General features: G+C 39.5%; 2 protein-coding genes and 1 pseudogene across 5 annotated transcripts; all 3 read left to right on the top strand.

Annotated features, from left to right (window-relative positions):
• Positions 1–21,741: 21,741 nt before the first annotated feature.
• Positions 21,742–22,245, top strand: LOC145796432 (uncharacterized). The gene has a single exon (XM_082881541.1). The coding sequence runs from the start codon at positions 21,742–21,744 to the stop codon at positions 22,243–22,245; it is 504 nt and encodes a 167-aa protein (XP_082737667.1).
• A 6,140-nt stretch (positions 22,246–28,385) lies between these two features.
• Positions 28,386–41,146, top strand: LOC114301918 (uncharacterized). Of its 3 annotated transcripts, none has more exons than XM_028246875.2 (9): positions 28,386–28,783; positions 29,931–30,389; positions 30,818–30,992; positions 34,498–34,798; positions 35,589–35,661; positions 37,399–37,489; positions 38,611–38,690; positions 39,360–39,705; positions 40,525–41,146. In XM_028246875.2, exons 1-8 carry the CDS (start codon positions 28,724–28,726, stop codon positions 39,657–39,659), a joined length of 1,539 nt encoding a protein of 512 aa, XP_028102676.1. In that variant the 5' UTR covers positions 28,386–28,723; the 3' UTR covers positions 39,660–39,705; positions 40,525–41,146. The 3 variants fall into 3 exon arrangements, with proteins under 3 accessions (XP_028102676.1, XP_028102675.1, XP_082736443.1); XM_028246874.2 differs by having other exon boundaries at positions 38,608–38,690; XM_082880317.1 differs by lacking the exons at positions 37,399–37,489; positions 38,611–38,690.
• LOC114263947 (stem-specific protein TSJT1 pseudogene) lies at positions 31,202–34,443 on the top strand (annotated as a pseudogene). The gene has a single exon (XR_014336667.1). The product of XR_014336667.1 is annotated as a stem-specific protein TSJT1 pseudogene (transcript).
• Positions 41,147–55,840: the final 14,694 nt, after the last annotated feature.

The raw sequence follows: 55,840 nt of genomic DNA, 5'->3' as shown, positions 1-55,840 counted from the left end.
AAATTATATTAACTAACTATTAAATGATTTGTAAATTAAACTCATCTTTTTTCATTTATCAAACATTCAAAATTTTTGATGTACAATTATAAATGCGTCACATTTGAGTCTATGCTAGTATAATCTATTAAAGAATTCGTAAAAAATATATAAAAAATTACTTAGAAAATTTAATCTATGAACTACAATCATTCTAAATATAATCCATATTTCACAAATTTTAAATCTATATCATCCACCTCATTTTGAGAATGAAATGTGAGATAACACTTTTCATAACATATATACACGTGTATAATTTTTTTTTTTGGGTGACTCCTAACTTTGGTATGCTTCTATTCCATCATGCGTGGCCCAAAGTAGATCAGGTGTTGTGCTTCAATGAGTAGTCCTTGATGAAGCTCAAACAGATGTCGGCATTCAATATATGAGCCTTACTATTCAATATCAAAAAAATAGATTCAATTTTAAGTTTAGTGATTGTGATAATCAATTAAAATATTAAAAGTAATATTTTTTCTCATATTTTTTTTAATTATCAACTATCACTTACACATCCTTAAACTTGTATACTATTTTTCATATAATAAGATTGTATTTGATTTATGAATTTAGATAAGAATTTAAAATATATATATATATAATGTAAATGATATTTCATATATTTTTCTCTTTCTCTTTTTAAATTTTTATCTAAATTTATGAATTAAATATAATTTAAATAATAAAAATAATTGTAAATCAATAAAAAGTATAAATAATAAAAATTTATTTTGTGCTTTTTTCTAATCATTGAGCTTTGTGCACTTTAATATGCTTATGGAATAAGCGTGCATTGTCCATCTACCAGTCAATCTCTTCCTTTTCTTTTTGTGACACAACAGCCACATAACTCTTGCAATTTTTTAAACAAAAAATAGCAAAGCACTATTAATTTGACCATTCACAACTGAGCAAGGATCCTCAAGAATGATTTTTTCCTAAAATTTCCTAAAGTGCTACAGTGTGTGGTTGAGATTTACTGGCAAGTCACATCAATTTTTCTGATGTGACTTGCCAGTAAATCTCAACCACACAATGTAGCACTCTAAGAAACTTTAGAGAAATTTCACTCTAGAGGATCCTTGGTGATTCACAACTAACTTCGTTGTATACTTACTTTAGAAACTGATGTGACAGTAAATTATTTCTATCATTTAAGCCTAGTGGACTCCATTCAAATTCTAAAATTTTACTATTACATGAGACATTAATTTGTAAAATAACATAGCAAAAATCTTTAAAAAAAATTATATATAGTATTTTTTAAAATTATTATGTAATCTCATAATATCACATGAAATTGTTTATGTGATGTTTTTGACAAATAAAAAATTATAAAACAGACTAAAAATGAGTTATTCATTGTATCTCCATTACTTTAGATTGTTTTGGAAATTAATTATTTTGGTTAGTTTTTTTATTTTTTTACAAAAAAATATGTAAAAAAAATTAGGAAATAGTTAATTTTTTGATAATATCTTTTCGACTTTTTAACTAAAATAATCTATTACCAATCTTGCCCTTAATAAAAGTGGTTCAATTCAGTAAAAGTTTCTTTTTCAGTTGTTTCAGAGTTTATTGCTTAGGGCATCTGTACATTGTCTATAAGGCTCTTTTTGCTCTAGGTGTTTCAGATCAAAGTGTTGGGATTGTTATGGTTAGGCCCAAAACAAGAAACGGTGAATATGCCTTTCAAATTCTTTAATTTTTGGGCTCATCCCTTCGCTCCAAAATTATTGGTCTCTCTCTTGTTAGAAGAATTACTATGTACTAATTTGTCTCTAAGTTCATGTCCTTTAAAGTTGTTCTTTTTAACACTCTATTTGAATGAAAGATTTTGGTGAGAAAAATAAAGAAAATTAGAGAATGATAACTATCATTATTTGTTTAGATAATTAATTGTTGTGAACAAAAAAAAACTCACAGCACAGAGAATATTTTTAGAACAGGAATACTTCAATTAAATTTAAAGAACTAATTACAATTTAAATAGAAAAATATCTGACAAACTAACCAAGAAAATATGAACCAACTAGTTCGGTGACTCAACACTTCTCCGCTATTAGAGTACTCCTAAAGAAGTAGCATAGACTAACCCATGTCAATAGACTTCCTAAATAATAGGTCAATCAACACTTACTCAAAAATAAACTTTTAACACCTTCCCTAAACAAGACATCAGTTTACAAAGAAAAAACTTCAGCAACCCATCTCTTGTTCATCAGAACCAGCATCCTTCCTTGACATACTCCAAGTAGGCTTGGAAGCAGTGGCAGAGCCACATGGGGACTAGGGAGGTCATGTGCCCCCCTTGGATTTTTCAATTTTTTTTTTTTTTTTTTACCTAAGTATATAAATAAAATTTTAAATAAAAATAATATTTAAAATAAAATGTCAAGGACATTTTTAAATTTATGAAAACGACAGTGATTGTTTTATTGAAAATGAAGTGATCACAGCAAATTATATTTTTATGTCTAAAAATTTTGTGAAGAAATCTAAATATAAAGGTAATATCCATCATTATTGATATGCAAATATAATTAATCCCACTATATATATGTAAAAATTACTAAAGTGTTAATCATATTTGCATGTGGAGTTCACCTTTCATATGTTGCTTTACTATTGGTTGTTGATATCAAATGTTGATATCATATGTCAATAATGACGTGATATCACTATTACATGAAATTTTTACTCAAATTTTGTAAAAATTTGATTTATCTTACCATTATATAATTTGTTTTACGACCTAAATATATCACTTTTTTACATTATCCATGATACACTAGTTACACACAATACTTTCTTTTCGATTTTACTCGAAATTATTTGTAAAATTTTATGTGAAATACTTTTGTAACAATTTATTTAATTTGTTGTACTTAATATTAATTCAAAAATTATTATTATCTTCTTATTGTTGGTTATGAAAAAAAATAAAATAAAGCTATAATTAATAAGTGCCCCTCCTGATTTAATTTCTTGACTCCGCCACGGCTTTGAAGCTTCATAAACACAGCAGGCTTCAAAGGCTTAGTCAGAATATCTACAATCTGATTTTCACTTTTACAGAACACCAAATCAATAACACCATCCTTGCATAAATCATGCAAGAAACGGTACCTCACATCAATATGTTTGCTCTTCCCATGTAGAATTGGATTTTTTGAAAGCTTTATTGCTAAAGTATTATCATAATAAATTAAGGTTGGGCCTTGTTACTGATTGCATAGAACTTCAAGTAATCTTTGTAACCAAATAGCCTGACATGAACTTTATGCTACAGCAACAAACTCAGTTTTAGTAGTTGACAAAGTCATTATTTGTTGCTTCTTAGATGACCATGTTACAACTACAAATCCAGATGTACTCTTTCTTTCATCAAGATCTCCAGCATAATCACTGTCTGAAAATCCAATCAATTTTGACTCTCCATCACTTTCATACATAATTCCAATATCTGTAGTACCTTTCAAGTAGCAAAAAATTCTCTTTGTAGCTAAGAGATGCAAGTCAGTTGGATTCTCCATATATCGACTGATTAAACTGATAGCATGCATAATATATGGCCTCGTTGATGTCAAATACATAGGACTCCCAAAAATTTGCTTGTAAAGAGTAGTCATACCAAATTCATCCATCATAGATTTCTGTAAAACATCAAACATGGCTCGAACATTACCTATATAAATAAGATCATCAACATATAAGCACACAATAAGTATATTCCCATCATCTCCAAGTTTAATGTAGAGTGTGTGCTCATAAGGACAGTTAAGAAAATCTTCCTTAGTAAAGTAAATATCTATACAACTATACCGAGCTCTCGGTGCTTGTTTCAATCTGTATAATGCTTTCTTTAACCTGTATACCTGATTCTTATGACATTGCTTCGCATATCCAAGAGGTTAGTCAATACACCTCCTTTTCCAATTTGCCATGTAGAAATGTCGACTTCACATCCAATTGATAGATGGGCCAAGAATTATGGGCAGCCATGGATAGCACCAATTGAACCATGTCAAGCCTCATAACTAGAGCAAACATCTCTTTGTAATCAACACTAAATTCTTGCTTGTACCCCTTTGCAACAAGGCGGGCTTTGTACTTGTCAACTCCACCATCTTTCTTCAACTTTGTTTTATAAACCAATTTGACACCAATGAGTTTCTGCCTTTTTGAAAGTTCTCAAGTGTTGTTTTTCTCTATAGATCTGATCTTCTCATTCATGGATTTTTTCCATTTCAAATCTTTGACAGCTTCTTGGAATGTAATGGGATCACAATCTGAAAATAATGCAAAATAGGCAAGTATATCATCATTGTCAGATTGATCATCACCACTAACCTCATAGTCCATCATCCATCTGGGTCACTTCCTCGTTCACTGAGATCGAGAGCTTGCCCCAGCTGCTTGGGCTTTGTTGGGATCAAGTGGTTGTCGCTGCTATTGGTCTGGCTGCAGCAACATAGTATTAGCAGAAAGGGTTGGTTGCAACTACGCTTTTGCTTCTTCTTCATCAAAACTCACAAGGATTTTGCGTCTTTTTCAGTCCAATTCCACGTGTTCTCATCAAAAACAACATCTCGGCTGATGACTATCTTCTCTATGGTAGGATTGAACAACTTGTAGGCATTCGAATGCTCGCTGACCCCAAGAAAGACACATTTTGCGCCTTTGTCATCTAGCTTCTTCCTCTTCTCATCTGGAGTGTGTGCATATGCAATGCATCCAAAGATTTTGAAGTGATCAATGGCAAGCCTTCATCCACTCCAAGCTTCTTCTGGTGTCATATTTTGAATGGCAAATGTGGGACTCCGATTCAAAACATGGATGCTCCAATTCACTGTTTCTAGCCAAAAGCTTTTTAGGATCCTCCCTCTTGCAAACATGCTTCTCACCATGTTCAGGATAATTTTATTCTTCATCTCCAATACACCATTTTGTTGGGGTGTGTAGGCTACTGTTAATTGCCTTTGGAATCCATCACAAAAATTTGCAAATTCTCATGACATATATTCTCCTCCGCAATCTGTACGAAGAATTTTAATGACTCTCCCAATTTCATTCTCCACTTGGGCGTTGAAACTTTTAAATGCTGTAAAAGCTTCAGATTTCTCCTACAAAAAATAGACCCAAGTTTTTCGGCTATAGTCATCAATAAAAGAAATAAAATATTTCTTTTTACGATTGGATATTCAAATGACCATAGCGAAAATGCCAAGTCCACATTGGATCGTTCACCTTGGTCGTAAAGTAAGTCTGGGCGTTCTTAATTTGCAGCAGAAAGAACCTATTTGGTGTCATCTTAACATGAGCAATTAGACCCCTTTCAAGATCATAAACTTCATAAGCACCTTCTTTGATTATAGCCACATATCCCTTATCTTGCAGCTATCCCACACTTAACAAGTGGCTTTTTAGGGCAGGAATATAAAAGACATTTAAGATAGATTCAATATTATCCTCTTCAGTTTTGATTTGAACAGCACCATTTCCCATAACATTTACAGTTGAATGATCACCAAAACTCATTGTAGTATGAAAATCTTTATTTAAATGAGAAAAAAATGACTTACTACCACACATATGATTATTGTAGCCTGTGTCTAGGTACCATATGTCTGGTTCGAGCTCGTTTTCCTTGATATGGAATGCAATCAAGAGTGTTTCTTATTCCTTTTCCTCTGCAAAATTAGACTTCTCTTCCTTTTCTTTGTCACTAGGCAACTTGGTGTAACAATCAGAACAGCAGTGACCAAACTTGTGACACTTGTAGCATTCAATGTTAGATTTGTCAAAGTATTGATCACGACCTTTCCCTCGACCTTGAGAATAATCTTCATATTTGAAACTTGTCTGCTATCTGCCTCCATCTCTATGTCCCAAACCTCCTCTTCCTCTTCCTCTATCTCTACCTCTGCCTTTTCCTCTTGAACCTGAGGATTCAGTAGAGGTTGAAGCTTTCAATGCTTGCACTTCAATGGTGGTGCTGCTCCAGTATATCTTTTGCTCATGAACTTGCAATGAACTCTGCAGCTCATCAATTGAGAGTTCATCAATGTCATTTGATTCTTCAATTGAACAGACAACATAGTCAAACTTCGGTGTCATTGATCTAAGAATCTTCTCGACTATAGTGACGTCAGTCATCGTGTCACCATGTAGCCTCATCTTGTTTGTAATTGCCATTGTTCTTGGAAAGTAGTCATTCACTAATTCTCCCTGCTTCATTTGAAGAGTTTCAAATCTCTGCATAGTGTTTGAAGTTGAAACGCTTGACTTTCAGCGAGCCCCTATATTTCTTCTTCATTGAATCCCAAATCTCTTTGGAAGTGTTTTTTTTTTTTTTAAGAATAATCTCCAAAATGAAACGATCTATTGCTTGGAACAAATAATTGTTCACCTTCAAGTCCTTCAGCTTCTGCTCATCAAGTTTCTTTTGTTATGCTTCTACTAGAACTACTCCATTTTTCGATTGAACAAATCCAATTTCAACAAGAGTCCAATACTCTTTGGATCTCAGAAAATTCTCCATCAACATGCTCCAATGATCATAGTGACCATCGAAACGGGGTATCGCTGGCTGGACATAGTTATCAACTACCTTGTCAAACGCCATGGGTTCTTGCTGCAAAAAGAAAGAAAGCTACTGCTTCTGTGGAGAGTTTTACGATCAGGCCCCAGTAAGTGGCTCTGATACCAAATGTTGTGAATCAAAAAAAAAATCACAGCACAAATAATATTTTTGGAACTGGAATACTTCAATTAAATTCAAAGAACCGATTACAATTTAAATAGAAAAATATCCAACAAACTAACCAAGAAAATAAGAACCAACTAGTTTCATGACTCAACACTTCTCCACTATTAGAGTAGTCCTAAAGAAATGGCATACACTAATCCATGTCAACAGACTTCCTAAATAATAGGTCAATCAAAACTTATTGAAAAATAAACTTTTAACATTAATAAGGTGAGAAATGATAAGAAAATAAAAATGTGAAAAAGACAAAAATCACCCTCTATCCAAAGGTTCCTATAAGATTATTTAAAAGATTCTCACTAGATTGAAAAATATCATGCAATTATAAGATGATTAGCTCTTGCTAATTGAAAATATATGTACTAAGCATATTTTTTTGGAAAATTCTATGATATGCTCTTTTTGGAGTATCATATGTTATAATTATGATATTTGTGATATTTAGTTATGATATATATTTTTTTTTTTTTGGTTGGTGTTGTTGTTGTTGCGACCTTAACAAAATTTAGTTGTGATAAACCTCACATTTGAGGGTATGTATCAAAGTATGACCTTATTAATAATTAAATACTTATTTTATTAATAAAATTTATGAAATATAAAATGCTATCAAACTACACATGTATATTAGCTTAGATTAGATTATTAATCATCAACTAATTAAATGCAAAAAAATCATGGATCCATTTGCTTGGATTTAGGATGTAAGATATAATTTGTGAAAGGAATTAAAAAATAAAATTAAAAAAAATAAAAAAAAATTAACTTTTATTAGTGTTATTATTATTTTATTTTTATTTATATTTATATTTCATTTCTCTCCATAAATTATGCATTTCTCTTTCTATGCAAAAAGTAAAACCAAATTAAAAAATAAATAACATAAAAGACTTTAAAAAAAAAATTAAAAAAAGTACTTACGGGTGTAGAGGGTCAGAAATTAAGCTCCAAATTAAGTATGGACCCAAGCACTAAGATCGTCCTAAGAAGGCGACCAGGGATAAAAAAAGCAACATGGGCAAAAGCCCAAGGGAAGTGGGCCAACAAGTGGGCCGCGGCAAGTCCAACCCACCAGGGCTCTAGATGGACTTAGCGAGGAGAAATGCCTAAGTCAAGTTGCAGAGACAACGTCTACAACAGTGAAGTTGCAGAGGGAACATGTGCAACGGCAGAGTTGCTGAGGTACTTTGCCTCAACGCCGCCATTCCTATTAACTTCGGTTCCACCGCCATTTGAAGTTGCCGAGGGAACATATGCAGTGGTAGAGTTACTGAGGCACTTTGTCTTAGCGCCGCCATTCTAAGTATCTTCGGTGCTGCCGCCATTCCAAGAAATGTCGGTGTCACAATCATCTGGAGTTGCCGAGGGAAAGAGAAGACTAAGGCAACTAAGTTGCAAAGGCAATACTTGCAACGCCCAAGATGTGGAGGCATTCTGTCGGCGCCGTCATCTCTAATATCTTCGATCATGCCGTCTGAACTTGCCGCAGGAAATGACTACAGCAGTAACTACTACCGCAGCAACTAAGTTACAAAGGAAATATCCTGCTAAGATTATAGCAGCCTTTGAGACAGGCTTCCCTCTGCAAGTAGAGGCTAATATCAGGCCCTGATAGTAGGCCCCAAGGCATTACTAGCCTAGGGCTAATAGTAGGCCCCACAGTTCATTTAACTTGGCGTTGATAGCAGGCCCCAAGATTTACTGGTTAGAGCTGAAAGCAGGCCTAGAAATATCAGTTTACCGCGGCAACCCTGCGAAGATGGGAGCAGGGTAGCCCGAGTATAAGGGACTCCATTTTCATTACCTAGGTCGTGGACCTGCTTTAGTCGCACAGGCAGGACTAAGAAAGCCCCCCTAGGATTGGTACTAAGGCACATCATGGCTAATAGCAGGTTTGGCTGTGGCCTTCGTCTTGGGAAGCTGGGGAGTTTATGGTTAGGTGGCTAAGGGTGAAGGCTTCGCTGAGGTGAGCACGAACATAGTCGATAGTAGACTAATGGAGTCTCGAGAATGCATGTACTGGCCAAATAAAACTGAGAAGGCAAGTGCAGCGGTGAGGTCCACTGTTGCAAGTGCACTTTTAGAGGTTCAAGCTAAGAAGGCAAGTGCAGAGGCAAGCACTCCCGCTGCAACTACACTTGCTGAGGCTCAAAAGGGAGTTGCAGCGCCAAACAGATAGTACATAGTACATGCAGAGGGACACGTGGCATCTTCAGCCTGGTGGCTCAAGGTAGAATATTCCATGTGATCCTCTAGGACACATGTTTTCTCTCTATTTGGCCACTTGGTGTCCTCTTGGTACTAAGGAAAAGCCTATAAATATGACTCATTTCCCAAGGTTCAAGAAGAAGAATTTTGGGGATTTGAAGGAGATACTGACCATTTTGGCACTGTCATTGTCTTCTTCTTGAGCTACTTGCTTCACCCGTACCTAGCTACACACTCTCCAACTCCCAGATAGTTGTTGCTACTCATTCTCTAGCTACTTCCACCATTATTGGACCATTAACATAGTTTTGCCTCTCTAATCACCTCTCTAACCTTGAACCCCCCTACATTTCTGACGACTTCACTGGGGAAGGCTACTTTGTTGATGGTTCATACCCATAGTGGTTTACACACTTCACTCGAAAAAATGACAGAGAATGAAATTCAGCAACTCCCATGGCAGCAAGGCTCTTCTAATGGTGGAGCAGCACTATAGACGCGCCCGTGGGCCTCATGCTACAGTTCGGACTCAAATAGTCACGGTTCTTAATCTGATCTCACAATGTGCGATGTGAGATTGATAAATCACTAAAGAGTCCAAATCCGGCAAATCGTTTTGAAAAACAGATTTTTAGAAAGAAGTGCCAAACATGGACTGATTTGCCAGATACAGAGTCACCACCTAAATGTTTTATTTTTGGAAAATTTAGGAAACCCTAACTCGTTGCCTAAGGCCACATGTCCGTCACCACCAAAGTTGCCTCAGCTCGGGAACTTGGGTACGATTGGGGAAGGTCACTTCGTGAGCACCGCCGCTCGCCCGATCAAAGATCGGCCTCTACTAACCATGATATCGAGTTTTGAAAACATTATGCGTTCTTATTCCCGTTAATTAGCTAGAATTACTATGTGATGCGCACAGCAAAACAAGTATAGACTAGATCACCTAATTTTGATCAAAGCATTACATATCTGTTTGTTCGGAAAAATTGTTTGAGTTTTGCTACTCCTAAGTAGGCTAAAATACGGATTTCAATGAATTGTCCCAATTCAAGCAATCCAACCTTCACCCACAGGCACTCAGGCAGTTATATTACATACGCAATAGCCTTATGGTAAGCATGCTGTCATGGCAACACTCACACACGTGCAAAGATGCTAAAGCGTAAATGCTTACCTAGTACTCCAAGCCAAAACAGAAACTAGTTAGTAATCAAATGCATGATCCTAGTTCATGTTAAGATGGCTAATGCAACACATGCAAAATGCAACTAGAAATAGGCTCGGCTATTCTAAGATGTCATGTGAAATGCAACTTGATACATGTATTCAAATTGGAATTGAAATACAATGCAATTAGCATGATGTGCCGAGCCCAGTGCATGCAATACGAATGAATGTGTGCAAACATGCTATCATAAGTTTGCTAATTGAAACGTGCCCTAAAACTAACCATTGTAAGCGGTTAAATAAAAGGGAGAAAGACGTGGGGTTGGAAGACATTCACACACGCATGCACACTTATTACAACATTGCCCTCCTCGGAGGGTCCGAAAGAATAATACAAACCAAATAAATAATCAACTACTCTAGCTAATTAAATATTACAAAACCTTAATTAATTAACAAATTAATTAAGCTATTAAAGCAGTAAAGTTACCTCGGGAAGAGGGTCAAATGCATGCATGCTCGATTCGCCTCGCTCAGAAACCCGTTGCCATGCCACATGTTGCCTCTATTTGCACTGTTCTGCACCTCTGAGAACTGTGAAAATCCTTGAGATGCCTCTGAATTACTCCCTGAGCATTATGGGATGTCACCGGCCAAAATATAGGACCACTGGCCATTAGGAAGTGGCCACTGACACCGGCTAGACTTTTGTAGTCGACCGGCAATGAAAGTTGCCGACCGGCCACTTCTTCCTGCAAAACACTGGTTTTGCTGCAGCAGAGGACAGACAGTGCATGGCAAGGTATTTTCAAGGCAATGTGTACATAGCCAATCTCCCTATCATGCAATGAACTCAAGGGAGCATGGCTCTCGACCCTCGGGCCACCAATCACGCATTTCAATGCATGATGGCCAAAGGTGCCAAGTTTGCAAATCAATGTAAAATGAATGCAACGAAAACAAATGAATGCTACACACTCTGTCATGTTGGGATCAAGAGTGTCGGCGACCGAGGATTAAGGCGTATTTCATCACTTTAAGTACGAACACACCTCATACCTCATGTTTGGTTTGACACCCCAAACCAAACACAATGCAATGCATGTATGCAATATGGCTCAAATGTGCAAAATGGTTCGAGTATGCAATATAGGGCTAAGTCAGCAAAGCATGCCAAATGCGATGCAACCTAAACATGCAAATGTAAAATGGGCTAAGCATGCAAGATACAATGCAATGCGACCTAACATGCAAGCTAAGCTAATGTAACAAGAACATGCAAACATAATATAATACAAGCATGCAAATGATGTAACAAGATGCAACATGCCAAACATGCAACCATGTACAAGGGTGGGCTTAAATCGAAATGGGAGGCCTCAGCCATGCCCCAAAACAGTGGCCAATAATGATGTAACAAAAGCACGAATCACACATGCAAGCATACATGCACCAAGGTGTATCACTTAAGGCATAAAAGAGGCAATTCCAAGCATAATTAAAAGAGACAAACATGGGCATTTTACAAACATGCTGAGCTCTGAAATCATGCTAAAAGGAATTCCAAATCCAAACACACAAGTGAAACATAGCATGCAAAGGGGCCCAAAACTTGAGACCAACCAAAGGGTTCAAACCATAGCCATGCCAACCAAGCCTTAAAGAGTCAAAATGACTTAAATCAATCCTAGGGCAGACCAAAACAAGACTAGAACATGTATGGAACATGGCCAAAACATGCTAAGAAATAGGCACCAAAACAAAGGCATTCAAGACTACAAAGAGAGCACTCCATTACAACTATCACAACCAAGCGTGGCATGGACTTTTCAACAAAAAACAGAGTTATAATATACCAAAAGGATCCCCGAAATCCATTGATATGGTAGTTTGAAGACTTAAACAAAGAGGCATGCACAATGACTCATTTTTAAGGCACAAAAGAACAACTCTTCAAAGCATTGAGAGGATGGTAAATGCAAGCACACAAGCATGGAGTATGGACTGAAATAACATGATAAGTGATTCCAAATCACTGAAATGGTCCAGGTAAAGCATGCCAAAGACTCACACACCCAAGGCCAACAAGTTAGATTACATGGTAGCTATGTAAAACAATGCAAGCATGACCAAAATGACCAAAATCAGAGCTTAATCATGTCATAACAAGGCTAAAAGCTTCAAGGAATCAAGCCAAAATATGTAAGCATGGTAGTCCACATGCTAGACACATGTTTAAAGCAAACAATAGGATTACAAGGCATGTATATGATGCATGTAAGGGACCACTAAACCAACTCAAAACAGAGGTATGACATGACAAAATAACACCAAATACCCACTGAAATGATGTTAGAAACAACTAAACATGCATGCTCCCATATTAAGCCAATAGTACAAGCAAATGAGACAAAAGGGGAGGGGGGTGTCCCTCCCCTATATATGACCTCAAAACCACTTCTCCACCACTGAAAATCCTCTGGATTTCAGTGGTGAGAAGGTCGAAATAAAGGGGTCCCAAAGCTCAAAGAGAAAGGCACAAAAAGAGGCCAAACAAGGCCTAAGGGGGGGTGGACAACCCCAAACACAAAAGAGACCTTAATGAAACATTTTAAGCATGAAAAATTAAAAATTTTATCAGTTATACACAAAGCTCAAAACAACATGCAAGATAGGTTAAAAGCTTATACAAAAATGGGGAATATAAAGCAAAAATGCTCACCCTTGAAGAACACTTCAAGAACACCAACCCCAGCCCCTTCCTCTGATCAAAACCAACCTAAAAAATCTGAAACCAGTCCCTCAACACCTCAATAACCGAAGTATGGTGTAACACTAGGTGCCTTAGTGCAAAAATAGGAACAAAAACACACTTTTGAACACTAATACACACACAATCTAGAGAGAGTGGGAGATATAGAGAGAGAGTGGCATGTGTGATATATATCTCTGATTTTTTGTTCAACCCCTCTAAAGGAGGAGGAAGGCCCTCTTTTATAGAACAAAAAGGGCCTAAGCTTCTTGGAAAAGCCAAGACAAAGGGGTCAAGCTTCCTCAAGAAGCTAGAACAAAGGTTCAAGCTTCTTAGGGAAGCTAAGGCAAAGGTCCAAGCTTCTTGGGGAAACTAAGGCAAAGGGTTCAAGCTTCCTCAAGAAACTAGAGCAAAATGGTGCAAAGGGTGCAAATCCTCCATACACGTGTATGGAGGACAGGTACGTGTGCTCCAGCTGGCACAGCTGGCATGCAAAATGCCTGAAAAAGGCAAAAAAGAAGTCCCGGCCAGAAACTATGGCCGATTGACCAAACAAATGGCCGGCTGACCAAAAACAATGCCAACCGGCCAATACCTTTGGCCGGTAGCAAGAAAACAGGACCGGTGGCCTCAAGCCATGGCCGGTGAGATGTGAGGATGGCCAATAAGCCATTTCCTGCCCTTAGAAGCAAAAACACAAATGTTTGGTCCATGACCAAGCACAAAATAGATAAGTTGAGAGATCTTGAAGCGAGGCGCATAGCCGAGACCTCCGAGAACTCAAAACGAACACGATCATGGATGATCATCGAGTGTTCAAATGATGACGTCCAAGTCTTAAGGACGGTCAAAAATGAGGTGTCTACAATGCGGAAGACCATGACAACAATGTCGTGATTGAAGTAGTTCAATCACTCCAGGATACGTAGAGAAAGATCTTTACAGCCCTGCAAACTCTCACTAAGGCTATTATGGCCATGGCTTCTAGACCAGATCCAGTGCAAGCACCTCCACCTGTGGTAGTCCTGTAACAACCCTCATGCTGTTTACTGATTAATGACTGATTGATTACCGATAATCACCGATTACTGCTAAACGGAACTGATAATGACTGATAACTGGCTGATAATTGAACTGATTAAAGTACTGAACTGACTGGCCGAAATTTAAACTGAATTAAATGAATACATCTGTTTGAATTGCATTCTATCTGTTTGACTGTATGATTATCTGTTCATGCTTATAGGTTTAAACTGCTAATTGAAGGCCTTATCGGCGGCCGAATCCGGAATTGGTCAGTGTTTTATGATCCTCATAATTAATGTAATTTTATGGTATAATTATCTGAAAACCGATTAGGTATGATTAAATTAGATTAAAATAAGCCAATTAAAGAGTTTGACGTAATTACGCTTTTGCCATCTAGTGGGGCATTTGTTTACTCATATTTGAGCCTTGTGTATGCTTTATCAAAACATTTCTTCAGCCATATTTTGAGCACACCACCGAACTAGAGAGAGAGGAAGTGAGAGAGTGGAATTGTTCTAGAGAATTGGCTTGAAAAGCTTGAAGAGATCATAGGAGATTTGCCTAATTGGACTCCTAAACCTTGAATACAAGCTCTAGGTAAGGATTTCATCTTCTCATTCTTGTGTTTGAACTGGTTCTTGCATGGTTCATGTCTAGTTGTAGAGCTAAGTCATGAATTGGTCCATTAATGGTGAATTGAAGCTCAATCTTTGCATGCATGTTAGTATTGTTGGATTTTGAGTTGAGTTCATGGCAAAAGGTTACATGCATGTTCATAATTTTGTAATGGTCCATGTTTTCACCATGTTTTGAAAAGAATTGGCTCCTTAGAGCATCACATTGGAGCTTCAAAATGGTTTGAATTCATGCATGTTTGCATGTTCTTCTTCTTCTTGAAAATTGTTTGAAATTGGGTTTGAATAAAACACCATTGGGCTTTGATTTCCCAAATTGAGTGTTGAATCATGTTATTCTATGTGTCTATAAATGTTTTCCAGAAAATGGGCCCAAGAGGATCGGTTTTAATGCTTTTGAACTTGGTTTTTGGCTTGGAGGTGCAATCTGGAATTTCCAGATTCTGCACTTCCGCTCGAGCGTAGGAAGTGCCGCTCGAGCGTAGAATTCGAGCATCCAGTATTTCTGCACTGTTTTGCAGTCCGCTCGAGCGGAGGATTGGGCGCTCGAGCGGAGTCATGTCTCACGCTCGAGCGGGCATCGAGCGGAGATTTCACCCATCCAGTACTTTTACAGTAAGCTCGAGCGGGAAAGTTTACGCTCGAGCGTGTACCTTTGTTGCATGTCCGCTCGAGCGGGGAAACCTGAGCTCGAGCGGAACTCTATTTTTCTGAAAATGCTTTTAAATGTACATCTTTGCATCCTCATCCCATTCTAGGCATTCTTAGGCCCAGTTTAAGGCATCTTGTTGAGGATATAGATGTAGAACACACCGAGGCATTAGGAATTAAGTTATTACCGTTCTCAATTGGGTAGCTTAGTGTGTGTTCAATCTGTTAACTGTGTAGGGTTGGCGACTGGGGAGACACGCTCTAGCATACTGTAGCCCAAACTCTGTGAGTAACAATTGTGTAAAGATATGTTCAACTGATATCTTTTGAATACTGAACTGAACTGTTTACTGAACTGGTATTACTGAATGAATGTATGTCCTTTATTTCTGAACTGTACTGTGGCATCCTTAGTACCTACTGTTTACTGTTACTGTTACTGTTACAGAGATCTCTGTCGGTTCCCTCGTGGAGCCACTACTGTTTACTGACTGATGGCCATCATTACTGTTCGGTCTTTTAAGACCTACTGTTACTGTTATGCTAATGGATGTACCACATATGACTGTTTACTGTACTGAACAACTGAAATACTAATTGAATTGAACTGTTTTCATTACTGTAAGGACATTCATTCTAAACCCCTTTATGCTTTATGTTATTCACTGGGCTTTAGCTCACTGCTCATATATATATGTAGGTGTACAGGCACCAGATCGGAGCTAGGAGCGTCAGGGTAACTCCAGTTTTGTCAAGCCAGCCTTTGTGCCTCACTGCGAGGTTCCGAGTTGCCATGCTATGGCTTTGGGGTGTTTTGTTTGTTTTCCTCCGCCTGTCTTCATACTGTCTAACTGTTCTGTATGGACTGAATGTTTACCGTACTGTTATCAAGGGATTAGGTCCCTGTACTGTGTGACTGTAAATTCTGTATAGACCGTACTGTTTGTATGTATGAATGCATGAAAAATCTTTTGGCATACAGACCGTCACAGCTCATTGGACATTGTTTAATTACTGTTTTGGCTTCCGCCAGGCCCTGTACTCTGTTTTACTATATTATTGTTCAGCAGGCCTTCGGTAATCTCGGATTACTGGCCGGTTACGGTGCTAAACCCATAGGGCCGGGTTTGGGTCGTGACAAGTCCTAAACCCAATGCCTAACTCGTTCCCTGAGGTTCGAGCTCCAATGCAGGTGCCTCTGGTGGTACCTCAAGTGAATGGCACAACTGTTGGTTCAGCTACCCAAGAACAGATTGGACCATTCCAACCCACTCACTCTGTTACTCTAGCCGATGTACAAGCTATACTCGAGCAAGAGCGCAGCAAGAAGCAACTGGCATCTCTCCCAGACCCAGATGTGAAACCCTCATACTCTCAGGAGATATTGACTATGCCATACCCAACTAGGTAGACGGTGCCCAAGTTTATTAAGTTCGACAGAAAACAAGGCAATGCCAGGAAACATGTGGTAAGGTTCATTGAAACTCTTGGTGTCCATGGCAGTGATCACTCTCTACGCCTTCGGGAGTTCTCCAAAACACTCACCGAAAAGGCTTACAATTGGTATGTGAACTTGGCTCCCAACTCGATCAAGAGTTGGGAGGAGCTGGTGAACAAGTTTCACACGAAGTTTTTCCAAGTCCAAGAGAAAGTCACAACCCTCACACTTGGGCAAGATGTCCAAAAAGAAGGAAAAGACCTATTGGACTATGTTAAACGGTTCCAAGACAAGGCTATTGACTGTCACGAACCAATGGATGAAGCTCACTTAGTCAGCATATGTGTGGAGAGTGCCATACGTGACTACAAAACTTTCTTGGTGAACCATAATCTGCCTACCTTTTCAACCTTGATTGAGGCAACTAAAAACCTCAGTACCACTGGTCCTTTACACAGGTCTCGTGATAGCCACTACTACTCCCGTAGTAGCATAATTGCTGCGGTAACCTCTATAGGAGGGAGCCGCTCGCAAGCAGAGGCCTCGTCCTCTCGAAAGAGGAAGAGTTATGAGGACAAGAATTCATATCCTTACAGCCTTGAGAATGTTAAGGCCTTGGTTAAAGAGTGGGTTGCTGATGGTGAATTTACTTTGCCTCCGGTCGATGTTATTCTAACCAAGAAGGACAAAGAAAGCCTAGATTATTGCGCATATCACAGAACCACCAGACACCTCACTAGGGACTGCTGGACGTTGAAAAATATCTTCAAGAAGAAATTTGACGCGAACGAGCTAAAGTTCAAGATGCTGGTAATTGTGATGTACGGAAGGACCCTTATCCTAACCACAAGAAGAAGGGGAAGAATGCACACATGATTGGCTATCTTGGGCCTATGCACGATCAAGTGCACATGGTGTCCTACTATGATGAGTTAGAAGAAATCGCAACTGGCCAGTTCCCTGAAACAGTACCTGTAGAGGCAAAATTCGCAGAGGATACTCATGCTCAAGCCTTGCAAAATTCTGTTAAGTTTCACACCTTCTTTGACCAACTGGGGCTGAACCAAGCTGCCAGGATGAAAACAACAAAGGCTCTCATCAACATCTCTCAAATGCACCATGCTGAAGTTGTTGAGACTAAGGAGTATGTGCCTCAGCGTATCCAGGAAGATTATGGGGCCATTACCTTTTCAGAAGCAGACAGAGCATACCTATTTCCCCATAATTGTCCTTTTTTCTTCACAGCTTACATCAATGATGTAGAGTTCAAGCGTGCTTTCCTAGATGGTGGGGTATCCATAAACATCATTACCGCTGACACCTTTGCAAAGGCTGGTATCCTAGAGTCCAGAATGGTTTGCCAACCCATTACTATAATAGGTTTTGGTGGTGAGAAAAAAGTCACTAAGGGCCATGTTGTAGTGGGCTTAACAGCTGGCGAGATTTGTTCCGTAACTAAGTTCCATGTAATTAAAACAGATACAAATTACCACATGACACTTGGCAGAGCTTGGATGCACCGAGATCGGGCTATCCCGTCCAGTTATCACCAATGTGTGAAGGCAAAGTTAGGAAAGCGCACAGTTACCATAAACACGTATGAAAAGTCATTCGGAGTGGAAGAGACACACTATTCGGATGCAGTTTTCTTTACTGAATTGTCAACGGATGAAACTCCAAGGACTGGTAAAATTACAGGGGTAAAATTGCCAAAGTGGGAGGACATTCGAGATGCAGAGGCTGCTCCAGAAAGCAGTGGACAGAAAAGGAGCAGTAAATCCACAACTCCTCCGCCCAAGATTGTCAAGGTGCGCAAGGGCGGCAAGACAGTTTACTACCTATGATGGTTTTGGGGGCCAGACTTCATACCTTGGGAGGATGGCCCCGAGACAAATAAATGTGATGATGATGAGTCCCAAGAAGGGTTGGTAGAAACGCCTGAGCCCGCCCTTGAATGCATGCAAGATATGCCTAAACCCCAACAGGAGGTACTTGCTGAGGTCAACTTCAGTGACTCACCTGGGCAGAGCAAACCAGTGTTTGTCAGTCATACAATGGCTCCAGCGGCTAAGGCAGAATTGATAACACTTCTAAAGCAATACAATGATGTCTTTGCTTGGACATATAATGAGAGACCTGGTCTTGACCCATCCCTTGTCACTCATCATCTGGACACTTTTCCCAACTCTAAACCGATCAAGCAACATGCTCGAAAATATCACCCTGATCTTGAAGCAAAGAATAAAGCAGAGGTAGAAAAGTTACAGAGGCAAAAGTTCATTGAGCCTATACAATACCTAACTTGGCTAGCAAATATTGTTCCTGTGCAGAAGAAGAATGGTCAGATCAGGGTCTACGTAGACTTTTGCGACCTGAATAAGGCTTGCCCGAAAGATGAGTTTCCATTACCCCATGTTAATACACTTGTTGATTCAACTACGGGCCATCAGATGTTCTCTTTCATAGATGGGTTCAGTGGTTATAACTAGATCAAAATAGCACCAGAAGATACAGAAAAGATAGCTTTCAGAACGCTCTTGGAAAATTTTTTCTATACGATGATGCCCTTCGGTTTGAAAAATGTGGGGGCAACCTACCAACGGGCTATGACTACAGTGTTCCATGACATGTTGCATCACGAAGTGGAAGTACATGCGGATGATCTGGTGGTCAAGTCTACTAAGGCAAACTGCCACCTCTGCGACTTGGAAAAGGTTTTTCAACGTTGCTGCAAATTCTGCCTCAAGATGAACCCTCTCAACTGTGCCTTTGGAGTTACTGCCACCAAGTTCATTGTCTTCCTTGTACACCAGCGGGGATTGAAGTAGATGCGAACAAGATCAAGTCAATCATGGAGATGCCACCGCCACATTCTCAAAAACCTTTAAAGAAATTCCTAGGCAAAATGTCATACCTTAGGAGGTTTATTCCAACCCTTGCTGAGATAACCTTTCCCTTTGGGACATTGCTGAAAGGGAATCACAAGTTTGAATGGTTGCAAGAACACCAACAAGCATTTTATATGGTGAAGCAAGCACTTACCTCCCTACTTACAATGATTACCCCACAGCGTGAAAAGCCTCTGCTACTGTACCTGACCTCTACTCCTCGGTCTATTGGAGCCCTACTTATTCAAGACATAGATGGAATTGAGAAGCCAGTCTATTACATCAGTCGCAAAGTCAATGGTGCCAAGTCGCGATATACTCCAATTGAGATGCATTGTTTAGCCTTAATCTTCACTGCGTAGAAGTTGCGCCACTACTTTTTGGCACACCCGATCCAGGTTGTGAACAGGAGTGATCCAATTCGCTACTTACTAAGCAAGCCCGCTCTGACTAGGAGAATGACAAGATGGCTCTTGGCTCTAGCGGAATATGATGTCACTTGTGTCACTCCTAAGGCTATTAAGAGCCAAGCACTTACAGACTTACTGGCCCAGTTCCCATCTGGCGAACATGAACCTGCGGAGGTACCTCTACCAAGTGAGGTTCATGTCTCAACAGCTGCAATTGAGACTTATTGGGACTTTTGATGAAGCTTCCGGAGCTGGGAAAGGTGGAGCTGGTATAACACTAACCAGTCAAGAAGGAGAGAAGTTTCATGTATCATATAAGCTTGACTTTGAGTGTTCAAACAACGAAGCCGAATATAAAGCGTTGATACTGGGCCTAATAGCGGCCCAAAAGAAGGGCCTCCGCAAGTTGAAAATCTAGGGCGACTCCAAGTTAGTTGTTAAGAAAACGATGGGTGATTTTGCCTTGAAGGAGCCCTTGTTGGCCCCATATCGCCCTGTGGTCCAAAGGTTACTCAGTTTGATGATGTCCAAATCCAGCATACCTCTTGACCACATAACTGTTTCCCCGATGCCTTGGCTACACTAAGGGCAAATGTGGAGATACCAGATGATAGTATAGCCATCGTCATCGAGAAAAAAACAACACCAGCAATGCTAACCGAAAAACATGCAGAGCAAGATGCTGAGGGGTGGAAAACAGATATAATCCAGCAGTTGAAAACAGGCCAAGGAACAATCAGACCAGCAGAACTTGCATCATTTCTTCTCCTCAGAGAAGAGTTGTATTTTCACGGTCCCAACAACTTGCTAGCAAGATACGTCGGTAGACAAGAAGCAACTTACAGACTTAAGCAAATCCATGCTAAGTCCTGTGGAGATGGAGATATCAGTCTATACCAACGAATACAGAGGCAAGGATATTACTAGCCAGAGATGGAGAAGGAAAGTACTGAGTTGTAGAGGCAATGTGCAAAGTGTCAGTCCCACCCTAAGAAAGTGGAAGCCCATTTCTTAAGCAATGAAGAATGGAGGCAACCATATATCGACTATCTAGGAAATGGCATATTGCTTGAGAACAAAGCCGATGCAATCAGAGTTAAGAGGTGAGCCCTCTACTTCTTCCTTGACTAAGGGAAGCTGTACCGAAGGAGCTTTGAAGGGAAACCTTTAGCGTGCTTATCAAAAGATGAGGCAAATGAGGTCCTGAGGGAAGCCCACAAGACAGAGCATCAAGGAGGGCAGCGATTATATGGACATATCATTCACCTCGGCTACTACTGGCCAACAATGGAAGAAGATGCTAACAACTTTGTGAAGAAATGCCAATCCTACCATAAGTTTAGGAATTTGATACATGCACCGGCAGTTGAACTGCACAACATCAAGACTCCTTATCCGTTCCATACTTGAACATTTGACTTGGTAGGCCCTGTAGCGCAGCAGTCTAAAGGCTACAAATGGATACTTGTGGCAATCGAAGTTAGCACCAAGTGGGTAGAGGCTATACCAATAAGGAAGGCAGACGGGGCAGGAGTAGCCAACTTCATCAGAGAGAATGTAATCTGCAGGTTTGGCATACCCAAAGTGATGTTGTCTGACAATGGAACTCCTTTTGTAAATCGCCATGTTAGAAGGCTGCTGGATGTCTACCGGATCAAGCATCACAAGTCTAGTCCATACTACCCCTAATGGAACAGACAAGTTAAGACGACCAACAAAACCCTCATTCGAATATTGAGTAAAATGATGGTTGAAGCAAGGGGCACATGGTCTGAACAACTCCCCATAGCACTCTGGGCTTACAAAACGTCAAAGAGAAAACCAACTCAGGCAACCCCATTTTCCCTAGTGTATGGGTTTGAAGCTGTGTTACCAGTTGAATTGGCAGTACCCTTAGCAAGAATGGCTATGTCAGCATACTTAGTTCCAGATAGCAGGAAAAATGACATAGAGGCAGCTGAAGAAAGAAGAGATCGGGCCTCACGGGCAATGGAAAAGTATCATCAATCCATAGCTCGTGCCTACAATCAATATGTTCAACACAGAAAATTCAAGAAAGGGGACTTAGTATGGAAAATAGTGGATGTAATCATACGGGGGCAGCCAATTCCAAAGCTCTCAACCAGATGGGAAGGCCCCTATAAAGTTACTGAGGCAAACAGCAGCGGATACTACAAATTGACAAGAGTAGATGATGGATTCAGAACAGGTCCTGTTAACTCCAAGTATGTCAAAGAATATTTTCCTTAGTTCCTTTTGTTCAGGAAAAAGAGTTGTAAAGTTTCTTTGTTAATGTTTCCAAAGCAAAGTGTAAAAAAGGTATCATACACTTAGTAAGCCTTTTGCTCTCATATTCACTTAGTTTGAGTAAAGTTTTCCATACTTAGTGAAGTTTTTTTTACACTTGTAAAAGCTTAGTCATGATGAAGTTTTGTTCATTTCAAGAGTTTTCCTTATCTTTAGAAGTTATGTAAGAAGCAATGTAAAGAAAAACGATGAAATGAAACCCAAAAGTACTACCAAACGTCCATACTTTCCATTAAAGTCAAACTTCCAGAACATGATTACAATGTTTGAAAAAAAAGTCAAGACAAAAAAAAAGAAAAAAAAGAAAGAAAAGTGCACACCAAGCGCGATGCAACAACAAAATGAGGTAAGGAAAAATGGAAGAAGTCATAACAGAGTCACAAAGTTACATCAAATCAAACCCTTCAAGAGGGAGTTCATCAGAGTCACATCTTGAGGCAACTAGGCAACCAATGCAAAGTCTTTCTCTTTGAACCGAGCCAGGTTCTGTCAGTGTTTCTCCGGGGCACCCTCACATTCCTTAATAGTCTCCTCCAGGGACGCAATCATCGCCACATTGTCAGCATGCTCGAGGAAACCGTCAACCGTCTGAAGCCTGGCCCTTATCCATGATAGGTTCAAACCATTCCTCTCAAAGCTGCTTAGATTGGCCTCGGCACTCTCCACAAACTTGTTGGGAGTTGTCAGGATCTGCTTGGTTGCAAGGTCACAAATAAAACCAGCAAGTGACTCCAGCAGTGCCGTCTGTACTACAGATCCAGGGACATTAAAGGCAGTAAAGGTGTCTGGATGCAATGCTTGGATACGAGTAAAGGTTGAAACAACTTCGGAGGAAACCCAAGAACTTAGAAAGGAAACTTTTTCTGAGAAAATGGGGGACTCTCTCACACCACTGCCAGCTTTAATCACTGGAGGGAGACTGATGGAGCGACCAAACGTCTGAGGGCGGCGTATTTCCCTTGAAGATGACTGCCCAATGGCAATGGAGTTAGTAGACGCTGGCTGGCAACCGGGTGAATTGGCTTCACAAGAAAAACCAAAACTACCTGCACCATTATGTCGCTCTGAAAAGAGGTCATCCATCTGGTAATCTCCAACGTTCAAATCTGGGACAACAGTGGTATCCATCCCAGTATAAAAATCTCGAGACATCCCAAGGTCAGCTGGCACCTCTGGAAAATAAGTGGGGTACAAGTCTGCTAGCTGTTCAAAGGTTGCCGAAGCAACTGGATCAGAGGTCCCAGCAGCAGTAGTAACAATGTGGGCGGCTAAGGTGATAGCTACCTCTGCAAGTCAGTCCAAATTCAGAGAGGTCACAGCAAGAACAGTGGCAGCAGCCGCTACACGTGCACTCTCCTCAGCCATTTGAATGTTTAAAAGTGGAGCCTACTGAATTAACGGAGACTCAGTAGATTGAGAGGAATTGCCAGATGTAGCTCCAAGGGGAGGTGGTGCAACTTCCAGCGACTTTCTCATGCCGCGATCTTCTCTAGGGGTCTTAAGTACGAAATCATCTCCACCAATAGAGAAACAACCAGAGTGCACAGAGTCAGAAGGATGCGGAGGCTCTAAACCCTCAGCAGCTATATCACCCGCTGCAACTTCCACAGCAGGGGAAACTTGCACATTGCCTACGGCCTCCACAACTGGCTCAGCCTCGGCAATTGGCTCGGCCTCAGGGGTCAGTTCACCTCTCACACTTGGTTCCTCTTCAACGTCTAAAAAAACTGTCCTGCGAGTCTTTAATGTTGTCACCCTAGTAGCAATGGGGAGGTTGTCATCGTCGTCTGAGTTTGAAGAAATGCCAATGGCAGTAAAAGAACCCCCTGGGCCAGAGGGCAGCATGGTTCGTAGTCCTTAAAAAAAGACAAAGATCATGCGGTTATTACAATAAACATAATAAGTATAAGGAAATAATACAAAATATTTTCTAAGTATGGATACCTTTCGGAGGCTCCTCCTACGGGGTGAGGCATTTGCCTCAGGAACTGATGTCGCTGCTGCTTGGGCTGCCCTCAGCCTGGAACGGGTCATGCATACTGTTGTACTCACTTCGGGGGGAGCAATCTGCAAGGGTTGAACAGACATTGCCCCAGACAGGTAAGGCTCCTCTACAACGGGCAAGGATAGAAGCTTAAAGCGACAGAATATGCTGGATTGTTTCCCTTGGCCAAAAGGCAGACGAAAAGATAAGTTGGGCTGCGGGATAGGTTCTATTGCAGGGACAACCGGAGCACTATTACAAAAATTAAAGAAAGAATTGAGATTGCAGCGCTAGAACAACCTATTATCAAGAGTACAGGCACCCTCTCTCCTAAGCGAAGGAAGCTCCATGACTCCTAAACCCTCTACAAGTAGAGCTGTATAGTCACGGGTAAATCGTTGAAAACTCCGGTGGAAATCAGTCTGAGGCGGGGGAGCGTATAAGATGCCTTGATCTATCCTGAATTGCATGAGGACCCTGTCTGGCTAGTAAGCGACACTGGACATGCCTTCTTCATTCCACACAGGCAAAAATCCGGGACGAATCATGGCAACAATAAGGAAAGAATTAGCCTGGACACTGTCGAGAGAAAAATCAATGTGACGGGCCTCTAAAAAATAAAATGGGACAACAAAAATGCCTGGGGAGAGGCTGAGTGAAAGGGCGGAACACGCACTCCTCTATGCGGTCAACATAGTCTGAAAAGGGCCTATTGGTGCCAAGGCCAAGCCATCGAGAGATGCAAGAGAGGGATTGACGCACTTGTCTCGTGACAAGCCGACCCTTTGCATCTAGAATAGGGTGGCCCTCTGCATCAAAGATTTCATCAGTAAAGAAGGGCTCATGTTCCTTGGGGATAGGGCCCATGGCAGGAAATCTCTCATAGAAAAAAGCAGGAAGGAATTGGGTATGCACAAAGCTCTATACGTCATAGCGACCCATGGACCGTTCCATGTCCGAATGGATAAGGTCAAGACGGAAATATAAGTTACCCAGGAAGAGGGGAGCCAACAAAATTTGATTACTGCTGCAAAGCCTTACAGTTAAGGGAAATACCAAGGGATTGATGCTTTCGGCAGGGTTACTAGGTAAGACAAAGAATGAGATGAAATAACTGACGAACGCGGCCAAGTACAAGTCGCCTCGGTAGCCCAGACCAATTACGGAGTCACGGCTCTCCTGAGTGATGTTCCCTACAACTGGTTGCAAGTCCTTAAAGAAATACTTCAACCAAGAAAGATAGGTAGTCTTATTTCTTTTAGGCCTCTCTTGGAGCAGTTCCCCGGTTCTAAGATTATACCAGGAACCAAACTTTCGTGCCTCCCAAAAGGTGGTTTGAAGAGCAGTGACAGTGACTTATTCTGCAGGGGTCAGAGACGCTGGTTCAAAGGGGTGATCTCTACGGGTGCTGAGGCATAAGAGGACGGTAACATCTTCCAGGGTCAGGGTTATCACCCTCCATGCCAAGACGAAAGTGTGGGTGTCACGACTCCAACAGGAGACAATCATATCAGTGTTAGCCTACACCTTACGCACTGATAACTCCCTCGAGATTAAAATGACATTGAAAAGGTAGACATCACGCAGACGCTGCTTGAAGCCTCTATCTGCAATGACGTCATCAACCTAAAGGGACCAATCTGCTGGAGGCCCCGAATGAGTGCGATACTAGATGTAAGAATGTGGAAAGTCGCTACGCTCCACACGAAACTGTAGCACAGAAATCGGGTTCACCATGTCCGCGTCTTCCAAAGTGGCCTCCCCAAAAGGAAGCAGGGGCTCCTCTAGAAGAGGGGCATCAGGAATGAAGGAGTCAACCGCCTTCTAGAAGGGATCAACCAGCCCTCCGAAATAGGGGACCCGCCTCCACTCAGTGGGGGGTGGGGCAGCCCTGTTAGGAAGAAACCTCGTGCTGGCCATGAAAAGGAATAAAGAAAAGACAAGAAGGCTTTGGAAAGTGGGAACAAAGGAGAGAAGAAGACAAAGGAGACAAAAAGGTGTGTTGGGAGGAAGTGGGGGACCAGTGGACCCAAGGACATTATTTATAAAAAAAATCAGCAAAGGGCGTTGGCACGCTGGCCTCGGTCATTATGACCTGGCAGTCAAAAGGGTACCTTTTCAGAATCGACGCAACTTCTGACCCAACCAACGCAACCCTGGGTTGCTCGCTGATGTCATGCATGCGCGGGAAATAGGGAGCGTATCTCCCACGCGCATAGGGGGCAAAATGTAGAGGGTCAAAAATTAAGCCCCAAATTAAGTATGGACTCAAGCACTAAGATCGCCTTGAGGAGGCGACCAGGGATAAAAAAGGAGCATAGGTAAAAGCCCAAGGGAAGTGGGCCAACAAGTGGGCCGAGGCAGGTCTGACCCACCAGGGCTCCAGATGGACTCAGCGAGGAGAAATGCCCAAGTCAAGTTGTAGAGGCAAAGCCTGCAGCGATGAAGTTACGGAGAGAACATGTGCAACGGTAGAGTTGCTGAGGTGCTTTGCCTCAGCGCCGCCATTCCTATTAACTTCGGTTTCGCCGCCATTTGAAGTTGCCGAAGGAACATATGCAGCGGCAGAGTTGCTAAGGCACTTTGTCTCAACGCCGCCATTCTAAGTATTTTCGGTGCCGCCGCCATTCCAAGTAATGTCAGTGTCACGATTACCTGGAGTTGCCGAGGGAAAGAGAAGATTGAGGCAACTAAGTTGCAGAGGCAATACTTGCAGCGCCCAAATTGCGAAGGCATTCTGTCGGAGCTGCCATCTCTAATATCTTCGGTCATGCCGTCTGAACTTGCCGCGGAAAATGACTACCGCAGCAACTAAGTTGCAGAGGGAATATCCTGCCAAGGTGATAGCAGCCTTTAAGAGAGGCTTCCCTCTGCAAGTAGAGGCTAATGCCAGACGCTGATAGCAGGCCCGAAGATTTACTAGTTAAAGCTGATAGCAAGCCCAGAAATACCAGTTTACCGTGGCAACCCTGCGAAGATGGGAGCAGGGTAGCCCGAGTATAAGGGACTCCCTTTTCATTACCCAGGTCATGGACCTGCCTTAGTCGCACAGGCAAGACTAAGATAGCCCCATTGGGCTTGGTACTAAGGCATAGCATGGCTGATAGCAGGCTTGGTTGTGGTCTTCTCCCTGAGAAGTTAGAGATTTTGTGGTTAGGTGACTAAGGGTGGAGGCTTCGCTGAGGTGAGCACGAACATAGTTGATAGCAGACTAATGGAGTCCCGAGAATGCATGTACTGGCCAAATAGAATTGAGAAGGCAAATGCAGCGGCGAGGTCTACTGTTATAAGTGCACTTGTTGAGGTTCAAACTGAGAAGGCAGGTGCAGAGGCAAACACTCCTGCTGCAACTGCACTTGCTGAGGCTCAAAAGGGAGTTGCAGCGCCAAACAAATAGTACATAGTACATGCAGAGGGACACGTGGCACCTTCAGCCTGGTGGCTCAAGGCAGAATATTTCATGTGATTCTCTAGGACACATGTCTTCTCTCTATTTGGCCACTTGATGTCCTCTTAGTACCAAGGAAAAACCTATAAATAGGACCCATTTCCTAAGGTTCAAGAAATTTTTTTTTGAAAATTTAGGGGAGATGCTGTCCATTTTGGCACTGCTATTGTCTTCTTCTTGAGCTACTTGCTTCACCCTCACACACTCTCTAACTCCCAGATAGTTACTGCTACTCATTTTCTAGCCACTCCCACTATTATTGGACCATTAACATAGTTTTGTCTCTCTAGTCATCTCTCTAATCTTGAACCCCCTTACAACGGGTAGGTTCTAACAAGTGAACTTATTATCTAATAGGTTCTATGAAAAGAAATTGTCATAAAAAAAGTCACTATTGTAAGTTTTAACGACAATTTATAAAAATCATGACAGAAAAAAAGTTACTAATTATCAATTATATATAAAAAATTGTCACAAAAAAATTTATTTTTAGGTACAATTTTACCAAGACCTAGTTTCAATAGGACTTGATGAGAATTAAGTTCAACTATTAGGACCTATCGATAACTTATCCAAAAAAAAAAAAAAAAAAACAAAAAAACAAAAAGAACACCTTTTTTTTAAAATAAAAAAATGGTATGCATTGTTTCCATCCAATGCCATTTCTCCGATGGCAGAATGTTATTTTGTTCGAATCGGAAGGAGCCAAAAAAAAAAAAGGTTCCTTTTGTTCTTTTTTTTCCCCACTTTTATCAAACTTTTACAATTTAGGTTTGATCGACTCACTGTTTTGTTTTCAAATTCAAGCCCAAATTTATTATTAGTTTATGCTGAGAGATTCGAAGAGGGTTCTGTTCTGTGTAGAAAACTGAACTAAACATACAATTACAGCTCATTCATTGCTCTATCTTTCGCTACTGAAATTAGGGTTCTTCTTCTCTACTGTTGTTACTGCTTTGTCGATTACTGTTGTTGTTGTAATTTATATAATGGAGGAGACTATTCAAGCTCAAGAACATGATGATTCGCCTCAACATTATCATCATCAGGTGATCTTTTCATATTTTCCTCTCTTTCTATTTCTGTGTATATATATATATATATATATATATTATATAGAAGATATATATTGAAAATTAATTCCATTTATGTTGTTGTTGTAAGTAAACAAGATGATTCAGGTGATCTTTTCATATATATATATACAGGGCACACCCTATGTGAAATTTAAAATAATTATGGCAATTATGTGAAGCAGTTAAAATTTGGGGTATTTTTTTGTGGGTTATAATAGTATAAATATGTGAAATTTAAAATGATTATGTGGTAATTATTTGAAACAGTTAAGATTTCATAATCATATGAACAATGGGTATTTTTGGTATATAAAAGTCCTGATAAAGCTTGTTCTGAGTTTTGTGCTTTTATTTTTATTTTTGTAATTGTATAAATATTGAAAATTAATTCCATTTATGTTGTTGGTTGCAAGTGAAATTGACTTGAAGCAAAAATTTGTAGGACCCACCAAGTCTATGAAACATCCATTGACTTTATTATTGCTGCAAAATTTGACTTTCTGAAAAATTGTTTGGAGGGTTATTTGTTTTGTATTGAATTATCAAGAGAAATGCTGCCTATTGTCTATTTTTTCTCCTTGGCTTGGAGGGAAATTGTTTGTGTTTTGCACGATTCTTCAGCTACATTGGCGAATCTAACTTTTAGAAATCGGAGTAATTTTGTAATGTTTATTGTTCGCCTCTGAAAGTTATGATCACATTCATGCTTGCGGGGTTTTAATTTATGTATAAAAAAATAAAAATAATAACACATCAATGTTCTCTCATGTTCATATGTTAGTTTTTGTAGTGCTAAGACCTATTTGTCTATTTGGCATGGAGGAAAATTGTTTGTTTTACATGATTCTTCAGCTTCATTGACAAATCAAATTTTTAGAAATCAGAGTAATTTTGTAACGTTTATTGTTCACCTCTGAAAGTTTTGATCATATTCATACTTGCAAGTTTTTAATTTCTGTAAGCAACTTTTGAAAATATATTATATATATATATATATATATATATTGTTCTCTAATATTCATTTGTTTGTCCATGCATCATCAATGGGCGGAGTTATATTTCACATATAAAACAAATGTGGGTTTTGGATTTTAATGGGTCGTAAGCATGTAATAATCAGAAAGAAGAGTGTGAAGAAGAAGAATCATCTTTAGTGCAGCAACAATCGAGAAGGCCGAGCCTCTCCTCTCTGCAAATACCTACAAGGTCCATGGAAAGCACATTGTCCAATTTCACAAGCATTGATACTCCTCAGGTGCCAAGTCCTAGTTCTACCAGATCAGGACTTCCCCCTAGGCCGAGTTCAGTCAAGTTCAAATCGTCCATGAGAAATCTACTTCCTCAGAGAAGCTTCAGGGGTAAAAACTTGTCTCAGGATGGTGAGAAGACAGTTCTCATCATCCCAGAAACACCTCCATCGGATAGGCCCTCTACTTCATTCTCAAGGACATTTTCTCTCAACAAGGTCTTTTTCTCTTCATCAACCAAATCACCCCATTCTTTACCAGTGACACCAGTTTCAAATTCGTCTATCAAGTCTGCAAATGAAAGGAATCTGGATGACCATTCTGAATTCTCTGTAAGTACCTTTTGTTCGTTCATTCCCTGCTCTCTCTATATTTCATTATTCTTGTGGGATTGTGTTTTTTTATGCAATTTATTAGGTTAATTGGTCCAAACATAATGCTAGGATCTTTGAGGATTTATTGAGGAGGGCTCTTTATCGGATGAAGTCTGTTACTTGACATCTTTTTGGGTTTCTGTTTCCACTCCCTTTATAGGAATTCCACTTATTTATTGCTTTGTTTATTTTTAATTTTTTTATCTCAAGAGATTGAGGGCAGTGTGAGATTTTGGTTGTCCTTTTGCTTTTTTCTTTTTTTCTTTTTCTTTTTCTTTGGAGGACTCCTTGTTCTCCCATTTCTATTGTACTTTTCTTATTTTCTAATAAATTTCTTTTGTTGCCGATCAAAAAATAAAATAAAAGTAAAATTTGTTGTTGTACAGAAACCAGAAAGTCAACATCATATGAGGCGTTCATTTTCAGTTCCAGTAAATATCAAAGCCAGAAGCTTGAGGCGGACGGATTCTACTGGTGGTTTGATCCGTGTAATATCAGTGACACCTCGTCCTGTAACAGTTGTTGGTGCCTCTCCAAGTGAATCCAGAGAAACGGAAATCGGTATACATGTGTTTCCTTGTTTATAAAATTTGAAATCCAAGAAATATGATTTCTACCTTTATTGATGAATGTCATTTGAGAAATTCCCTTGTATTTGTGACAAGTTTCTTGAGCTTAAATTAATGGCATAAAAGCCCTTATTAGTTAGCCAAATTGTTTTGTTGTCCTTTCCTAAATATTTTTCACTTTTGTTAAAATCCACCTACTCTCCACCTACTTCACCCACTTAAACCTACTCCACTAAACCTAACCCACTACACCACTACCACCTCACCTACTCCACTAAACCTAACCCACTACACCACTACCACCTCCACTTCACCTACTCCTTACCTACTACACACTCATCCTCTTCTATATATAGGAATCATGAATCATTGTAATATATATCAATAAACATCAATCAATAATATACATCAATTTTTCATGGTATCAGAGCAGGTTTAGAACTTAATATTTTCGCTTCCCCGGCGGGCGGCAACCTCACCTTAGCTGCCCGCCGGACCTCAACCTAGTCTGCTAAAATTTTCTACACATACCTTAAAATTTCCTTTCTTCAACCTGCTGAGTGCACAAAACACATAGACACATACAATCCTCTCTCTCTCTCTCTCTATCATCTTTCTCTGTGTGCTTACTTACCCAGCGATCTTTTTTGCCTTTTGTGATTTTCCAATCAAAAACAGACCAAGAAAATGCTAGCAGTGTTCCACAAATCGATTGCTAAGAGCCCCGAGGCTCTGCAGAGTCCTCACTCTGAGGCAGTCAGTTCTCTGAAAGATGGGTTTCTGGCTCGACACTTCTCGTCCGTATACCCTGGTTCAGTCACCATCAACCTCGGTGCTTTTGGCCTCATGGCCTATTCCATGGACAAGCAAAACCCTCTTCTTCCAAGATTGTTTTCTGTTACGGACGACATATTCTGCATGTTTCAAGGCCACATTGAGAATGTTGCTCCTCTTAAGCAGCAGTATGGATTAAACAAGACTGCAAATGAAGTCATCATTGTTATGGAAGCTTACAGGACTTTGAGAGATAGAGGTCCATATCCTGCAGATCAAGTTTTGAGGGATCTGCATGGGAAGTTTGCATTTATTCTCTATGATAGCTCTTCAAAAACTACTTTTGTAGCTGCTGATGCCGATGGGAGTGTTCCGTTCTTCTGGGGAGCTGATGCTGAAGGGAATATTGTGCTTTCAGATGATGTAGAGATTGTGAAGAAGGGCTGCTGCAAATCCTTTGCACCATTTCCAAAAGGCTGCTTCTTTACAACCTCTGGGGGCCTGAGGAGTTTCGAGCACCCCCATTCCTTTTTATTATTAGAGACCTGACTTGCACCTCCTCGGCCAACCCATTTCCCTTTTCTTCTTATTATTATATACACCTTTTCTATTCTCCATTATGCTCCACTCACCACTATCATCACATTTTCCCACTTTTTCAAACCCACTTTAATCATATCCCTCCTTTCCCTTACTTTCTTCCACCCACGATTTCACCATTTTCTTTTCTTTTAATATATATATATATATATATATATTTTATTATAACAAAAAAAAAAAAAAAAAAAAAAAAAAAAAAACATACACCCTTGTTTTTCTTATCCCCCATCCACAAATATTTTTCTCTATTTTCTTTATCCATTGTTTTATTTTATTTCACAAAATCACACCAACAACATTCCACCACCTTGTCCTTTTATTCATATCAGGGGCTCAACCCCGATCACACTTTTACACCACCAAAAAAAAAAAAAAAAAAAAAAAAATAGCAACAAATCAACCACATCCACAGGCAGGATTTTCTTCTCTACTCTGCCGCCGGTCTTTTCTTCTTGCCTCCGTCCTGGGCGGCCCTTGCCGGTGTTGCCTCCGTATTTCCCACTCCACTGGGCATGATCACTACTCCCTGCTCCTCCACTGCAGCATATGGCGGACCTCCAAAACGGAACATCACGGTGGCCTTCCGCTTCAGCTCCTTGTTTTCTGTCTTTAGCACACTTATCTCTGCTCGCGCATCCTTATACATGCGTTGGAGCAGAGCCAGCTGAGAGTTTAACTGTTGCACCTCATTTGTCCTGCTCTGCAGCCGGTGCGACAAGTTTGTGACCGCAGTCATGGTTTCCACACATGACTTCAGAGTATACTGATTGGCCTCAATATCAGTTTGCACCGCCATTTTTTGCTCCACCGACCGCATCGGAAAGTTCAACGGAGCAAAACCAAAGGTGTTTGGTTGAGGTTCACTGGCCACCGCACCAGTTATTTCTCTTGTGGACTCGTTCAGTTCTGGAAAGAGCGTGAGCAGACCACGGAAAGAGGAGGCCATGTTCTGGGTAGCTGGACGGGAAGAAGAGGCCATGTTGCTGAGTGTTTCAGAGACGGGTTGGTTACAGAGTATTACAGAGTTTCTCTCTCAGCAAAGGAAGAGTTTTTTCAGAGGATTTTCAGAAGTTTTTTGTCTGCCTCAGCCTCAGCCTCAGCATCAACCTTGGTTAAATAGCGAGGCAGCCACGCGTATCGCGCGCCACTTGACGCCAGACGACAAACGGGCACGCCAGTCAAGGCACTCACGTGCCTCGCCATCATGTCCGGCACATCTTTTTATGACTTGGGCTCGCCTTTTGATGGCACGTCTTTTTATGGATTGGGCACGCCTTTTGATGGCACGCCTTTTGAAAGATTGGGCACACCTTTTGAGGGTGCGACTTTTTATGGGTCCGACAAGACTCTGTAAACTGTCCCGACATTGATTCCGGTTAGCTCCTTCATGGGTCCGACAAGACTCTGTAAACTGTCCCGACATTGATTCCGGTTAGTTCCTTTATGGGTCCGACAAGACTCTGTAAACTGTCCCGACATTGATTCCGGTTAGCTCCTTCATGGGTCCGACAAGACTCTGTAAACTGTCCCGACATTGATTTCGGTTAGTTTCTACAAGGGTCCAGCAAGACTCCGTAAACTGTCACAACAACTATCACAACATTGTCTGCTACAACGGTCCGACATGACCCCATAAACTGTCTTCTACATCGGTCTGACACCGCCATCCAGTGTCCTCTACAATGTTATGACACCACCATACAGTGTCTTCACCATCGGTCTGACACGACCATACAGTGTCTCCTATCCTCTTTTATTTTTATGTATTTTCTTGTTTTGTTACTCTCTCCAAACTCAAGTTGGTTAGTTCCTATCCCCCTTGAGTTTGCGGGGGGCTGTTAAAATCCACCTACTCTCCACCTACTTCACCCACTTAAACCTACTCCACTAAACCGAACCCACTACACCACTACCACCTCACCTACTCCACTAAACCTAACCCACTACACCACTACTACCTCCACTTCACCTACTCCTTACCTACTACACACTCATCCTCTTCTATATATAGGAATCATGAATCATTGTAATATATATCAATAAACATCAATCAATAATATACATCAATTTTTCAACTTTTTTATACTTATTCATTATCTTGTCAATTACTGGTTTCATTACAGCCAGTGATCGTGCTGGGGAAGATATTCCCGAAGAGGAAGCTGTTTGTAGAATTTGTTTGGTTGAACTTGGTGAAGGTGGTGAAGTTCTAAAGATGGAGTGCAGCTGCAAAGGAGAGCTTGCACTTGCTCACCAAGAGTGTGCTGTGAAGTGGTTTAGCATTAAAGGTAACAAGATCTGTGATGTCTGCAAGCAGGATGTTCAAAACCTTCCAGTAGCGTTATTGAAAATACAAAATCCTCGGACTGTTGTAATAAGACAACCACCAGCTGTTGCGCAACAGAGGGAAGTCACTCGTTACAGGCAAGTTCGATGGACTGTAGGATTTAATTAACAAATGCGTAGCATCCTTCTCAACGTTTACCTTCACAATCTACCAATCTGTTCTGATACCAATTTATTGGTAAAGGAAGGGAAGGGATTTCTTTCTATGAAGGGGAAAGGGAAAGGATATAAGTCACAACAGCCCTTGAAGAATTCTGACTGGAGTGCATCATACTTTAGTTACTGAAAAGTGGATCCTATTCTCAGTCCTTTAAATGGGTTATAGCGTGCTACAATGCTAAGTGCCTGCAAATTGACTGCCGTTGTGTGGAGTTTTATGGAAATCCTTTAAGAATCTTTCATTCCTTGATTTGTAGATGAACCTGAAAATAGGATTGTAGGAGAATAAATTACTTCAAAAAAAAAAAAATGTTTTTTCTTCTGCTACTAACTAACAAAGGAAAATATCCATGTGAAAGTGGCTATCACAAGTTATATTCAGTCCAGTGGTTACCTACTTAAAAGCTCCAAAGGTTATTCTCTTATTTTTGTCAGATTTATAAAAAGCTGTTATGTACATGCTATCTAGTAGTAGACCGTGATACTAACATGAAGCTACCATCGTCAAATATGACTTGAGGATTAGTGTTTGCCTACCTGGAAACAGAAGCTTACTTGAATCTGTTCTGTTAGCAGTTCTGGTTTTGTAATGTATCCATGATCATTTTATAGCTAAATAGCTTTATAACATGGGCTTCACGTGAATTGATCTGGGGAGTTCACATAGGTGTTTTACTTCTTTTTCTTCTTTTTTTTTCATTCTTGACAGGATCTGGCAAGATGTACCTGTTCTTGTTATGGTCAGCATGCTTGCATATTTTTGCTTTCTGGAGCAACTTCTGGTATTATCTTTCATTCATATTTGTCAATATTTCAAGTTACATTTTGCTTGTCACTATGAATTGCCCAACATGTGGTAGAGTTTTGTTCATTGCACTAGTCTGCACCTACTGGAATTGAGTATGAATATAACATGCCTTTTGATATATATTTCATTTGATAAGTTGATTCTGGTCACAAGGCTGTCCAATGCTTGGAAGGTCATACCCAAGCAAGGGTTTTGTTCATTGCATCTGATTCTCTTGGAACTTCACATAAAGTGTTTGTACCACTTGGAATGTAAGGTTGGTTTTGGGCTTAAGGCTGTCTATCGCTTAGAAGATCAAATCCAAATCAAGAATAAAATGGTAATTGTTGGTCGGTGGCATGGGAGTGCACTGATATGGAGGCTTGTAGATGAGTGGCAAAGCAAGTTAATGAGACCAGAGAGTGAAGGAGCAACTGGGTGAAAAATGAAGCACAGAGAGAGAGAGAGAGAGAGAGAGTTCTCAGCTTGCTCTGTGTTGCTAAGCTAAGCTTAGCTTGTTAGAGAATGGAGATAATCCTTCTTATTTACAGAAGAGTACTGATACATCCGTAAATCCCATTGTTATTTAGGAGAGTGGGTCCAGCACATTAATTATTTTCCAGGAACTGATCATCTGAAAGGTCTTAGGAGATGTTCACTTGAGTGCCACAGCCACGCCACTGAATGGCATGGTTTGAGTGCTGCAGTTTATGCCAAATGGGAAATCTCCCTCAGTTGGACTCGACTGGCCCAAGGCAACTTACCTGCGGCATAACTTCCATTTCTAGTCGCTGAGTCCCATGACCCCAGTGTTCCACAGTTTGCACACTGAGTTGTTCAGCATAGTGCTGCATCACTTGTGATGCATAGGCCCTGTCTCGTGGCCTAGGTTGGAGATACAAAATATTGGAAACAAATGTTTAGGAGATAGGAGATTCAATCACCTGTGCTGGGTGCATTGGAGACCAAGTGTAGGAGATAGGAGATTAAATGCTTAGACACCTGCCTTCTGCAGATGACCTACACAGGTTGTCAAAAAATCCCTACTCAGCTTCCAGACTGAAGCACACACGAAGTCCTATTGGTCATTGTCAAGCCTGTTTAGTGATGGAGATGCTTTACTTCTGTGAACCAAAGCACACATAAAGTGCTTTTGATATCATGGGAGACGTTTGGTGTGTACTGGACATGTGGGAGATTATTCATGTCTGTGACACATGGTAATCATACATGTTCGAGACACAAGGTGAATTGTGATGATGTATGAAATACACGTCATTACTTATGTGCCAGTGACATGTGGTGAATCGAGGGAGGTATCGAGAGATAGAGGAACAAGGTGGTGTTGGTATCTATGTCTTCAAAATTCAATCTTATGCCATCCACTGATTAAGGGAAGACTGTATAACAAGCTTGGGCTTGGCCCATCTATTTTATATACGGTGATGGATATTATAGTATTTCCTATAAACTTAATTGCCTTTTATTGTAATGAAAAACAATCTTGTTAAACTCTTTTCGATGATAACCTAGTAATAATGAGTCCTCTAGGAAAAAAAGTTCCGTTTTGTTTTAGTTCCCACACACGGTAATGATTTGCATGCTTTTTAATTTGGTCAATCTGTGTGCATCGTATCATCTTTTCATCTCATCATTTATATGGTCTTTTTCAGTCCTTCTCTCATGATGTTCCAGAAATTCTGATTTGAGATTGGCATATTAATTCGAGCAGGTGTCTGATCTTGGTCCTCGAGCTCTTGCTCTTTCTTTACCTTTCTCCTGTATTTTGGGTCTTGTTTCATCACTGATAACTTCTACCATGGGTAAGATTTAGTTAATTCTTTCATATACTCGTATTGTTGTATTACTTGTGGTGTTAGACTGTTAGTTACTAAGCAAACATATTATCAAAAAAAAAGAAGAAGAAGAAGAAGAAGAAGAAGAAAGGTTAGTTATTAAGCAAACATGAATCCTACGTCCTATATTTTATTGGTTTATTTGGTGAAATGAGCTGACAGTCACTCCGTTAAAGTGCAACACTTTCTTTATAAATATATTTTTCTAATAACTTCATTGAAGTTGTCTTCAACTTAAGAACTGCTTCTGGAGAGACAATGGAACTTCGCTGAATACTATTTGAAGCATTATTTCATGGCTGCTTCAATTGTTCTTCGAAGCTGTAGGATGTACCCAATGTTTTGGGTAGCCTGCCCGTACCTACTAGGGTGAATTTGGGGAAGTTAGTATCCACATTATGATGGGTTTGTGAGAGGGAGTAAAAACCAACCAGGGTTTAGTAAGGGTTCAGTTTAAGGCAGACCTGCTCTGCTGGCCCTGCTTTTTTTCCCCCCAAACTACCCTCACTTTTGTTCAAAATTTCTCAATTGTGTTTCCTATATGTAATATTTTTATTTCAGTATTCATTTCTCTTCCTTCTCTGTCACTTTTTCACCCACACGAACCACCGTCATCTCCCATCCTCACCACCTGAACTTTTAGTGATATTATGTTCTTTTTTGTTTCATATTCTTCCTCCATCCTCGTTTCCTCTCTATTGTTTGTTACGTCTAACAACCTTCTCTTTATCATCAGAGATTACTGTGTATGTGTGTGGTGGGTGGGTAGAACTAATGCTTGGGGATGGCCCAATTACAAGAACCCCCTCCATCCTTAATCCTTTTGATTAAAGCATCACTCAAAAACTTTTTTCGTAGTACTTCATAGTTATAGGAACAGCCAGTATAAGAATGAGTAATGGTGAGTTCCCTAGGGTCCTGAGGTGATGCAGAATTGATCACAGGAGTACAACATCATTGTAAGGTAGAAAAATAAATCTTGCCATGGCCAGTATCTTGTTAATTGGAGCTGCTATGTATATATAAAACATTTTGTTATAACTTGAGACAATGCAGCAAGTAGACCTAACAACATCTGATGGCAGCAGTGAGCAAGAGTTATATGTGGGCTTATGCTACATTCCAGTATGCAATCGTGATCCTCTTCGCTCATATCTTTTATACTTTAGTAAGCAGCCCACTGTCTTTTTCACAATGCTCATCCTACATGATTCTGATAATTTTGTTTAGCACTTTAAGGCTGTGTTTGGAGTAGGACTGCAAATGAGTCGAGCTGAACCGAACTTTGTAGGGCTCAAGCTTGGCTCAAAAATTAATCCAACTCGAGCTTAACTCGTCTCGTTTATACTAATCATGCTCGAGCTCGGCTCACAGCTTGATAATCAAGCTTGGTCAGCTCGTTAAATATTATTCTATGTCAAATATGCATATATAAGTTATAACACATTTTTGTATTATTTAATATATAAATAATATGTTTATCCTATTATTTAAATAAATAATAAACAAGTCGAGCTTTACGATCCGAGCTTATTCTAGCTCGAGCTCAGCTCGTTTATTAAATAAGCCTAAAAATCTAGATCGGGCTCATTTATATATGTAACAAACCGAGCCGAGCTGAGCTCGCAAGCAACTTGATTCATTTGCAGCCCTAGTTTGAATGATCAAGGATTTGAAGAGGGATTTGTGGAGGGAAAGAAAAACTAAAGAAAATATTATTTAAATTTTGTGCACTTTTCCTTATCCTCCACAAATCCCACTCAAATACTTGATCCAAACACATTCTAAATGTTGGAGTGGAAATTTATGCTTGTTATGTGCTTGTCTAAATGTGCAGCTCAATGTAAATCCAATTCTCTCGGTGCTCCTTTCCTCATTCACTGGGTTCGGGATTGCAATCAGCACAAATTCACTTATTGTCGAGTACCTGAGATGGAGATCAAGCCGAAACCCTAACTTTTCACATCAGCATTTTAATGGTGGTGCTCAGCCGCCACAGCAGCAGCAGCAGCCACACCAAAATCAGCAAGAGCAACAGGTGCTGCGGCAGCAACAGCAAAACCGACAACAACAATCAATAGAAAATCTTCCTGTAGGACCTACGGATGATGCTAGGCTGCATGAAATGAGGATCTAGATCACATAAATCGGGGAAGATGAGAAATTTTGGCTATTATTTACCGGTAATTCAAACTATTAGCTCAGTGCATGAAACCTTTCAGCTTTTTAATAGTGGTGATCGCAAAATTTAAACTCCATCTGAGCTCTACAGTGTGTTGAATGTCGATTGTTGTAAATTTTAAAAAATTAAATTATATTTATGAAGTTTAGAACATTCCACCTCAATTGTGTGGAGGTCACTAGACTTGAACGTCAAATTTGATGAACACCTTTCATGAATTTGAGATTATGCAGTTGTGTTCACTTGATTCTATAGGCATAATTCACAATAGATCTTGGACATTCTGGTCTAGAGGCTCTAAATCGAGTCCACTGACAAACCATTGTTAAACAGTGTACATGTTCATAAAATGTTGGAACAAGTTTCATGCAACAAACTTCTAGGAATGCACAAGTTTGATGATTAAAATTTTGGTGGCCCATCCAAAGAGAAGCGAACCATAGGTTTTTTGTGTTGATTAGCTTGATATATATTGTTGGATCCATTTCCTAATAGCTTAAGCTTTTGGACAATTAGTGACTTAACATGGTATCGGACTTCAAATTAGGGGAGATCTTGGATTCAAGTCTCTTTGTTTGCATTTGGTCCCTGTTTGCATTCTTTCTCTCTCTATGTAATTACTCTAGGAAGACAAATCGGTCACAGAATCATACAAAATGTATATTGGTGGGTGTATGACATTTTGGACAGTTAAATTAGTTCACGAATGTCACTTTGATGATTCATAAAGGAGAATGATTACCAAGTGTATTGCTGACTTTCATTTGAGATTGTTTCTTAATTACTCGCATGACTGATATGGTCATTTCTTTGTATGCAGATGAGAGATATTATTGTCCAGGACTAATTTCTTGATGTCGAAAACATTCTAATGATTAATCAGCGAAAAGGGAGCAATGTTCACTGGCACACACTGCACTGACGTGGCTACACCAATGGCTCGGATGTGTTTTGTGGCTGTGCAGTCTGGCAGTGAATAATTTTTTGGCAAAAAGGGGACACTCAAATTGTACTCATAACCTCTACATATGGTCAATTGATTTACCGGAAAGTGCAACATTACTGAGCTGGAAAGAGAATGTTATTCATTATGCCCAAACTAGTTGTAGAAATTCTCTAATTGGTTTTGTTTTCATAATTTATTTTCTGAATTTTTTTTTTGGCAATTTTTCTTGGTTGGCCCATGGTGTGTTGATTACCTCTATATGTACAAAAACTAAACACAAAATGGGATATTGCCTAATCATGAGGGGTGGGGCTTACATGTGTGACCCACCCTTTGTGAGAGGATTATGTGTTATTCTAATTTCTATGTTGCTAGGATTATTGATATTGTGTTACAACAGTGTGCTCTGTTACTTTTTGGTTCAATAATGTTGCCTAGAAGCATTATATACGACTCTTTGTGAAATGTGACATTATGTGAAATATTCTTTCTTGAAGTTTGGTGTCAATGGTTGATTAAATGGCAAATTACACTAGCAGTCTTATAGTTTGGGGCTTGTGTCATTTTGATTTTTGATTTTTCAATTGTGACATATTTAACTTTGAATTTTGAATCTTGTTTCAAATAAGGACAATTGAAAAAATTATTGCTTAATTTTAAGGGTAAAATTGTCAATTTGATAAAATATAAATTAATTGGACAAAAATAAATATCAAAAAAATATTTTTAAATTTTTAAAAATTATTTTTACTCACTAAAGATAAAATTATGTAAAATTGATAAAAATTATATGATTAATTTTTAAAAATTAATTTTACATGATGATCATCAAAACACATAATAAAAATTAATTTGGTAAAAATAAATAAATGTCTAAAAAATTTATCAATTTAACATAATTTTATCTTTAGCGGGTAGAAATAATTTTTAAAATTTTAAAAATATTTTTTGACATTTATTTTTATCAAATTAGTTTATATTTTATTAAATTGACGATTTTCTTTTTGAAAAATTTAATGGTATCTTTAATTGTCTTTATTTGAAATAAGATTTAAAATTTATGATCAAATGTGTCACAATTAAAAAGTTAATAATTAAAATAATACAAACCCTAAACTATAAGGACCGATAGTGTAATTCACGTTAATTAAATTTAGAGGGCTTTGTAAAATGAGTGAAGAGATAGATCAAGTTGGGAGTAACAGATGAAGTCAAGTCACTAATGATATTATTGAAATAGTTAATATTTATTTTTTTTTAATTTTATTATTACATGTAACATCAATTAATAGGAAAAAAATTATAATTTTTGTTAATTTATGACATTTTTTATAGTTGAAAACATAAAAGAGGATCAGAAAAAAAAATTTAAATTTTTGGATAAATTACAAATACATCCTCTAAGAATTACTTAAAATATGAATTTTCCCTTTTGGTTTGAAAAATTATAAATATACCTCTCTACAAGAATTTTTTATTTAACAGAATTAATTGAGAAAGTGAAATTTTTAACTATTCACCTATACAATAATAAAATTATCTGAATTATTAATTAAAATAAAATTTTAACATTATTAAAAACTGTTAATTAACTTGATAATTTATTAACAAAATGACCTATTTGTTATGAAATTAGAAACCATAGAAGACATAATGTAATTTGTAGAACCACAACGAGTAATTTGTAATTTAAGTAAACCTTAGAGGGGGATTTGTAATTTATCCAATTTTTTTAAAATTTAAAAATGTGAGACCCCTAACTTTTGTAAACCTTATTAGGTCCCTAAATTTTGATTTATTATAATAAAGCCCTTAATTCATTGATTGTTTGCAAATTAAGCCCTAGAACTGAAAACGCATCACGAACGAACCCCTACAAACCCTAATCGACCCTGGAAGCTTAGAAATCATCTCTAACACTCTAACATTAATTATTTAACTCTCAAATTTTAGATTAATCGCTCTAAACCTTAACTTCCGGTTTTCACAGTCTTCGTTTGGTTATTTACCTTTAAATTCAAAGTAAGATAATACAAACCGAATTATTTTTCCTATCACTAATTTATTAACTCTACACTTGAAATAGATATTTTAATTGAGCCCAAACCCTCACATTTTTATTAAATCACAAATTGACCCCAGACAAGTATGATTATATATTTATATATGCACTTGTACCCTAAAATCGTTTTTTTAACATTATATTTTACAATTTTCAAGATTTGTACAAAAAAAAATATATAAAACAAGTCCATCAATTCACTATCACATAGCTAGCCATCATACCTCCTAGGCTATAATTATTGTACTTTAGTACAAACAAATCCCTTGAAATCTTGGAGCAATAATGACTTTGGTACCTATAAAGATTTGCTATATATATGTGTGTACTTCTAACTAGAAAGTATTTAAATTAGCCCTAAACCTAACTAGATCATAATTAAATACATAATTAAGGTTCTAATCCTCCCTCATTCCATTACATTAAAACTAAATCAAGGCACTATTCAATTGAATTGGAACCAATGGGCATTTGGGACTTTTCACACCAAATTCTCTATAAATATACCACTCATCCCCATTTGTTTTGCACATATACACACCCACACACACCCACACTATATTCAAGTGAGAGAAGAAAGGGAGAATGATCAGCTTGGTGAAAGATATGAGAAGAAGTTTGCTAGCTGTAAGGCCCTCAAAAAAAAAAAAACATAAGACAACTATTCATGAGATCCATGCTCATAGAAGAAGTATTATATATTCATTCATCAGAGTCTTCTTTACAAAAGATGGTGTACGTTAGCAACAAAATAAATGTCCTACGGCTTACATCGCTCCAAGTATTGACTTGGTTACAACAAAATAAGAGTTCTCACTCTATACATAGAAAGCCCTTGGCTTGAATATACATGTAACATCAAAACAAAATAACCAAAAGGGAGTCTTCAACTCCAAAACCTCCCAAGCTAAGATCTTGGAGGCAGCATGTCACCTATACCTGAAAATGGTGTCCCAAATAGGGTGAGCCAAAGCCTAGCAGAGATATGCTAAACTGTATATGAGAATTAACTAAAACATTAGCATTTGATAAATGTTCAACACTTATAAACCAACTTACATTCTTTCCATAACCAATCAACATTTACAAACCACTTCCTTTCATTTATCCAATATTATCCAAACAATTTAAAATGAGACTACAACTCATATATCAACACATCAATAATCAACAACATTTAACACTTCCATTTTCTTGCCATTTTACGGAACCACGTCTGAGGGAACCGGCACCCAAATATATAAAAGGTTTCGGGACTTTCACCCTGGAAACTCCAGCCAACTTAATTATCAATGGAGTCCATCCCCTATCTCCTACCATACAATATACATATACAATGTATTTAAACACATAATAATATACAATAACCCAACAATTCACATATTCAAAGCGTTAATTTCACCGTCACATTCAATGACATAATCTAATTGATTAGTTTCAATTTCCCTAATTATCATGCAGTATCTACAACAATCAAAACTATCCTTCACCGATAGCCCAAAACAGTTATTTCTAAACAGATAAATAAATCTATCAAATAGATAATTTATTACATTTTCCATCGATGAGTGATTTATTAATCCAACTACACCATTCAATCTCATATATTCCCAATTCCATAATTTCCAAGCCAATTTCATATTTTCCCAATATTATAATGATTTACACAAATAATTTATATAGCTCAAATTAGGACATTATTCTCCATTTTCTCAAAAATTGCAACCAAGGCCAAATTTCGTTCATCCTACATAAATATTTCCATTATCAAGACCTCACATATACAAAGAAGCCCAATATTAGAAAATCCCTCTTTTACAATTTCAACTCAAAACCCTAACTTCACCAAACTTCCCAAAGCTCACCATTTATACAAAATGACTAAAATTTATGTTAGATCTCATAATAAAGAGTAGATTATCCCTACCTTAAATGAAGAAGCTCATAGGAGAAGGAAGAAGAAAATCCAAGATGCTCCAAATCTAAGATTTTTTGGATCAAAAGATAGCCCACGTGATACTCAAGCTTTTATACAAAGGGACTATGGTAGAAAACCACTAGAACAAGGTGTATTTGTAAAGAGAGAGAGAGCTTAGAGAGAGAGACCACCAGATTTAGGGTTTAAAGAGAAATGGGGATGAAAAAGTGATGTAGAATCACGCTGCTACGAACTGATATATACAGGGCTCGCTCGAGCGAAGGATTGGTCGCTCGAGCGACCTGACACAAAAGAACCTCGCTCAAGCGCAAGAGTCGTCGCTCAAGCAAACAATGCGAAGCTTTAGGTTTGCAACCCAAACGCACGATCGAGCGCAAGAGTCCTCGCTCGAGCGAAGGAACACAAAACATAGGGCTCACTCGCTCGAGCACAAGAAGCATCGCACGAGCGAAGAATACCAACCTTTAGATCCAAAAGAGACGCAAACGCACGCTCGAGCGCAAGACCGTTCACTCGAGTGAAGAGACACAAAACATAAAGCTCGCTCGAGCGCTAGAAAGCTCGCTCGAGTGGAATCTGCATCTAAAAAAGAAACCTGAAGACCCACAATACTCGCTCGAGCGCACAAACCCTCATTCGAGTGAAAAAACAAACACCCAAGGCTCGCTTGAGCGCAAAAAGTCTCGCTCAAGCGAAGAAGCCAAATCCTGGGTAGCAACCTTTTGCTCTAACTTACAACCAACCTGTTCCAAACTTACCCAACACATCCCACAACTCAAATACAAGGAATTAAAGGATGGAAACAAGACATAGACAACCACAACAACCAAGGAACTCGAGTCTGGAATATAGTAAATGACAGGGGAAAACTGGGGTCGCTATAACCTCCCCCCCTTAAAGAATTTCATCCCCGAAATTTTATACAAGTTATAAAATCATGCTTATCTTAATTTTCAATATGATTACAATACACCACTTAGCGACATGATCCACTACCGATCATTCCATCTCTTCTCGAGAGAATCACTTAACAAAATATAGCTCATTATGCATTATCAACATGCATTCTTTCAAAATTCAATTAATCTCAACACATATATCTTGTGCTTTCCAAAACATATTCAATGTTTACAACAAGTTTATATTTTCGAAACTCAAATAACATATGCAATGTTCAAATTCAACTCGTGTTTCCGAAACATACTGAACATTCATACTACTTTCATAATCTCAAAACATATAATATGCTTTATAACCCAAAACTTATACAATGTTTTTATAGTTCATTAACAAAACAGAATTTTCCACATATACTCCAATACCCACAAATAAGTCCAGATATTTCTCTCGGACCTCCAACTCACGTTCCCAAGTGGCCTCCTCAACCTCGTGATGTTTTCGCAATACTTTGACTAAGGGAATCGTCTTGCCTCGCAAGACTTGATCCCGCCTAGCTAAGACCCTCACCGGTCACTCCTCATACGAGGCATCCTCATCAACCTCTAAGTCGGTCTAATCTAGTATATGCGATAGATCCGGCTCATATTTCCGAAGCATAAAAACATGAAACACGTCATGCACCTCGGACAGTTGCAGCAACAATGCTAAACGGTAGGCAACCTCCCCAATCCGCTCAAGGATCTCAAAAGGGCCAATAAACCGAGGGGATAACTTCTCATTCTTCCCAAACCTTATCAAACCCAGCCTAGGTGATATTTTTAGAAAGACGTGATCACCCACCTCAAATGCCAAAGGCCTCATCCGACAATCGGCATAACTCTTTTGGCGACTCTGGGTTGTAACCAATCTCTTACGGATAAGTGCCACTTTCTCTGTCATTTCTTGTACCAACTCCGGACCTAACAAAGGTGCATCACCCATCGCGGCCCAACACACTAGAGATCTACACGGTCGGCCATACAAGGCCTCAAACAGTACCATGCTAATACTCGATTGGAAACTGTTGTTGTAGGCAAACTCCACTAAGGGTAAGTGTCTCTCCCACGACCCCTTAAAGTCAAGGACATAGCCTCGAAGCATATCCTCAAGGATCTGAATGGTGCACTCGGACTGCCCGTCAGTCTAAGGATGGTAAGCCGTACTAAAAGTCAATCTAGTGCCCAAGGCACTCTGCAAACTCTGCCACAACCTAGTAGTAAAACGCGGATCTCTATCAGAGACAATCGGCATTGGGACCCCGTGTAACCTCACTATGTCCCGGATATACAAGTCGACAAGATGATCTACCGAATCTCTCACGTGCATAGGAATAAAGTGCGTCGACTTAGTCAGCCGGTCAACTACCACCCAAATAATGTCACTACCCCATTGAGTCCTTGGAAGACCCATGACAAAATCCATTGTGACGTGCTCCCATTTCCACTCGGCTATATGCAAGGGTTGTAACAAACCTGCTGGCCTCTGATGCTCAGCCTTCACTTGCTGACAAGTAAGGCACTTTGACACAAACACCGCCATATCTTTCTTTATACCTCTCCACCAAAACTGGCAACTCAGATCATGATACATCTTTGTGCCTCCCAGATGCACCGCAAGGCATGAATGGTGAAACTCTCGGAGTATATCCTCTCGGCAAGACTCCGGCACAAACAAGCGGTCTTGGTACCTCACACTCAAGTCAGGATGCACAGTCAAACCCTTCTCTACCTTCTCACTAGAGATCTTCTCCCGGAGGGATTCTACCTCAAAGTCACTCCTCTGTGCCTCCAACAGTCGATTCACAAGCGTAGGTTGTGCAACTATAGAAAACAAGGCCGCAGACTCAACAGACTCCCCTAGAAGTAAGTCGAACTTGCCAAGAGCACCCAACATCTCCCATTCTCGGATAGCAATACAAGCTACATCACTAATGGATTTCCTACTTAGGGCATCGGTCATAACGTTGGCCTTTCCCGAATGATAATACAACTCGAAGTCATAATCCTCTATGAACTTCATCCACCCTCTCTGCCTTAAATTCAAGTCCTTCTGTGTAAACAGATACTTTAGGCTCTTATAGTCCGAGAACACCTCAAATCTCTCTCCATAAAAATAGTGTCTCCAAATCTTCAAGGCAAATAACACAGCTGCTAACTCTAGGTCATGAGTATGGTAGTTCCTCTTGTGTGTTTTCAATTATCGTGAGCTATAGGCTACTACTTTCCCTTCTTGCATCAATACATAACCTAAACCCTCTCGTGAGGCATCACAATACACTGTATAACCCAAACCCCTCTCGGGAATAATCAAGACTGGAGCGGTGGTAAGTCTAATTTTAAGTTCTTGAAACGACTTTTCACAAGTCTCACTCTACACAAATCTGACCCCTTTCCGCGTCAATCTAGTCAAAGGCGAAGCTAGCCTAGAGAAATCTTTCACAAACCGATGGTAATACTCGGCCAACCCCAAGAAACTACAGATCTCGAAGACATTCTTAGGCTGTGCCCACTCTTGCACTGCCTCTGTCTTGGATGAATCTACAGTCACCCCTTCCCCGAATACCACATAGCCTAAGAATTTAACCTCCCTTAGCCAGAACTCACATTTCCCAAACTTAGCATACAACTTATGGGCTTTAAGCAACTCAAGCACCACTCGTAAGTGTTCCTCACGCTCTTCCTCAGAAGGTGAATAAATCATAATGTCGTCCACAAAAACGACCACAAAGCGATCTAAGAACTCCCGGAAGATCCGGTTCATCAAGTCCATGAACACAGCCGGTGCATTGGTAAGCCCAAAAGGCATCACCAGAAACTCATAATGGCCATACTGCATACAGAATGTCGTCTTCGGGATATCCTCCTCCTTGACTCTCAACTGATGGTAACCCAATCTCAAGTCTATCTTAGAGAAACAACGGGATCCTTTCAACTGATCAAACAGATCATCTATACGAGGCATAGGGTACTTGTTCTGAACCGTAGCCCGATTCAATTTTCGATAATCAATGCAAAGTCTCAAAGCCTCATCTTTCTTTTTAGCAAAGAGGGCTGGTGCTCCCCACAGCGAAGTATTGGGGCGGATAAAGACCTTATCTAGCAACTCCTGGAGTTGAATTTTCAACTCACTCAACTCGGCTAGGGCAAAATGATACGGTGCCATGGAAATCGGTGTTGTGCTAGGCACTAAGTCAATAGAGAACTCGATCTCTCGATGGGGTGGTAAACTAACAAGATCCTCGGGAAAGACGTCCGAGTACTCACAAACTACTATGGGCAACTCAGTCCGGGTCTCATCACACTCACTACTCATACAGCTAACGAGAAGACAACTAAGCTCACTCCGCTCTTGCGGATCATACACCGGTGGTAAAGCCCTACCAACGCGATCTCCCAAGAAATGAAAACAATCTCCGCTCAACGTACATACAGTAACCCTCTAACGGTAGCAGTCTATAACAACCCGGTATGACGATAACCAGTCTATACCCAGAATCACATCAAACATAGACATATTCATCAACACAAAAGAAAAGAGAAGCCGACGATCAACGACCTCTATATCACAACCCCGACACCTCTGTTTCAAAATCAGCTCACCTCCAACAGGTAACACAACACAAATAGGAGATGCTAACTATGCCAACTCTAATCCCAAAACAGATGCAAATGCAGAAGATATAAACGAATGGGATGCACCCGTATCAATTAATACATTGACAATCGAAATGCAAAACAAGAAGGTACCTCTCACAACAAATGGAATCGGTACAAGATCTGGCGTTATAACAGCATACATGCGCCCCGAAGGTCTCTAATCTACCTGCTCACCTCTCGGAGTATAAGACTGCTGCACAGACTGAGCCGAAGAGGCTCCCTGATTGGCCCTCGAGGCTTGAACTGACTGTGCTGGCTGGTGACTCTGTGTCTGTCTCGAACCAGACGCACCAGATGTGCCACCCAACTGTGGGCAAAACCTCTTCAGGTGCCCCGCCTACCCACACTGATAACAAGTGAGCGGTTGGCCCCTGCCCTGACTCTGGCCCTGAGAACGAGCCAAAGATGAAGCTGCTCGCTGCCCTCATCCCTTCTGTGGGCAAGCTGGAGACTTGTGGCCCAACTGACCACATTTGTAACAAGTGATATCTCCCTAACCGGCTCTCCCAGAACCTGAACTTGGTATTGGAAAGATAGATCTCGAATGCACTCCTTGGGATTGCTGAGGGTTAGAACCCCTCTGCCTCTTGCCGTCCCCCTGGCCATCCTGACTCATTCTAGAGCCCCTCATCCTCTCCTCCTCTGCATGCATAATGGTCTCAAGATGGGCTGCAACCTCCACAAGGCGCCTATAGTCCCTAATCATGGACCTGGCAACTCGAAACATAAGCCCAGTCCTCAACTTCTTCTCGAACTCCAAACATCTACGCTCCTCGATTACCACCAACTCCGGTGCAAACCTAGACAAGCTAGTAAAAGTGGCCTCAAATTCCGTCACTAGTGTACTCAACTGCTTAAGCTGAGAAAACTGATCTCTCAACTTTTCCCTCATTGTAGCCGGCAGGTACTTGTCCTGGAAAGCTTCAACAAAGGCCTCCCGAGTCCTTCCAATGCGGCATCGCACATGCTTCCACCACTAACCCGCGTCTTCCTTCAGTTGGAAGGATGCCAAGGTCACCCGCAAACCCCCGTCTTCGATGCCAAGCATCTCAAACGTCTTTGTCATCTGCTCAAGCCACTCATCAACCTTCAGTGGCTCTTTAGGATCCCCCAAAAACTCATCTGAATTCGACCGGAAAAACTCCCTTTTCAAAAACGATGGCCCTACCTTAGTTACATGGGCCTGGACTTGATCTTCAGCCTTGAGAATGTCCATAGACTCCCTCAAAGCTCCTGCCATTTCGCGGGCTAAGGCGCCCATGGCCTGCTGACTAACCAGTTCGGCCACGTTGGCCTGACCAACTCCCTCCTCTTGCGCCAGAATCTCATCCGGTATTGGCATGTCTTGCCTCCTAGGCCTACCACGCCTACCACCACGGCCTCGTCCTGACATCCTAATAAAGGTAACAACTACATTAGCACATTCACAAACGTGCCGAAGCTATTTCACTCGTGTCCTAATATAATGGACACCTGTAATTCACTCCACATAGGTACATAATCACATAAGCACTTATGAATTTCATTTCCGGATAATGACTGTCCTGTGGCGTTGCTAGAGTTCCAGTTAGAAACGGCAGTGATCAAGTGCCTTTCCAATAGGACTCCCAGAAACCCAAGGACCCGATCAACATCCTAGAAACTAAATCCCATACCTATATAATCACACATGCATTTTATCATATAAACACATAACATTATACATAAGTCTCTAACGAGCGAGACAAACCCATTGTGGTATTAACCGCTTCCTACGTACCTAAAGTATTCAAACCTGGTACGCTCTGATGCCAAGTTGTAACGCCATAAAAAAAAAATAAGACAACTATTCATAAGATCCGTGCTTATAGAAGAAGTATTATATATTCATTCATCAGTGTCTTCTTTACAAAAGATGGTACATGTTAACAATAAAATAAATGTCCCATGGCTTACATCGCTCCAAGTATTGACTTGGTTACAATAAAATAAGAGTTCTAACTCTATACATAGAAAGCCCTTGGCTTGAATATACATGTAACATCAAAACAAAATAACCAAAAAGAAGTCTTCAACTACAAAACCTCCTAAGCTAAGATCTTGGAGGTGGCATGTCACCTATACCTGAAAATGGTGTCCCAAATAGGGTGAGCCAAAGCCCAGTAGAGATATGTTAAACCGTATATGAGAATTAATTAAAACATTAGCATTTGATAAATGTTTAACACTTATAAACCAGCTTACATTCTTTCCATAACCAATCAACATTTACAAACCACTTCCTTTCATTTATCCAATATTATCCAAACAATTTAAAATGAGACTACAACTCATATATCAGCACTTCAATAATCATCAACATTCAACACTTCCATTTTCTTGCCATTTTACGGAACTACGTCCGAGGGAACCGACACCCAAATATATAAAAGGTTTCGGGACTTTCATCATGGACACTCCAGTCAACTTAATTATCAATGGAGTTCATCCCCTATCTCCTCCCAAAAAAATAGAGTACATCCTCTATCTCCTCTCACACAATATACATATACAATGTATTTAAATACATAGTAATATAGAATGACCCAACAATTCACATATTCAATGCGTTAATTCCACCGTCACATTCAATGACAATCCAATTGATTAGTTTCAATTTTTCTAATCATCATGCAGTGTTTACAACAATCAAGACTATCCTCCACCGATAGCCCAAAACAATTATTTCTAAACAGATAAATAAATCTATCAAACAGATAATTTATTACATTTTCCATCGGTGAGTGATTTATCGATCCAACTACACCATTCAATCTCATATATTCCCAATTCCATAATTTCCAAGCCAATTTCATATCTTCCCAATATTATCATGATTTACACAAATAATTTATATAGCTTAAATTAGGACATTATTCTCCATTTCTCAAAAATTGCAACCAAGGCCAAATTTCGTTCATCCTACATAAATATTTCCATTATCAAGACCTCACATACACAAAGAAGCCCAAAATTAGAAAATCCCTCTTTTACAATTTCAACTCAAAACCTTAACTTCACCAAACTTCTCAAATCTCACCATTTATACAAAATGACTAAAATTTATGTTAGAACTCAAAATAAAGAGTAGATTATCCCTACCTCAAATGAAGAAGCACAAAGGAGAAGGAAGAAGAAAACCCAAGATACTCCAAATCCAAGATTTTTCGAATCAAAAGATAGCCCACGCGATACTCAAGTTTTTATACAAAGGGACTAGGGTAGAAAACCACTAGAACAAGGTGTATTTGTAGAGAAAGAGAGTTTAGAGAGAGAGACCACCAGATTTAGGGTTTGAAGAGAAATGGGGATGAAAAAGTGATGTAGAATCATGCTGCTACGAACTAATATATACAGGGCTTGCTCGAGCGAAGGATTGGTCGCTCGAGCAACCAGACACAAAAGAACCTCGTTCGAGCTCAAAAGTCATCGCTCGAGCGAACAATGCGAAGCTTCAGGTCTGCAACCCAGACGCACGCTCAAGCGTAAGAGTCCTCGCTCGAGCGAAGGAACACAAAACATAGGGCTCACTCGCTCGAACGCAAGAAGTGTCGCTCAAGCGAAGAATACCAACCTTGAGGTCCGAAAGAGACGCAGACGCATGCTCGAGCGCAAGACCGCTCACTTGAGCGAAGAGACACAAAACATAAGGCTCGCTCGAGCGCAAGAAAGCTCACTCGAGCAGAATCTACGTCTAAAAAAGAAACATGAAGACCCACAATACTCGCTCGAGCGCACAAACCCTGGCTCGAGCGCAAAAAGCCTCGCTCGAGCGAAGAAGCCAAAATCCTGGACAGCAACCTTTTGCTCTAACTTACAACCAACCTATTCCAAACTTACCCAACATATCCACAACTCAAATACAAGGAATTAAATGATGGAAACAAGACATAGACAACCATAACAACCAAGGAACTCGAGTCCGAAATATAGTAAATGATAGGGGAAAACCGGGATCGCTATACTAGCAATTCTAACAACCCTCAAGTAAGCCACAACACAACTCTCTCTTCCATTTTTCTTTTTCAAATACATGTTATTATAAGTTTAAAATGGTATTTTCAGATGTGTTATAATGGTATTCTTGTGTCAAAAATGAAAAGAGTTGAGCCTTGATTCTACCCTTCTTCTATTTCTCTTAAACGGTATAAAACTACATTTTTCCCTAACAATCTCTCAAAATTTTCAAAGGCACACCATCACCTTAAATTTCTGAGTTTAATACATATTATTTAGCATGTTTTCATCACAAGATAAGTGAAAAATTTCCCCTAGCTGACCTCTTTTCTCACCAATTTTCTATTTTCAAGAACTGTGTCAGAAAAATCTATTTTGCAGCCACCTTACGAAAATTGTAGAAAAATGTATAAAAATATTCTGTACCTTAATTTTATGTCAAAATATTTCTTAATGAGTTATCTTTCAAGAAAAATTGGTTTCATTGAAAACGAGTGAGCGGTTTGTGAGAAAATCTGATTTTCGTAACGGTCGACGAATCTAGACAGAGCTGGAGTATTTCTGAAATAACTACAAATCTGGAAAAGCTATTCCATTTTCGAAATTTTTTCTAAAAACTAGATAAAATTCGCTACGAACCATAGGAAGGCCGGGCTCTGGAAAAATCTAAAATAACCCTTTTGTGTATAATCTTTAGGTAGTACTGAATCTGGAAATTTTGTTTTCATTGGTGTTTTATGCTCTTGTATTCATGAATATACTTATTAATTTATGATGATTTCTCGGTATGATATTACATGTGCCATAAGGTTTATGTATTTTATTTTAATCATTCGATGGTGCTCACACTATTGCAAATTTGGAAATTATATTCTTGTGCGACGTTATCCCCTTAACTTCATGAATATGACTAGAGCTACTTGTGCCTATCTTCATATGTGGATCTCATGTGTTGTAACTTTATTTCCTTCTATTTGTACTATTTTGTTGTTCATACTTGTGCAATAGATGTTGTTTCAAGAGCATGTCCTAACTTTGACTTAAATTATCTAACTCAAACGGGAAACTTAATGGGTGGTAATGGTTGCGAATTTTTGGACAAGATTACTAAGATATTGATTGCTTGACGGGATGCGTTCCCTATTTGGAAATTTAAATCTTGCGCAAGTGGTTTTCGGAACTCTTGAACGGAGCGGTTGTATTCAGACCCTAAGTATTTGGTGTAAGAAGGGATTTGGGCAAGGTCCATTGTTACCGTCTCTTTTGAGGCCCTGCGGTTGGCGTTATGCGGTATATAACCGTTGGTAGGCATCCGAGGTTAGTTCTGCAACAAAGCAGCAAAAGATGGGGCATACCGAATAATCTGCGTCCGATTCTTGTGGTTGGAGAACGAAGTCTCTTTGGGGGATTTCTAGATTTCTAATATCTAACCTTTGTTATCTATTTGAATGACATGTTCCTTTCCTCTATTATTGAAATTGCTGTTATTGACTTGAATATCATGCTTCACTACTTGCTTGCTATAAATGTGATGGTGTATTGGATTGGAAAAAATAGATGGGGTGTGTGTGCGTTTACTGGGCATTCAAAGCTCATGGCATTTCATGCCAGGTATCGAAGAAACGTACGAAGCCAACGAAGAGTGAAAGACATTTGAAGATTTAAGTTTTCCTTAGAGAAAGTTTGGAACCATTTCACTCATTAGTCCAATTGTGCCTTTATTTATTCTTTTTGGATTGTAATAGTAATGGAACTCGCTTTGTAAATTTAAAATTTGAGACGCTATAATTATTATTTACCTTATAATCCTATGCCTATCTCTGCGTTGCTTATGAGACCTTACGTCAATGCCTTTTAAGATGTGCCAAAAGGATAGTGCGTTACCTAAGAAAGTTGGACTTAGAAGGGAGGCTAACTTGACTCCTCCGGCGATTTGGAATCTTACTCGGTTATTGGCCATAGGACTCATTAGTGCCGTTTTCTAGACTCCTAACCTTAGATAAACCCTGTATTTAATTGACAATATATTATCTGAAGTTTACAATTTTTGGGGCGTCACAAAAAAAGATGTCTACTAGCTTGTAAGGGTGAAATTATCATTTTAACATGGGACTTGAGCTTGGCAGATGCCTCAATTATTAGCAAATATTAGTTTTTGTTTTTTATTTTTATTTTTATTTTTTTTATCAACTTGTACATTTTTTATTTTTAAATGAATTATAAAAATTATACAAATGCTCCTTTTGTTTTTTATTTTTATTTTTTATCAACTTGTACATTTTGATTTTTAAATTAATTATAAAATTATACAAAGGCTCCTTTTGAAAGGGTATGAGTATTTTTTTTATAATTATAATTAAGCAATTAAAATGTATTTACTCTATATAATACATATATATTTCACAAATATATATATATATATATATATATGATAGGTTAAAGGATAATCCTCCTCCTTGGTCTTCTGTTCATACTTCTATTGTTAAACAGGTCAAACAATATGTTAAGTCCCTTCCTTGTCTTGGTATTCCCACTGATGCCTGGATTAGGTATGGAAGGCAAGGTAGTTGACCTAGAACTGACTGATGAGTTACTTCTAAATAATCGATTCATTGTTTT

Source organism: Camellia sinensis, chromosome 7 (genome assembly GCF_055761805.1).
Source record: "Camellia sinensis isolate YWXY chromosome 7, ASM5576180v1, whole genome shotgun sequence".
Lineage (NCBI taxonomy): Eukaryota > Viridiplantae > Streptophyta > Magnoliopsida > Ericales > Theaceae > Camellia > Camellia sinensis.
This window is presented reverse-complemented; position numbering and strand designations above follow the sequence as displayed.

Coding starts and splice junctions, on each gene's coding strand:
- LOC145796432 (XM_082881541.1), top strand. CDS start 21,742: ATGGTTGAAGCAAGGGGCACATGGTCTGAACAACTCCCCATAGCACTC.
- LOC114301918 (XM_028246874.2), top strand. CDS start 28,724: ATGGAGGAGACTATTCAAGCTCAAGAACATGATGATTCGCCTCAACAT. Junction 35,662..37,398: donor GCTTTCTGGAGCAACTTCTG/GTATTATCTTTC, acceptor TAATTCGAGCAG/GTGTCTGATCTTGGTCCTCG. Junction 38,691..39,359: donor CTCATATCTTTTATACTTTA/GTAAGCAGCCCA, acceptor CTAAATGTGCAG/CTCAATGTAAATCCAATTCT.